Genomic DNA, 72,089 nt, shown 5'->3' on the forward strand with positions numbered 1-72,089 from the left:
TTCTGGTTCAAATCACAAATTTATAAAAGGCAAATCAAATTATTGACTTCTTACCATTTTCTATGTAAAGTCAAAGTGACATCATTAAATTCTCTAAATACAGATAAAATTAGAACTCACACCAATCATTATCTTATGTTATTAGCATTTTATTTTTAGACTCTATATGTGTGTATACATATATATGTATATGTGTGTGTGTGTGTGTGTGTATTTCTTCAGCAAATCTGAAAACAGCCCAATTTCTTCATAGAAAATGTATTTAGTTTTTTTCTGTACACAAAGAAATGGACCCTCCAAGTATTAAAATTTGAAACTTATATTTGCCTCACCTGAATTCTTTCACAGAAAGCCAACTCTCAGGCAAGCTGAAAATTACTAGATCATCACATCCAGACAGTGAAATGCCAGAACTCTCATTCCTTATGATTGCTTTCTTATCTCTCCCTAATTCCTATTTTTCTTCATTTAGTTATATTTCTTCCCAGCTATATAAACCTTCTATTTTAGTTGGGAGGGAACATTTTGTCATTTATCTCCATTTCCCTTCAGCTTCAGCACCTGAATAAAGACTTCTTCCATGGCAATATCATTTGTCTCAACGATTGGCCTTCTGTGTGGTGAGCAAGGCACCCAGACTGATCCTCTGGCATTTTGGTAACAGATCTGTTTCTTTAGATTGTCTCTTTATCCAAAAGTCTTGAAATTTGCTTTTAAAATTCTCAATTACAAATATTCCTGCCCTCATCGTTCTCTTTCTTGACCAAAGTACTCAGGTGGTCACTTTCTCAAAAGTTCTCAACACAAGCATGTCCCAAACGATTAGCCTTTTTTGGTCAGAAGTTAGCCCAAAGTGACCATATCACTTGGAATGTATGACTTCTTGAATTCCCAAGTCTTCCTTATATCATTTTTTGTGTCTTTCAATTTTAAGTACCAAAGAACCAGATAGCAACTAGGATCACATTGGCATTTTTATATTAATACTTCAAGAGGTTTTTATGTATGTCTTCTGTCATATAACTTTATGCATAGAAACAGAATAACTATTGCTCTCATGTTTGTATGTTTTTATCATTTTCTCCAAATTTGATGATGTCTTCATAGGGCTTCTTGCATTTATGCATTTACTGTGTCATTTGTCATTAAAGATATTTCACTAATTAGTGAAAAAAGAAATATCTTTAATGACATCAACATACATATCATATCAACATCAACAACATACATATGTATCATATCAACATACATATGGCATCAACAATCATATCAACATACAATCCAGTAAAGCAATATATGCATATTTCAGCAATTAAAAATAAGTCTGTGAATTCCTCCTTTTTGGTATAATAATAATACATAAAAATTATTACAGTAAAACCGTAATTATGATTTCATTATTGTTATGCCAGTAAAACGGACTTTTAATTAATAAAAAGTAAAAAATGGGTAAAACAAATCACTCATTCTAGGTTTACTTTAGTCTTCATTGAGAAAAATTGTTTGCAGAAAAATATATCTTTATCATATTTTTGGAGCAAGAAGGACTCTCATTTATTACTAGTGGAAATGTAACATGATACCGGCACTTTGGAAGATAGTTTAGCAGTTTATTTTGTTATTTATTTTGTTTATATTATTTTCCTGTACATGAATAACTTCTTTAGTGGTGATTTCTAAAATTTTGGTACACTCATCACCTGAGCAGTATACACTGTACCCCATGTGTAGTCTTTTTTCCCTCACCCCACTCCCAACATTTCCCCTGAGTCTCCAAAGTTCATTGTATTATTCTTATGCCTTTTCATCCTCATAGTTTAGCTTCCACTTGCATACGATGAGAACATACAATGTTTGGTTTCTAATCCTGAGTTACCTCAGTTAGAATAGTGGTCTCCAATTTCATCCAGGTTGCTGCAAATGCCATTATTTTGTTCCTTTTTATGGCCGAGTAGCATTTCATTGTGTATATATATATATACAAAAATGTATATATATGTGCAATAAATGTGATATATATATATATATATATATATATATATATATATATATATATCAATTTTCTTTACCTACTCGATTGATGGGCATTTGGGCTGGTTCCATATTTTTGCAATTGAAAATTTTGCTGCTATAAACATGTGTGTGAAAGTGTCTCTTCATATAATGACTTATTTTCGTCTGGACAGTTACACAGGAGTGAGATTACTGGATCAAATGATAGATCTACTTTTACTTCTTTAGGAAACTCCACAGTGTTTTTCAATGTAGTTCTACTAGTTTCCATCCCCACCAACAGTATAAAAGTGTTTTCTTTTCACCACATCCACACCAGCATCTATTATTATTATTATTTATTTAGTTATTTTTAGATTTTTCTTGCCCTTGAGTGTCACAGTGGTGGCACTCTATACTTTTATTATTTTTTTATATGTATATTTTATTACACTTTAGGTTCTGGGATACATGTGCAGAACATGCAGGATTACTGCATAGATACATACATGGCAATGTGGTTTGCTGCCTCCGTCCCCCATTACCCATATCTGGCATTTCTCCCTATGTTATCATTTTTTATTATGGCCATTCTTGCAGGTGTAAGGTGGTATTGCATTGTAATTTTGATTTGCATTTCCCTGATCATTAGTGATGTTGAGAATTTTTTTCATGTTTGTTGGCCATTTGTATATCTTCTTTTTTTTTTTTTTTTTTTATTGCATTTTAGGTTTGGGGGTACATGTGAATAACATGCAAGGTTGTTGCACAGGTGCACATGTGGCAGTATGATTTGCTGCCTCCCTCCCCTTCACCTATATCTGGCATTACTCCCCATACTATCCCTCCCCAACTCCCCACCCCCCCCACTATCCCCCCTCCCCCCCAACAGACCCCCGTGTATAGTGCTCCCCTCCCTGTGTCCATGTGTTCTCCTTGTTCAACACCCGCCTATGAGTGAGAACATGTGGTGTTTGATTTTGTGTTCTTGTGTCAGTTTGCTGAGAATGATGTTTTCCAGGTTCATTCATGTCCCTACGAAGGATGTGAACTCCTCCTTTTTAATGGCTGCATAATATTCCATGGTGTATATGTGCCACATTTTTCCTGTCCAGTCTATCATCGATGGGCATTTGGGCTGGTTCCAGGTCTTTGCTATTGTAAACTGTGCTGCAATGAACATTCGTGTGCATGTGTCCTTATAGTAGAACGATTTATAATCCTTTGGATATATGCCCAGTAATGGGATTGCTGGGTCAAATGGAATTTCTATTTCTAGGTCCTTGAGGAATCGCCACACTGTTTTCCACAGTGGTTGAACTAATTTACACTCCCACCAACAGTGTAAAAGTGTTCCTATTTCTCCACATCCTCTCCAGCATCTATTTTCTCCAGATTTTTTAATGATCGCCATTCTAACTGGCGTGAGATGGTATCTCAATGTAGTTTTGATTTGCATTTCTCTAATGACCAGTGATGATGAGCATTTTTTCATATGTTTGTTGGCCTCTTGTATGTCTTCTTTTGAAAAGTATCTGTTCATATCCTTCGCCCATTTTTGAATGGGCCGAGACTAGCTTGTTTTATTTAGTAAGTTGGCCTCCAGATTGATCCCTGTTGTTGCAAAAGTCAGGATTTCCATCTTTTTAAAAACTGAATGATGTTTTAAAAAAAGATAAGTATCCAGAAACATTCATATATGTAGGTAATCATTTAATATAAATTTAATATTCATAATTAGTGAGGTTTTTCTATTATCAATGATTTTCTGGGATAAAAATGGCTGGAAATGCATATAAATATAGAATTGAAGGTAACCTCATTTTAAATAATTCTGATGGACATCAGAATATCTGCATTTATTTTGTGATTTAAAATTTATTATAATTGCACTACTTTTTCACAGAATTCACAGACTGTATGTAAATACACACATACATATATGCAGTATCTTTCTAATTTTTTCCATACATTTTTTTCTTGTTTGTTTCCACAATACAATACTGACTCCTGTTATAGAACATGCAAATTTTAGTGTTTAACAGTTAAAACTCTGAACATTATTTAAAATTTTGCCCTTCCCTTACCTGGCATGCTTCAGGTCAGAAAGCCTATAATGGGAGAATGAGTGCAAGAAATAGTCAATTTCTCTACCATATCATTCACTTTCTTTAAGCTTCTCCTTCTCCCTTCAAATTCCAGCTTGCTAGAGCAGGGTAGGGTGGCAGTGCATAAGGATTATTAGGAAGGAAGCATAAAATATTTCACTTACGGGCACACACTCCTTGTGTGGAGATTTCTCCTCTAAGGAACTAACATATTACAAAATACATACTTTAGTATTTGTTTATTGATGTCTTTCCACCTCAGTCTTATAATGTAAATAGTCTTATAATAGATATACCAAAATATAATTAAATTCTATTTATGTACACATAATATAACAATATAAATATAATATCAACTAAGAGAGCAGTGCATGTTGTCAGTGGTGTTTACTATTTTATTATGAGTACATAGGAAACTGCCTACTTATGCTAAATATCTGTTAATAAATGCCCATCCAATGGATAGGCACATTTTTAATATAGATGCAAAACTATATTAAAATGGAATTGTAATTTGTTATACATTGGCTCATAATCCTACACATGTAATTTCTTTTTTGAATTTTATTTCTTATAGGTCAATGTCAGAATAACACAAAGTCATACAGTGTTGAGTTTCCATGGATACAGACTATCCAAATAAAAAAGACATTATAGTTTTAATTACTTGTTTTCAGCAAGAGCAAAGACAGGGTGTTCTTTAGACACTCACGGGGGACATATATATCTAGCATAAAAATAAAGCCCAAATTTTGCTTAATATTTTTAAATACTTGCATTTATCAAATACTGAAACTTACAAAGCTAAAAATTCAATTATGATTTATATGTAAAGTATGCTTGTATATTTCTGCACAAGATTTTCCTTGGTTTGTTAATAGGATATGTAGAGATAAATTTACTAATTGATTTAATAAGTTTGTTTCTCAAACTTTTAATAGTAACCTTCATTTTGAGATTTTCTTAGCAATTGTCAGTACTAACTAACTCATATTGTTTTTAAATATTCAGTGTTAACTAGCGTAAATTGTATATTTTCACTGAAATATAGAGTTGAATTAATAGTTTATTCTCAATATGTATTTTACTGCTATGCTATGAAAGGCTATGCATTTTTCAAATGTATTTAAAACATGAAAAACAAGGCAGAAACATCTCACACTGTATTCATGAGAGAATGCTATATTTCTAAGAGTTATCTCAAGCTTTTTTTTTTAAAGATCACAGTATATTGTAATTTTACAGATGAATAATGAGTTTGCAATAGCAAACTCATCCCAAGAGTAATTCAGCATGTCATTTAAAAAAATGTGAATTGTTATCTTGTTTCCTCTTATTCCAATCCTGTCCTGATCCTTTGTACAAAGCCGGAATTGTTCATTCATTTATTCACTAAATGCTTACTGAGTACTTGCTAGGTTAAAAATTTGAATAAAATATATGTAGATGCTATTGTTTTGGAAAGACATATAATATAAGGTCTCCCTTCATGATTTTACTTGGAGGACCAGTAAAATCTTTGAAAGTTGTAGTGTGCCCCAGAAATGATTCTTAATTGATTACTTTTTAATGGTTTGGAGTTCAACAAAGTTAAGTTAACTTTTGTTCATCATGGTTATACTACTAACATGGCACTTCACAAACCTCTTAATATGGCGCTTACAAAAGTTATGGTTATACTACTACTATATATCTAATATTATAACTGCTATAGTCTAAATATCTGTGTCCCTCCCCCCCAAAAAAACTTATGTCAAAATGTAATCCTCAATACAGTAATATTGAGTGGTGAGGCCTTTAGAAGGTGATTAGTTCATGGGATGGAGAGCTCATGAATGAGTTTAGTTCCCATATAAAAGAGGTCCCAGGGAGCTTATTCCTCTTTCCACCATGTGAGAACAGAGCAAGAAGGCACCGTCTTTGAAGCAGTGAGTGAAAATTTATCAGACACAGCACCTGATGGCACCTTGATCTTGAACTTTCTGGCCTCTAAAACTGTAAGAAATAAATTTCTGTTTGTAAGCCACCCAGTTCAACATATGTTAATGCAGCCTGAATGGACTAAGACAATACCTCATACTATCTGAGCTTACAAAAGTTATTAGATCTGTCATTTTTGTGATATAATGAAATGGATTTAATGATGATTACTTTGACATTATTTTAAACTATAAAATAAGTTACATATGGAAACACATATGTATTTAGTACATAGTGAACAAAGCGGATACAAGTTTGCTCTCTAGATAAATGATACTGAGGTGTTTCATTACCCTTCTCATACTTTAGACATTTTCTGAAATAGCTATGATTCCGATTATTTTATTTTAAAATACTAAATAAAACTATTGATAATGGAAATTATCAATGAATATGCCTGTAGTAAAATGAAGAACATCTGTTTCTGAAAGTTGTCATAGAAGTAGAAAAATACAGTACATAAAATGAAAAAAGCTACTACAATATACGTAACTGATAAAAGATTAATATTCAGAATTTAAAAGCATTATTCAAGTAATTACTAAAAATACATAAAACCCAAAAATGATATGGAAAAAGAACTTTTATATTCATCTCATAAAATTTAAATGGTCAACAAAGCATTGGAATAAACAAAAACGCTTTCAATTCCATCAGCAATCAGGAAAGGGAGATAATTAGACAATTACAGGGAAACAATTGAAATGTCTGACAATTCTAAGTATTATAAAAAGTTAACTCTAATTCAATTTTAAATAGTAATGTAAACTAGGAGAAACATTCACTTTTACTATCAAATAAACTTATAATGCATGACTCAAGAATTGCATTTCTGCATCTATAGACTCAAATAATTCGTTCACATATGTACATGGGTTCACATAAAAGAATATTTAAAGCAGCATCATATATCCTGTAGTGGAAACCAACTATCTATCAGCAGTGGAATGACTAATTAAACTGTGATGTACTCAAACAATGAAATGTTACACAGCAAAAGGACAGGAGTAAAATATAGCTGGTTACAACATGTGGACGATTCTAACAGAAAAAATGTTGAAAAAGCAAGGCAAAAAATACATATAATGTAATTTAATGCACACGAAAGTTGGAAAAGTGTAAATTAAACCATTCTATTTAAGAATATATACATAGATGATAAAATTAAAAAGAAAGACAAGTATATGATTGTCATCAAATTCAAGATATTGATCATTTCTTGATGGGGGAGAGGTCATGATTTCCAAAGAGCTAATAGTGGCTTCTAGCAATGTTTTATTTCCTGACCTCAGCTGTGGACATATGCATAGTTTTTAATTTGTTTGGCATATTATACATTTTAATGTTATATACCTTTATGTGTGTGTGTATGTTTCAAAATAAATAAAAATATTTATAAACTGATGCAAAAAATAATCTTCCTTTTGACTTTCTTAAAAATCTTAAAATCCTTCTATTTAAGTAACATTTCATATCCTTTTGCCTCTCATAATATAGCCCACACCCAACCTTCTCGCCTGCAGTCATCAGCAGCTGTTCCACTAGTCATAGTCACATTGATCAGGAACTCCCATGACCATCTCTCCGGTGTTTGAACAAGCTAACTCTGTTCCTTGTATTTAGTCCTGTTTCTTAATAAATACTAACTTCAAGTCTAATTTAATAATCATGAAACTTGTGAAGTACAAAAGCCCTAATTTTAGATATATTCATATATCTGTTTTAGTACTCAGAAAGGCCTGTTGTTAATTATCTAGTTAAATCTTCTCAACCTATTAAATTATAAAGATTTTTTTTTTTTCTTTTTTTGAGACGGAGTTTCACTCTTGTTACCCAGGCTGGAGTGTAATGGCGCAATCTTGGCTCACCGCAACCTCCACCTCCTGGGTTCAAGCGATTCTCCTGCCTCAGCCTCCTGAGTATCTGGGACTACAGGTGCGCGCCACCATGCCCAGCTAACTTTTGCATTTTTAGTAGAGACGGGGTTTCACCATGTTGACCAGGATGGTCTCGATCACTTGACCTTGTGATCCACCCACCTCGGCCTCCAAAAGTGCTGGGATTATAGGCATGAGCCACTGAGCCCGGCCAAAATTATAAAGATTTATATCAAGAACTATATCTTAATCATTCTTACCTAAGGCTAAGTTATACCTGGATTTCTTGGCTGTGGGCCAGAAAAATCTTCCTTTTAAAATCTAAAGTCTCTAGCCCAGTAAACTTAGTTTTCTTTGTTATGAAAACAACAGATTTTTCAGAATTAGGTCAGTATTAATGTACAACTTTCTATAAGATAGCTAGCTACCTATCTACCATACAGGAGGATGAGTCTTAGGTATGTAAGTCCTTGATGGAAATCAGAGCCATTTATCTCTGGTATGACCAAGCAAGTAACATTAATTTTGTGATTCAGAACCATTCAAACTATTGACAACTTCCAACTTAAGTCAGAGAAATAAAAGAATGTGAATGATTTAGATATTATATGTATTTTGAGTTTAAGAAAATACAGATAATGTGAAATTGATTGCTACTCTCATTCAATATTTTAAAACTGGAATCATGGTATAGAGCAATGAAAATATTGTCCTAGCCAGAAAGTAAAGGAATTCCTGTCTGGCAGTCTAAAGTACCAGCACATCTTCATCTAAGCATTACTAAATACCCATTAAATGAATGAATGCTTACATACATGAGAAAATTAAAAGGAGGGCAGAAGGAATTTCAATGGATATTTAGAAGTTTTAAAGATAAATTTCAATTTTCTGTCTTAAAAAAAACGTTGTCTTAATATTAGAAAGCAGATAACAGAAAGCACAGGGGGAAGGAAGTGACATGAGAGGACAAGCGATGCTTGTAACTACAGTGTGACCTTAACATTTCAGGGTGACAAAGATACTTTCATATATTCAGGAGCAGGGAATGCTAATGAACAACATATTAAAGACAATTGTGAAAGCCTACAGAAAAATTTTATCAACAACTGGCCTGTTCTAACCAAAACTTTACACTCTTTAGATAATATTTGAAAACACAACAAAATTAGAATAAAACAAAAACAAAATATTTTAGGTGAAGTTTACATAAGATTTGCATGGATTTATATAAACATTTTACGTAAGGTTATCTTTTAGATAAAGGATATTTTATTAGGTTGAGAAAATAGAAGTTTCTAATACAAAATAATTACTAAAATGTTCTGTGTAGGGTTGTAGCTAGTTCTATCTGCTTATGAATTTCTAAATCAATAAATTTGTACTCAGAATCATTAATCTAGTATATTTATCAATATAGAAAGATTCTGCTTTGAAGCTTAGCCAAAAAAATTTTAGGCTGAGGCATTCAAGTATGAATTTTAAACTCAAAGAAGAATAATGGTTTATTCCAAACCTGTTTGTGTAGAATTAAATAAAATGTGTATTAAGGCCTCATGCAATGAGCTACAGCTTGAGAAACTAAACCATACTGGGTCACTTATTTCTCTAATAAATTTTCATCTTACCACTTGTTTAAAAATGCACATGCTGTGCCAGTTCCATTGCCAATTATTATTAAGGCTTGTTATTTTACATAAGCTGTTTAGATTTTTGCACATGTAAAAATCTATAACAAAAATATACTACAACAGATATATTTCAGATTCTTGCATTTTAATGGGCAGATAATGATTTATAATTATCCATAAAAAAGTATAAGGATTTTTAAAAAGCAAACATATAGACATTCCAAGTGAATTACTTGTTTGTTTATACATGTTCTTGTCAACATTAATTTTCCTTCTCTATTGGATCATTTACATTAGCATTAAAAATATCTTGTTTGTCCCCTCACTTATTTCAAGCAACTACTTCCACTACTTCCACTCCATTCTCTTCTTTTTTTTTTTTTGCATCACTCACTTAAAGAGTTGCTATAATGCCTGTCTGCACTTGCTGCTTCCCATTGTCTTCCCTGTAGTAAAACAATTTGCTTTCTTCAGTCCAGCAACATTATGTATAACATGTCTTGATTTGACCTCCACATAAGAAATTTTTATGGGTAATTTATTCTTACAATATTTAATCAGCATTTGACACTCTTTATACTTATATTCTTTTAGAAATATTTCTTTCTTTAGAATCCAGGAAGATTTCTTGTTCATGTCCTTCACAGGACATCACTTTCAACCATTTTGCTGGTTATTTCTCAAAATGATGAGGAGGCTCAAGGGTAAGCCTTCAAACTCTTATTTTTATTGTCTTTACTCAATTGTCTTTGCTCAATTTAGAAATGATCTCCTCAGTTGTGTGCTTTTATTTACCATGTTTATGTTGATGAGTCCAAAATGTATATATTTGTTGCTGTCAAATCCTCAAATATTTTTGTGTCTAACTACAAAAATAAAAGTAAATGTGTCTAAAAATAAACTTAATTTCCACACACCCCTACATTCTGCAAATCTCACATGCCTCATCTTAGTAAACACATTTATTCTTATATAAACACCAAAATACTCAGTTATATTTTAATTTTATTTATAATTATCATTCTGCCTTGCATTTAGTACATAAGCAAATCATATTGGGTTCATCTATCAAGTGTGTCAAAAATTCAAGTTTCTTATATTTATCCATGCTAAATACTAGATTTTTAATATTGGGTTACTTGACTCCATATTCTCAATGCCATTTTCTAAATGCATACCATGAATCTCACAATCGGTATGATACAAGTCTCCTATATCAGTTTTAGCTGGTTTTGGAAGATATGCTTATCTTTTCTGGTATCTGTTGAATTCTACAAAGATAATTGTTTGCCTGTGTGGCCTTAAGTATGTTTTGTTATTGGGCTATCTCACAAATGAATCAGACTCTCCAAAATGTCAAAATTAAATTATTTTCATATGACTCTATTAAGAAAAATTAATACAGAGAATAAGATTTTGATGTTTTTATGCTAGAGTGATAGTTTGTTATGTCAATCATTACATAACTTGGAAAATAATAATAATTTGACAAAATTTTACCCTGATATTTGATATTTATTTTTCTTTTATTTTCTTCCCAAATTCCCTCTCTTTGGCACTCTAACTTTAGCATTTGTTGTTTTATTTTGAATATTTCATGTACATAAATATATATATATATTTATATATATAAAATTTTTAAATTGTGACTCTGACCTAAATTTGAATTGTAGTAAAAAAGTGCCTGATTTTTACCATTTAACTTCTGAAACTCCCTAACTGGCTAAAGAATCTGCATAACTTTCTGATCCCTTAAAATTAGCTACTTTCTAGTTTGAAATTTTGGTTTATAGTGGATTAAATTCATGGATTTTTTTTTTAAAATCAAGTTTAACTTACAGTACTTCAGTCACTTAAGTATTAATACATATGTTCTAAGAGAATCAATTTTTAATAACTTGAACATTAAAAAATAGAGATATTTTTGAGATAGGAAGGGTATGAATTAGAAGCTGTTTTTTTTTTTTTGGTCTGTTTGTTTCCACAGCCAAACCAAATCTTACCAGCTTAGGGTTTTGGGAACAAATGAGGTGAACAGGAGTGGAAACTACGTTAAGGAGGAATTCTATGAGACACTGATGAGCGAATAGCAGAAAATGTTATTTTGTGATCCAGATGGCTTAATATCATGTCACTGTCAGAGAAATGGGTTTTCTTAATTTCTGTGGACAAATTGTTGTTACAACATTTAATACTGAAGTTGACGAATATTTTATTCTCATGTATATAATCTGCAATTTTGGATCCAAAATTGAAGATTATAAATATGCAATTATCTAATTTTCCAAAATTGCAGATTATAAATATGGACAGTGCTTCAGAGTTTACATAGTGAATATCAGCATTGTTGACATGGCATATTTTTATACCTTCGATTGTTGTATAAGTACCACAAAATGGTAGTTTGTGACTTAAAAAAAAATGAACCCTATTTTTTCATAGTTATGGACCCCAGGAATCCAAGGTCAAAGGGTCAATATGTTTGGTTTCTTCTGAGGGCTGTGAAAGAGACTATGTCCTATGTCTATCTTCTAGCTTCTGGTTTTCCTGAAATCTTTGGTGTTCTCTGGCTTACTGATGTATAACCCTAATCTCTGCCTTCATGTTTACATAGTGTTCTCCCTGTATGTGTGCTTCTGTATCCTAATATCCAGTTCTTCTGTAGTCTTCTGTAGTATGTCAGTAGTCTTGTATTACAGGCAGTATGGTGTAACTTCATCTTAACTAATTACATCTACATCACCTTCATTTCCAAATCAGATCACATTCTAGAGTTTTGTGGGTTAAACCTCTGATGTGAATTTCAGAAGGATATAATTTGTAATAGATAATTTTGTGAGTCAACTTGACTGAGATATGGCATGACCAGATACTTGATTATCCTTTACTTCTGGTATACATGAGCATTTCTGAATGAGATTAACTTTAGAATCAGTAGACTGAATAAAGCAGATTGAGTAGATATTGTCCTTTCTTACTAAAAGCATGGTTATATGAAGACTTCATGTCTGGTGCTTCCACAGTAGTCTTAAAAACACAAAAGGACACTATAACCACACTAAAAATGAAAATATGAAAACTACACATATTTTTGAGGATGCTGTTAAATTGCTGAAAAAATATCCTAGAATCACGTTTTAATGCTCCTGTATGTCATATGATAAAGGTCTTTGGTGTTTTAGCTGAATTTAATTTATAAAACATATCTGTACATACAATAGTGCCATGTTTAATCTTGCCTTATTTGTTTCTAATGCATAGCATAATTTCTTTGAAATTAATGTAGAGGATAGAAGCATATTTGATTAATAAGTATTATTTACACATTTAGGTAATTTAACAGTAGCTATACATTAAACTTTTCATCACGGTTACTTTTTCTCTTAAAATTAGTATCATTACACAGACCTTGTCTCTATAAAATAAGCAGATAGGGTTAAGAAATATTAAATATCTTGAACAAAGGAAAATTAACTATAAAATTATGGTATGTGTTTTTCTTAGAATGCAGTTTATTCTTCACGCAAAGATTAGACTTGTAATTTAATAAGATAGATGCTACTAATTCTAGAAGTAAGTGTTGAGTATAAAATAAATTATGTAGCAAAACATGACAAATAAATAAGCTTGGAATAAATACTAGTTTCAGGTTAAATTAATAGTTTGGTAAACACTTCGAAATTAGAAAGAATCAAAACTATCTTCCTTGCAAGAAGACATCAGAACTATGTTTAGTGGTTTTGGAAAAAATACATATCTAAAAAATAAGACAAAACAATATCTTTTAAATATCTATAACAAAATCTACAAAGATACAGATACACAGTAAAATCTATAAATATCTAAGATAAGTGAGAATTTACCTTTTATATTTTTTTAGTCGTATTTTGTATACCCAGAAAATAATCATATATATGTTTGAGAAATGGATAATTTCTATTGCATATCAAAATGACAAATGGTTATAGTTTAAAAAATGCCTGCAAAATGCATTACTAACCACATTACTCTTCACCTATTAAAATATATGTATATGTCATAAACTTTATGTGATTGCTTAACACAATAGTCTTTACAGAATTTTTTATTTTTTACTACATACTGCTACAGTAAATTTGAACCATTTAAATAAACAAAATAGAAATATGATTTTTCTTTTTAGTTGATATTTTTGAGTACCAACAGATACTTAATGATTGTCTGATATTTCTAGAAGTATATAACATGTGTTCTAATAAAGTTCAAAATTCTTCATAGATTATTTTATTCATGTTAGTTGAGGAATCTTTTTACATCACCCCATTTCTTAAATATTCAAAATTTTAAATATCTTATTCTAACTGCAGCAAAATAAAGCTCATAAACAAAAGCTGTATATACCCATTCTTTCAACATAATTTTTCTAAAATTGTGTAATTAATTGGTAGTCATTTATTTAAAAATGAAGCTACAATAAAAGGTTTATTTTGTAACCAAGTACATACATGAAAATTCTTTCTTGAAGGAATTGTTTATTTTTGTTTTAAAATGTAGGCTTTATTAATAATCAGGCATAATATGAGGTCAACAGATTGGGGGATGATTGTCATTGAAAAAATAGTTTATTACTCACAGTTCCCAGGAAGAGGAGACTCATAATACTACATCATGCTCAGCCACATAGGGAAGCACTAGGCTGAGTCAGGAAGCATAAGGAACAAGAAGAAAACTTGGACAAGGACCTTTATTATGGTTTTCATGGGAAGAAACAAACAAGACAAGCAACTTTATGATGGGCTAGTTTGAGTAATTTCAGTGGGCTCTGAGATACATGGGATGTCCCTAGTGGTCTGGTATTAGGTGCTAACATGATTAGTACACAGAAATAGCTAGTGATGTGGGGTGTAAAACCTCTGCAAAGGAGGCAGTTGGGGAGTGTGAGTTCTGATGTGTTATTTTGTACATGAAAGGTACACTCAAAGGGGAGTCATTATTTGCTGTGCCTAGGAATTAGCCAGTCCTGGAAGGGGCAGTCCTTTCTGCAAGACCCCAGACATCAAATTATTGGAAACACATGGTTAAGAGTGTGTATTACCTGTTTACCCCTTGCTGGGCATCACAGTTATTTCCAAGTTTTAGTAATTACGAATTAAGCCATGATACACATCCTAATACAGAATTACTGTGGACATATGGTTACCTAAAAACCTAAGAGTCAAATTTCTATTACTGCTGATGTTGTTTAAGCAAAGCTATTCGAGTAATAGGTAGTGGTATTTCATGATGTTGTTTCTTTTTATGTCTTATTTCTCAAAAATATATGATACTTAGCAGCTTTCACATACTTATTTTTCATGCAATATTTTTCAGTATTGTGTCTGTTCAAGTCCTTACCTCACTTTTATTTTTTGTGTCATTATTGAGTTGTGAGACTCTTTTATATATTCTAAATACAAGTCCCTTACCAAATATGAATTTAAAATAATTATTTTTTTCTGAGTTGTGGCTTGCCTTTTAATTTTCTTGGCAGTATCTTTTGATAACAAAGTTTTCATGAAGTTCACTTATCTTTTGTTTTTAATTTTATGATTCATGCATTTTGTTTCCTATCAATAAATCATTTCCAACCTAAGAAATTATATATACTTTGCCACATTATTCACTGGTAAGTTTTTATTTCAACAGTTAATTTTAATTTCTATAACTTTGAAAATAATTATTAAAAATCTGACATCTTCTAATATGCTATTTCAATATATAGTATTTATTATATTACATATCTAGTAATTCCCAAGGTTGACATATTTTGTACTTCTAAATATATCAATTCTCATTTCTGCATTTGTTTTTTATTTATGGTGTCTACTCTTCTAATGCCTTCTCTTTGTTCCTATTTTATTTTGTGGCTTCTGTCACGATTCTGCAGAACTAACATGGGAAGCTAAGACCACAACAAGATTTTCTGTTAGTTAAATGGGATGCAATCCCATCTCAGAGCCACATTATATTCCCTTTATAATTTATGTTCAGAACCTTAGACATAGATCCTGCTTCTCTCTCTGGCTTCTATTTCAATATTGACAAATATGTGTAACTCTAGGAATATGATAACTGATTAATCCTCTCTCCTAGTTACCTACAAATCCACACAATGAAACTCTTGCTCCACGTCTTAAAACTTTAAGCCCAGCCCACTGCTCCTTGCCTCACCTCCAGCTATTTCCATAGATTCCTGAGCTTCACCCTGTCTCCTATCCAATGAAAACCAACTGAAAATTCAGCCTAGATTTAGGGTGATAATATTTTGATGAAGCTACCAAGTTATCTTCAACCATATTTACATGACATGAAATTAGTTTTCATAGCCACTTTAACTTGATAGGACCCAGTTTGCCTCTAAAAAATTGGAAGTTGTCTCCAGATCTCTCCAAAATACATTCCAGACACTTAGGTGTTTTAAATTCAGATCTGGGTCACATTTTTTTCTTCAATGTTTTGTTTTTAAATGTTTAGCATCTGGTAATTGAATAATTTTACTTTTTACACATACATAACAAAAACATATTTTCTTGTATTATTTCTTTATTGATTTGCCAAAAAGAAGCATTATAAATCTGTCTTACCTACCTATCTAAAACAATATCATATATCACACTTGTCTTTGAGAGATAACCACTAATATGTTTTTCTCAAGTATTTAAGCTTACTAATAATTCCATGGTGGATTCATTAGAAACTGAAACTCAAAATTTAAGATATTCAGTGAAACCAGTCTGGGTTAATTTACTAATCTAGAGTGCCTCTAACTCAAAATTTTGAGTGTAGTGGACAAGGGCAGTTGACTCCTCAATTTTTCTTTTTCTTTGTGAAGACAATTATTTTATCATTCTGTTTTTTTTTACTTTCCTAATCACTAATTTTCCTCTAAAATTAATTGCAGTATTATTTAATTTGGAATACATACTCTATTAAACAAATTTTGGTGACATCATTTAGGAAAATTAGAAAATCCTGTTTAATTATGAATTTAAATACATAAGAACCTAAATTCAATAGCCAATGAAAATAAAAATTGTGATATTGAATTTTAAGAATTTTATAGAATAATAATAATCTGTGACCTTTTTTGTATGGCCTATATGATTCACATCTAATATAAATTTGTTTTCTAATTTTAAATTGGTAAATCTAGTTTTCCAAAGGGTAGAATCATATCATTAATTTATGTATACATATATATATATCTCCCATATATGTTATATGTATATCATTATATATGTACACACACATACAGCATAATCTAGTTTATTCTTATACTCTTAGTTCTCTATTTAAAATTTTATAATATTCTATTCAAACTCTCTAGTTTCCTAATTAGAAGGCTTTATGACAGCCTAAATAACCATGTTGAAAATAAAAGTTGCATAGGAGAATTACATCATTACTAAAAATATGGCATAGGTTTATCTCTATAGTGTCCTTCTGCAAAGGGCTGAATAATCTGAAAGTCATGATTATCTATGGATTCATGTATATATCATAAACCATGACTATAAATGGAAAGCTGACACCCTCTTAATCTAACTTTTATGATATGATGAGCTATGTCATACAGGATCCACTAAAGAAACACAGAACACAACATTTATTTTATCAGAGAAAATGTAATATAAGTAATTGTAAACTAGGCAAAAAATTGTTAACTAGGAAACTAAAAGCATAAAAAGGATACTCTAAAGTATCATGGATGTACTAACTACAGGGAGGACCAAAGGAACAAAGGAAATAGTCTAGAAACATAAAAGCTAAAGACTTAGAACAACTGAATTAGAGTAATACTCTTACCATATCTCATTTCCATATGCCATCATTATTCACCTGGAAAACTCTTAACCATTTCTTATATCTTATCTTGTGCTACTTCCTATATGTACCTTACAGACAGTGTAATCCCAACACCCTAATTGCTCAAACATAGGATGGTATTTACATAATCATTATAATATAACATATTATTTGTAACATGATACGTTATTACTTATAACAACATCAATTATTATATATGCATAAAATAATTTTCAAAGTTTATACAGTCAACTTATAAAAATATTTAAATAATAATTTGTTTAAAGTTAAGAAATTAATGTTAACAACATGAACATGGAAAATACTATCAACAGAGACAAGAAAGAACAAACAACAAGAGGAACAGAGGGAGGAGTAAGGTTGTAATATCTTCATTATCCTAAAAGTAGGGTATAGTTTATGACTAAAGTTTATGAAATATGATAAAGATATAAGGTTATAATTTAAAGTTTTGTTAGATGATATCAAAATATTGCTTGAAAAATCTTGTTATATGAAAGCTATTGAGAACAAACATTACAAATAAAGAAGAAAAGTTTAAAGGAATTAAATCTTCATCACTAATAGCAAGTAGTTGGCATATTATTTAAATTTACTCTCAAACAGAATACAAACATGAACAGCTAAAAGAAGCCGAGTGGGAATGGAAGTGAGGCGGTAAAGCAAAGGAGATCCCTGCATTTCCTTGCAAGTTCTTCAGTAATATTGACTAGTTAGTATTAATATATACACATATCACTTTGATAGAATTAAATTTAATTACAGAAATTACTAAATGCATCAAACTACCTTTGCAAAATCACAACAAAACACTCTACCAAACTGAATATACCTAAATTAACTAGATGTACATTAAGTAACCACATAGGTGTAAGGACTTAATCTGAAATACTAGAGAAATGTAAAAACAAGCAAGTCTTGCCCGTGCTTTCATGAACTATTATTCCTCATTATATTATTTTTAACTATTAACTTATCAGAACAAAAAACTGTAGCTAATAAACATGTAAAAAATAAAGGGTACATTTTAGAAAACTAACCACGATTTTTATAAAATGATGCAGCAAATGTTATAATTTAATTTTTACATTTATTATATAAGCAGCTATTTATAATGCTATTCACATTGTTGAAAGACCTCAAGAAAGGGTTAAAAGTTCCACAATATTTATGAAACCATCATACAATTTCAAAATAAAAATCCATTACCTTTAATTAACATCTGCAAAATTATTATAAACTTACAAAAACAAACAAACAAACATATAATTGTAGCTTGCAAAAATCATACCTAGGCAAAGTTGGTTACATTTTAAGAAAAAAATAATATAATATAATATAATATAATATAGATAACTATTTTTAGCCAAAGCCCATATTTTATCCATGTTTCCTTAATTTTTTACTTGTCTTTTCTTGTTCCTGGGTCTCACAATGGATTACCAAGTAACATTTACTTATCATGTCTCCTCAGGCTCTTCTTGAATGTGATGCTTTATAGCGGATTCCTTGTTTGGGTGACCTTGACTGTTTTGAAGGATACTGGTCAAATATTTTGTAGGACGTCCTTCTATTGGGATTTGCCTGATTTTTTCCTCATGATTAAACTGAGGTTACAGATTCTACAGGGAAGATCACAGAAGTACAGTGTCATTCTCATCATATCATATCAAGGGTACATACTGCAAATTTGATTTAACAATGTAAACATTGACCTTCATCATCTGGCTGAAAAAGTGTTTGTCGAAGTTTCTCCACTGTAAATGTAATCTCCCTCCAGCATGAACATAAGGTGGAAATTAATAATTCCCTTTCTTGATGGTGGAATATCAGCATTAATTATTTAGAATTTTCCAAAAAAAAATTGTTTTTCCCCCAATTATTTCTTCCTTCAATTAATTACTTAGATCAGTATATGCTCATGGATATTTCTTTTATACTGTGGGTTTATATAGAATACTACATCATTAATTTTGTTGCCAAATTCATTCCAGCTTTAGGTATAGGGAACTTCTTAATTTGTTCTTTTGTTCTTTTAATATACCCTCATAGTAGAAATTTTGTTTATTTGTTGATTACTCCTTATTTCTTAGTCCAGAAAATGATCCAGACACAAATTGTGTGTTTCCTGCTGCCACCCTAAAGTTACTCATTTCTCAAAGGAGACCGAGTTCCTTGTATTGAAAAATGATGTTAGAAATGAGGATATGAGTTATGAATGAGTGCTTATTTCATTTCATTTCTGATATTAGTGACATGTGTCTTCTCTATTCTATTTCTGCTTATCCAATCTAGAGCTCCATTTCAGTAATCATTTTAAAAAACCAGCTTTTGTGTTTATTTTCTGTCTTTAATTTCATTGATTTTTATTTTAATTTTGGTTTACTTTTCTTCTGCTTGCTTTAGATTTAAGTTGGGAAACTTCTTTCTCTAATTTCCTAAGATGGATAGTTAGACTGCTGATTGTAAATCTTCAGTTCTAACGTAGGCATGAGTTCTATCTAAATATTGTTTGTGCTTCATCCCACATATTTTGATGTTTTATTTGAATTTTTATTTTAGTTTAAAATATTTTTAAAATTTCTCTTGAGCCTTCTTCTTGGCCCCATGTTTAATTTAGAAATGTGTCGCTTATTTTCCAAACGTTCAGCAATTTTTCAGCTACGTTTCTGTTATTCATTTCCAGTTTAATTTGATTATAGTATGAGAATTTTTTGACATAATTTATTTACAGAATTTATTAATGTGAATTTTATGGCTCAAAATTTAGTTTGTCTTTGTGAGTATAATGGGAACTTGGAAGTGATACATATTTCACCGTTTTTGAATAGTCTATAAATTTTAATTATTTGAGTGATAATATAATCAAGTAAATTATATCTTCAGAGATTGTTTTGCCTGCTTAATTTATCAATATCAATTACTGAGGAAGGTTTTGATGTTTGAAGATGTAATAGTAAATTTCTATTTTTTTATTTTTTTCAGTTTCTGGTGCATGATTCTTTTTTTTTTTTTAAATTATACTTTAAGTTTTGGGATACATGTGCAGAACATGCAGGTTTGTTACTTAGGTATACATATGCCATGGTGTTTTGCTGCACCCATCAATCCGTCATCTACATTAGGATTTCTCCTAATGCTCTCCATCCCCTAAACCCTGACCCTGTGATAGGCCTTGGTGTGTGATGTTCCCCTCCCTGCGTCCATGTGCTCTCATTTTTCAGCTCCCACTTATGAGTGAGAACATGCAGTGTTTTCTCTTCTGTTCCTGTGTTAGTTTGCTGAGAATGATGATTTCCAGCTTCACCCATGTCCCTGCAAAGGACATGCATTCATCCTTTTTTTATGGCTGCATGATTTTTGATGCTCTATTGTTGGATATATACACATTAAAGAATGCTGTCTTCTTAGATTCTCCACAAAAATCCTTTATATGGGAATATTCACGTAATACCTGTCTTTATCTATAGTATTTTTTCTTATTCTTAATTCTGCTTTATCTACAACAAAGACATCTACTCTACCTTTCTTTAGATGAGGAGTATTAACATGATATAACTCATTCTGCTGTTTTATTTTTAACCTATCTGTGTCTTTACATATATACAGCAGTCACACTATTAAAAACTGTTTTTTCTTTGGTGTATTTAAATCATTTACATTTAAAGTGACTACTCAAAATTACTAGTTGTATTAATAATCAGTACTTGAAATGACAGCTACCATACTTGTACCATACTTTGTTCACAACACTAATTCTTTGTTTACCTCCTCAATTTTGTTATCTCACTTTCTAATTGAGCACTATACGTAATTAAATTGTATATATCCTATGCCAGAAAAAAGAACACAAGCAGCCCATTGTGACTACCTCCATAATTACTACTGACATATTTTGCTGGACACATGTTATACCTGCTTAAGCATTAAATAAAATTAAAATGTTAATTGAAAGTTCTGTTTAATTACACTTAAGAAAATATGTTAAGACATTTCGCTAAACATTCAGGCATTACCTGCTAAGAAATTATATGTGTATTACTTATAAAAACAGAGCTAGTTTTAATTTGTCACTGCTAATGGAAGGAAACCATTGTTTGACAAAAGATGTAATATAGCAATTTCTCATTCTGTTTAAAATTCATGAAGCCACATCCACACAGACAAATGCTTATTAATTTCTAAATTGCTTTATTGACTCTAATGACAAAAATACAGGCTTTGCAGGCTGCAATACAATTTCAATTAAAATGAATTTTCTATTATTTATTTAGTAGGACAGATAGTTTGAGTACTTTTACTTATTGTAGATTTTTTAAAATATTGCATTGGATTATTGAAAACAGTGAGCATTTCTCAAATAAGCACATTTTCCAAGAAAAAGATGATTTCAGTTTATTATAATACCACATTATATCATATATATGAACCCCTTTGTATTTATCTGGATAATTGGTGGTCTGAGTAACTGGGAAAAAAGGACATGGTAGAATTGCAAAAATGCCTCCACATTCTACACTTCCCTGAGTATGTGCAGGCTGCTTTGTGACTTTGCAGCTCCGTCCATCCCAATAGTTAGAGTTTGTTTCTCCACTTCTTAAATATCAGTTTGACTTGTGACTTGTATCATCAGTTGAATGTTGTATTCACACAGTTGAATTAACACCGTACTGTTTCAGAACTTGAAAAGGTCAACAAACCTTGTATGCTTCTTTGACATTTAGTGATCTGGTCCACTAATAAAAATACACCCAGACTAATCTGGCATTGAATGAAAAATTACTTGGAGTAGAGCTGAGTCATACCAGCCAATACCTTTTCAGACCAGCCAATCCTCTTTCTCAGTAAACTATGTAAGTAAGCCAAATAAAGATCATCTAATCTTCATATGGATCAGAAGAACCATTCTGTAAATGCATAAAGTCCTAGGCAAATAAAAATAAAAATGAAAAATGTATTGTGAAATATTATGGTGGTTTTGTGTTTGTTTAATATAGAGTATCATCAATTGTGACCATATATAATCAAAACAACCTTGTATACTTGTGAAAATTTGGATCATAGAAGCATTTAATGGTAGTTAATATGCATATGTGAGAACATATCAGCTGTACTTCCCTTCCAGTAAATTTATTCTTATTTAAATATATGCCTAAATAGACATAGATATATGATGCTGAAATGTAAAATTTTATGAACATAGATAAATTTAAAAGTGCTGATTTCATGTCATATCAATAATGTAGTGTTTCCTTATTGTCTTTTTTGCATTCCAACATTATTTGTATATGTTTGTCATTGTGTTTTTACATTACATAACAGCAGATTTTTGATTCATATTAAACTATTGATTTATTGAATTGGAAAATGAATGGCTTAATTCTATGGTTTTTCTATAAGCTCTTGCAGATGTTATTTAGAATGTTTGATTTTATATTGAAATTGTTTCCATTTGTAAAGTAATGAGCAGGAATATAGAAATATATAAATGGACAATGGGAGGAAAAGTTGTTAATTCTCTAAACTCAATATATTTTAAGAATATTGCATATTTTAAATCCTAATATTAATTGGAGTCCCTAACTCCTATAATGGCTCAAGTGATATTTATCGAATGTCTATGTTAATTAATAAAGAATGAATGAATTTCAGCGATGTTTATATCTTATAGCAAAGCTAATATATCTTCAGAATTATTTCCAATCCCCTTGTCATTACTTGGCTGAAATTCACTTTTTTATGTTGACTATTTCTGATATTAACTAAATACTTAATGTGCATCAGCATCTTTGCATCTGGGTCTCAGCTTATGTTGTTATTTGATCGTTGTGATTTTGTTGTATGTTAAGGCATTCAAATGAGAAAAGAAGTCAAATTATGTCTCTGTCAACAATATGAATCTATTACAAGAAAACCTCAAAGACTGCCAAAGGGCTTCTATAACTGATACATGAATTCAGTAAAGTTTCAGGATACAAAATCTATGTACAAAAATCAAAAACATTGTAGTACTCCAATAATATTACAGCTGAGAATGAAATCATGAATACAGTCCCATTTACAATAGTCACAAAGAAAACAAAATACCTAGGAATCGACCTAACAACTGAGGTGAAAGACCTCTACAAGGAGAATTATAGGACATTACTGAAAGAAATCAGAGATGACACAAATAAATGGAAAAAAAAATCATACTCATGGATTGGAAGAATCAATATTGGTAAATGGCCATACTTCCCTAAGAAGTTTATAGATTCAATGATTCATATCAAAATACCAATGTCATTTTTCACACAACTGGAAAAAATCTATTCTATATAAAACATCACTTTCCCTACCACTGTTGCTATATCATTTCCATCAGTCATAACTGTGAAGCAGAATCATGTGTAAACCTTAAACACGACAAAATCACAACAATCAAATAACAACATAAGCTGAGACCCAGATGCAAAGTTGCTGATTTCATTGCTTTAAGGAGATAAAGAGACATGTATCTACATTTACAGTGAAACTGTTAATGAGTATTCATTACATAAGTTAAAAATAAGGTGTTTATAAATCAATTATTTTATTTCTATTTAATCATATTTGTGTTTTTTACTGTGCATCAAAATCTTATCCAAAAATTTACTCAGTAAGTTTTATTGGAAATTTTGATGAATCTTGAGACAAAAACATTTGTGAACTACTGCCAATGAGCAGAGTCTGATAATTTTATAGAAAATTTTTCTTATTTATAGGCTTCCTAGTAAATATAGCCTAATATTCAGTCCTATAAAATACACGTGCTAAAATAATATTGTTCTTGAAGTGAGCAAGGTAAAACGTAGTGCAGAGAAATACTAAAACTACCTTAATAGTATGAAGTGAATATGACATGTAAATAGATAAATTTTATACATTTCTAAAATTCAAGTACAGCCAAAATAAGAACATAGTGAAAATCAGTAGAAAAATTTTAGATTTAGAAAATATAAAATTATATTAAAATTTCATTTTAAAATAAGATAAACATTGATATTTTGAAAAATTCACTATATCCTTAGACAACTAAATATCTAAATATCTAAGATTAAAGAAATTTATATGATTGTTACACATTTCTACATTTTCAATGAGCTTTTAAACAGATGATGTTGATACAGTATTGTAGTGACATTTTGGAAAATTATTAAGCCTTTGAGTCAAAGAAATTTATTACTTCATTTATATAAAAAAATTTTGACTTCTTCTCAGAAATCAAATTATTCTTATTGAGTAACCTGGAAAGAAAAAACAATATATATTCAAATTTTTCACCCAATTGCTCTATAAATTTTTGAGATTAAGATATATGCTAAAATAACTGTCCCTCAAGTGAAAACAGGGATGCAAAATATTTTCATTGTTTGCAGACTTGATTCCTAATATATAAATAATACCAATACAGCATGTTATTACATATCTTAGAATCGAACTTTGGTTACATACATTTCAAGGGCTATTAAAAAACTGAGGAGACATAGGAAATGCAAATAACATTGGTAACACAAACGACTCCCAGAGTATTCTTTGAGAATACTGCGTATTTGCCATCTAAAATTACAATGGCTAGGCAAAGGATTACCTAGATAAAGTGAGAAGTGGGACTTGATTGAGGACAATGTAAGAAAATTGTTTGGGCAGAAGGTACAACAAACAAACACAAATTATAAATAAAACCCTGAAATATCAAAGTGGCAAAACTTCCTCACTGGGGAAGGGAAGAATCTATTTTACATAGAATAGATTTTTCCCGTTTTGTGAAAAATGACATGTCGACAATTAGAAAAACTTTAATTGTGATTGACATTAGAAAACTATAGGTGGCCAGACCAGATAGATTCTCAAAACAATGCTAGATTTGGGGTTTTATTTCAACAATAAGAGAATGGATGCAACTGAAAGATTTTAAGGGAGGAAAAGGCAGCCATATCTGAAAGCCAGAAAGATCACATTCTTGGAGATAGAATGAGGAGTTGATTGGAGTGAGTAAGCAAAGATTAATAAGAGAAACAGGTTATGGGGTATATAGAACTTTATTATCTTCTCAAATTTTCTGTAAATCAAAGCTAATTTAAAATAAAATATTTACTTAAGATATGTGACCTCTAAAAATACCTGTTAGCATTACAATTAAATTCTAGCCTTGGTCACTCTTCAAATGCTTTATTTGTCTTCAGCTTTTCTCTCCCCATGATAGTGTGTGAGAATCCTCAGTGCTCACCACTGTAATTATCTGACATTCAAAATAATTATCTAATACTGGGTTAGTCTGCATTCCCCAAAATAGTAGATGACAAATTGGTATTAGACATAAATGAGATATAACAGGGAATCCCCTGTGGGGAAAAAGAGGAAAGAGACAGAAGAGATGAGAAGAGCCTTCAAACTGTGATCCTGGCCTGATGCCTGTGAAAGATGAGAAGAAGAATAAAGGGGTGAGCAGAAAGAGTCCCACACTACAACATGGTTGTAGCCAGGCCAATGAGGGTTCTTAATTCACTTTGAAAGAGCAATCAGGCCTCTCCCATGAGATTCATGGGAATCATTCATCCTATGAATCTCCCATTCATAAGTCTGTGGAGGTCAGTTAATTAGCTAAGAGTAGTCCAGAGAAAGTATAATTTCAGTGCCAACAAGATGGTAAATTTGGAGTGCCCGTATTTTTGAAATCACACAGAGTCTCCATCTCTACCATTAGGATTTACTATTTCATGAATTTGTGGTGCAATCCCTTGAATAACCAGGTTTTAAAAGGCTGGCTGAACTCAACTAAATTCCTAGGTTGCTTAGTTCTTCTTTCTGTCATAAATACTCTCAGATGGACACTGACCTAAGAAATAAGAATCCATAAATATGAGGTTTATTCCCACAGATCTATCTACATGCTATTTATCCTACTCTAAATTCAACAGTATGTTTTCATTCACCACGACTTTCAGGGATTCCTCAAGGGGTTCTATAAAGTACCAGCATTTTAATTTCACTCATATTAATACATTGAGCCAACTCACCCTTGAATCAAACTACATTTTTTTTTCAGCAACAGATGATTACATTAAAACTACAAATATTGGTGTAACTTGATCAGAGAATATTAGAAAATTAGAGTTAGGGGACATCAGTCTGGGCCACTTATTACTGTAGCTTGTTTGTGCTCTTCAATTTGCTCCAATATCAAACCATCCATTTCCACTCATGTTTTCTATGTTTCTACTGCTACACATCATTCAGGTCCTACAGGTTTTTTGTGACTAAGCCTTAAAATGTCATTTCTATTATATGACAAATTGCTTCTATGGCTGTCTGATATTATAACCTAGGAATTGACCACATTCGTCTCTTGATGAGTAGCATCAGTTGCACAGTCAACTAGATATATCATAGTTAGGAACTCAGTATCTACTAGTTGAAAGAGCATCTGACTTTTCATATTTTTGAATGATGAACAGACTTCTAATACAGCTTACATGATATATATCTTTGTTGTGTTTTTTTTTTTTTTTTTTTTAATATGGAATCTGGCTCTGTCACCCAAGGTGGAGTGCAGTGGTGCTATCTCAGCTCATTTCAGCCTCCAATTCCCAGGGTCAAGCTATCCTCTCACCTCAGCCTCCCAAGTTGCTGGGACAACAGGCACATGTTACCATGACCAGCTACTGTGTATTTTTTTTTTTCCTTCTTTCTTTTTTTTTTTTTTTTTTTTTTTTGTAGAGACAGGATCTCACTCTATGCCTCAGTCTGGTCTCAAACTCCTGAGTTCAAGCAATCTACCTGCTTTGGCCTCACAAAATGCTGGGCTTACAGCCATGAGCCACTACACCCGGTACAACATGATCTTTTTTAGAACCCTACGTGAACAAAATATGACTCTTCTATATGAGTTTTCCAGAAAATCCTTGTAATCCTTATTTGCAACCATTATCACTATCACCATATGACCTATGAGATCATGTAGACCAAATGGCAAAGCCGCTTGTATTGAATTCTGAATCTGCTACAATTCTTCATTTTTCTAGCCCAACTCAAAACTGTGAATTTCCAAGTCTCCTGAGAATACTGTCAAAACAATATTTGCTATATGCAAACCTCAAAGGAATCTACCGAAGGTTCCACCTCTTTCTTGGTGGTGAGAATGTCAAGGTTCAACAATACATCCTTTAACTTGTAGGGAATATGCACCTATGTCCAAGAGCACTGAACTCTTAAAACTACACTAATGCAGCTGTTCCCTAAATCTTTGTATTTTACAGTTTCACTTCTGTGGCATTATGGGTCTAACTAGGGTTATCAAAGCATTTGCTGTTATTACTTACTTTAATACCTAGTAAATATTAATATAGGCAATGTTTTCAGACAAATCGCTGCAAAATTTGTATTAATTTGTTCTAGTAAGAATACTCCTTCTGAAAAAGCAATAATGGTAGTACACTTGTGTAAGGTCATAATAGTCCTTTGACAGTCACTGTAATCCATATGACTGTCATAAGGACTGGTGAGTTGAAGAAGGGTACATCAATCTTTAATTATTTAATGTTTTAAGAGTAGCTCTTACGTCTTTCATTTCGCCAAAGTCGAAATGTTGCTTCTGATTCCCCAATGTAGGCAGGGGCAGGAAAGTTTCAGGAGCTTCCATTTGATGTTTCTTACCATAATGGCTTTTGTTCTCATCTCAGGGGACTAACAAGAGAGTTTGGCTTTAAATATATCCATCCTGATTATGACCTTAGACTAATGAATTAGTGCAGTGTGGTGTTATGGCCAATTAGTGAGAAGTGGATTTATCACCTGGCTTCCATATATCCACATATTAATGTAATATAACAATATTTTTGTTCTCCTGTTGCCTTTGTCAGCTTTGTACTTTTATCATCAAGCCCTTTAAAATTCTGGGCATTATTTTTCCTTAGAAAATAGTTATTTTGATAAATGGCTGTGGGTACCTTTAGAGAATAATCAAAGGAAGTTCCATCATATATAGTTGCTGTGATGGCTTGGTGATTTACCTCAAGGTGACTGAGACGTTTCTTCAGTTCATTTGCTTTAGTATTGAAATGTGTAAACTGAGTAAGAGTTGCTGATTTTGTATCAAGGTAGCTGAAAATAAACTTGAGTTAATTAGTACTTGAGTGCATTTCGTTACATAGGTTAAGGAATACCCTCACTGGCTGCTCCTTGATGTAATCTCTAAGAACTCGATGGTCTATTAATAATTCCCCATGAACTTCTGTGAATCATTCAGCTTTCCTACTTGTTGAAGTTAATGTCAAACGCTGCCACCAGGCTTCTGTTTTCTAAAATCTTGTCTCTATTAATACTTAGTAACCCAGTTTCATTACCTCCAGCATCAATTGTAATCTATAAAGGAGAAAAATTACTACTTTTTAAATATACCAGAAACACTCTCATTAGTACACTACTTGTTAATTTAGAGAAGGGAACATTCCCTAGGCCCTCCAAGAAAATCAAAATAACAAATAGTTTATATATGTTTATGTAATATGTATTTTTTTTAACATGGGGCTAAGCAGACTAGGGTTCTAAAAAAAGGTGTAATATGTCTTTTTTATAATATGGGGCTAACAGATGAGTTATTTGGCCTCACTAATTTGCATATTTTGTATTTGCACCTAATTTATAGTAAATCATTGTTTTCTCTTTGTGTATTATTTATTTATTTTGCATTTGTTTTGTTTAGGTTCAGAAGAATTCATTTAAGGAACCACCCAATCATTACATTAAGACCAACTTAAGGTTGTTAAATGCTATGTTACAAAAGGGTGATTTATATTAGTAACTTTCTTTCAATGAGATATTTTGCATTACTTCTTCACTCCAGTTTTTCAAAATCCATTTCCAATTACATCTTTCTTGTTTTTATGTGGCTATATTAGGCTAGACATGCAGGGCTTTTTTACTGGCTAATTTCTTTCTCTCTGATTTGCAGAGATAAGCAATGCTGAGACTAGACCCTAGCTATTGACCTAAAACACCTTAAGGAATGTAAAGACCAATTTTGAAGAGGACAGGTATCATTACTGAAGGAATATATTTCAGTTGAAGCTTCTGCATGTTATCTATTTGTATGTGTGTGTGAGTGTATGTGTAGGCACACATGCTATCTACTCCCTTGGTAGCATATAAAATAAAGGAGGGCCTGTGGGTAAGCATCTTGTCTGTGTTGTTCACTAATATATATCCCAGACCTAGCAAAGAAGGTACTTAAGATAATATTAGGTGGATAAAAAAATTAAATTTAAGGTTGTACTCAGTTGCTGCTCTTTTATGAATCACAGTATTTATTATATTACCTTGTGTATAGGATTAAATAACATAAAGCATGAACCAAAAAATGTTAACATTGTCATATTTTGAGGGTTTATATTTTACATTTCTGATTGACAGTTAAATTATTATGAATTTAAACTAATAAGGACCTTTATGAGGTCAAAAAATGTATACAAATTTAAACTGTTTAATTGAAATTAATGCAAGTGTATTTATCCAAATCATTTTATTATTAGTCAGTTGTATATAGGAAAAGAAGCATGTATTCCAAGTATATAGTGATTATTAATTTGCAAAAGCTAGTTAAATAGATTTTACTATAAGTAAGTTCTTGATAATAAGGGTAGATGGCTCTTTGACAATGAAGATCTAAATAGCCAGTCAAGAGCACAGATGGTTCAATTAACAAAAAAAAGTAAGTTTCTTTTATTAAATGCATCTTCACCCTATTTATCTGAATTTTGCCCTAATTCCTTAAAAGTTGTATTCATTGTAACATTGGGAAAAATTGACAAGATATGCTTTAGAAAGCCACATCTGTTGGTGCTTCCAGAATCTTATTTAGAAAGATTATCTCACAACAGATGTTCATGAGTATTTCTGGAGAATAAAATACTACAATCATATAATGTGTACTTACATAAAAAATTTAGGCCAAAAAAAGCTTATTATAGATTGTTTATATGTCTAAAATGTCAAGAAGATTCATCATTATCCCAAAATATACAATAATATATTTTCTACAAATAAGGACACTTTTCTGGATAACTGAAATGCAATTGTCAAAGTCAGAAAATTATTAGTAAATTACCACCATATAATCCTCATCTATAACTCATGTTTTGCCAAGTTTTCTAGTACTGTGTTTAAAGGAGAATATTCCAGACTAGAGTCATGTGTTGTTTTCATTTATTTCTATGTAATTTTCTATCTTAAAAAATATGACTTTAATTTTTATGATCTTGGCAGTTTTAAAGATTATAGGTCAGATATTTTTACAAGTTCTTGTATTTAGTCAAATGCTTCTTCATAACTACTTTAAGGCATGCATAATTAATGAAATATCATAGAAGTAAAAATTTTTTTCTAATTATATGCTATTAGTTGGCATACATCAGCTGGCACACTTTTTCTATTAGAAACACTATTAGTGATGTTAACTTTGATTATTTGATTAAGGTAAGTTGGCCAATCTTCTCCATTCTAAAATTATTCTCTTCCCCTTTGCCATTAATAGCTACCACTGAAACTATGTTATATATTATGTTCATCATTAAAATTTATTTATTTATCGACTCACGTTTTCTATTGTTTGTTGTGTTTTATCATCTGTCACTAACATCTTTTTTTTTCCTGGCAAAAGTGTTCTGATTTTGCAAGGGAGGGTCTCTTAAAGCTGTTTTCGATGTCTTTTTTTTTTTTTTTTTTTTTTTTGAGACGGAGTCTCACTCTGTCTCCTAACCTGGAGTCCAGTGTGGTGATCTCAGCTCCCCGCAGCCTTGGCCTCCTAGAGTGAAATGATCCTCCCATCTCAGCCTCTTGAGTAGCTGGGACTACAAGTGTGTGCCGCCACACCCAGTTTTTTAAAATATTTTTAGTAGAGATGGGATTTCCCCATGTTGGCCAGGCTGGTCACAAACCTCTGCCCTCAAATGATCTGCCTACCTTGGCTTCCCAGAGTGCTGGAATTAAAGATGTGAGTCACTGTGTCCAGCCTGGTTTCTGTGTCTTTTTGATGTTTCCCATCATTTGTTGAGAACTGCATTGGTACTTTGTAACAACAATATTCTAGGAAAGGTATTTTCTCTGCCCCAGCCTTCAAATCAGATATTTCACCAAAAAGTCCTTGTTACTTTAAGTGGAGAATAACATTTGAAACCATGTTCTATATCCCATGTGTGTCCATTGTTACTGAATTGTCACTGCGCTCAGGTCCTCTTATTGAACAAAATTAAGGAAAATATCTATGGACACCCATGCACATATACATTTATATGTTTATTTATGTTACTGTTGTCCAATACAACTTTTTGATATTATTTTTAATTTCTTTTTAATTTTATATTGGTAAAAACACTTGACATGAGATCTTCCCTCTTAGTTGATTTTGAAGTGTACATTATAGTGCCAGCTTTTTCTCAGGGCAACAGGCTGGATTTCTCTAGCATTCAGTAGACTGCAATCCTATCATTTCCAACAAGATCTGGATTTCGAACTTGGAGAGTCCATATTCTCCTTTCCAGGTTTATTCCTTTTTTGAGCACTCCACTCAAGCTCTAAGGGATTATTTCTAATTTTATTTGTTACATTTTATATTAATCCTTCTCTGTTCAAGTCACTATGTGGTTTACATCTCCTGACTGGATCTTAACTGATAAAACACATAAGTAAATACAGTTCTGCTGGGGTACTTAGGTGCATTTGTAGTAATGAATTGTGTGTGTGTGCATGCATGTGTATACATACAGAGACACACAAACATTATCTCTATATTTATATCTATTTATATTCTATGTTGTTCAGTACACTACTAAATCACTACTAACCACGTTATTACTGAATAATTAAAATGAGGCTTTCATAAGAGAAAATTAAATATTTAATTTTAATTAATATTTATACATGCAGCCATAAACATATGAATTTAAAACAATATTTATGTCCATATCTATCTGTAAATCCCATCCAATGCCTTAGGGAGTTTTCTAGTGATCATGCTTTCCATATTTGCACTCTCTTGCTTCCCATATCCTTACTTATTTACATACCCATTCAATCCCCTTGTGTGTACTCAATCTCTTGTCATTCTCTCTTCAGTTCAACTGTGCTTTTGAATCACTCATTGCATTGCCAATCCTGCCATTTAATAGATATTGCTGCCCTCAAGCAGGTGCTCTTTTCATTCTGAAACATATCCAGAGCCTTATCAGCCCACTTGTACTCTAATATACTACATTTGGAAGACTTCATAAGGACATAAGCTCCTAATTCTCTTCAGCCTCTAAAACCCCATCACAATGGCCTTCCATGTGGACACACTTCTCACTGCACTTAGTATGTTTTATGATGTACCAGGGTGCCTTTCCTTAGAGATGGCATCCTCATGCCAGTTGGATTCTATACACTGAGGCATCCTCTTTTGCAGATGCCCTCTTCACCCTAGACTTTCACACCTTGTGCTGTACTGTCCATCATACATACTATACCAGTCTTGATCAGGATTTCACACCTTGTTCTGGAATATGATTTATTTATCCTCCATTTTGGAGACAGATCTTTGTGTTACTCACTCTCAAATAATGTCTTCAGACTTAATTTTTCAGAGTAAAAATGAAAGGGGATGAAAAAGTAGAGAGAGCTATCCTTGATATTTTATTTTGTTGTCATTACTTTTATCTACTATTGTATTAGGCCATGCTTACATTGCTATAAAGAAATACCTGAGTCTGGGTAATTAATAAAGAAAATAAATTTGATTGGCTCACAATTCTTCAAACAGTACAGGAAGCATGATAACAACATCTGCTTCTAGGAAGGGTCTCCAGAGGCTTATAATCATGGTGGAAGGCAAAGTGGGAGCAAGCATTTCACATCCTGAGAGCAGGAGCAAGAGAGAAAGGAGAGAGGCACCACAAACTTAAACAACCAGATCTCACAGGAACTCAGAGAGAGAACTCACTTGTCACAAAGGGGATGATACTAACCCATTCATTAAGGACATGACCCCAAGATGCAAATACCTTCTGCTAGCTCCACTTTCAACACTGGGGATTACATTTTGACATGAGACCTGGAGGGACAAAAATCTAAATCCTATCAGTCAGCAACTGACATATCAATATTATCACTGTCATCAAGCTCTGATGGTAGATTTATCTATTTACTTTTTCTATTTTATCAATTTATTTTCTCTATATTTGGAGGCATTTTATGAGTAGCATACAGGTAAAATATATTTTCTTAGAAAACAAAACTCTCATCATGTAGCGATTATCTTCATTTCAAATAATATTTTGTCGTAAAATCTATGTTATTTGATATTAACGCTTCCAATTCTATTTTCTTAGTGTTAGTCTAAGTGTCTTTTTTTAATCTTTTTAATTTTAACTTTGTAGCTAATTATCCTCTAATATTTTCACTGAAAATAGAATGTATCTAAGTGTTTTCTTTTCTTAATATAGTTTGAAGACTTTCATTAAGTCTTCAATGATTGAAGATCTTTGTTCTTGTTTAATTAATATTTACTCCATCTTCCCATCATGCGAGGAGTGTGCTTTTCCATTCTATTGATGTTAAGCTCGGCTATGAGATTTACTTTGGTCTGTGTCATTGTGAGGAAATGATTGTCTGTCTAATTCGGTAGAATTTTAAGAAGCCTGGAGGTGTCTATTCGTCATTGCCCTCTGCCATGAAAGCAACAGGTGCCATATAGCAGCTGGTTCTTCAGCTCATCTGTAGAACCAAGGAGGCCTAGGGACCACATCTGGACCCAATATGATACTCAGAGAAGGGTATCGCCAATCAGCAGCAAGGTCAGTGAGCTCATATTACTAATATTTGTTACTTTAAGCCATGAGTATTTTTTGATTTTTAAAAATAATATAAATACAGCAGAAGCTAAATAATTTAGTGTTTGTAGAGAAGTGATAAAAAATAAAAAGAGGAATCCAGAAATTCTGAGATTTGAAAAATAAACATTCAGGACAAACATCACATGTTTTATTAAGAACTATTATATTAAGACACCTTTGATTGTATTTATTTGCTCCCCAAAGATATACGTTCTTTTATTTAAATAAAGCTCAAGTAAAAGGAACTGAGGACATGCTAACACTAGTGTCTTCTATGTTTAAAGAATCTGTATTCAAGTGAAGAGAGAAACATCTATTGAAAAGAATTATGCTTATGGTATGACTGAAATTAATAAAATAACAAATTACAATAAGTAAATATTAATTACATTTTGAGATGAATAGAAGGCCAATATCACAATCTTAGATGAAGTGAAACTTGGACAATTTGACGTAGAAATTTACTTTTGCACTTTCAGTATTTATGGACAGAAATCAAACTGAAAAAGTTGCTCAGTGAGCAAGGAGGGAATAGTCTCTAACACATTTTCCAATATGTTCAAGTAATATAATAAAACATAAATGTTCAGAGGGTGGAACCCAAACTCATAAAGAATAATGTCCTGGCAAGCTACTACCAAGGAATGGTATTAGGGCCTAATCAAAAATTTCAGAATTTCTACAGATTTCAGCTGTGTGATTTCAGCTCTTGCCTTCCTGGAACAGGACACTGTTTCACTACCATTGTATTGCATGTCCTCTCCTTTTTTTTCTTTACTTTTTCTTTGCCTTTTTTTTCATTTCTTTCTTCTTTTGTTTCACAATTTTTGTTGTTGTTCTTAAATTTCAAGTTCAAAAGGGATAACTTGTAGATCTGATATAGAAATTATCACAAATAGACTCTGAGCTATATTTTTGATTGGTTGATACGTTTGGAATATCATTCTTAGGTTTAAATCATAGAAAATCATTCTATGATTTTCATATGGAAGGGTGGAAACTAAATATGTGTGACTCAAATAGAAGCTTTTGCCAAATCTATGATTTTGTAGCAAAATTTACTCTTCCTCCCTGTAACCTCAACAAAGGTCATATCTATTCCCTGCCTTACTGATGTGGTTTCTCAATGTGACTTGTTTTCACAGTGTGGAAGGAGTCAGTAGTATCTCAGTCCTAAATAGACATGTTAAGATCTACTTTGAACTGGTTTGCTAGGGCTGGCATAACAAAACACCACAAACTAGGTGTCTTAAACAACAAAACTTTATGTCTTGATAATTTTGGAGTCTGGAAATCCAAGATCAAGATCAAGATACTAGCAGATTTTCCTTCTCCTGAGGCCTCCCTCCTTGGCTTGCAGGTGGCTGCTTTCTCACTGTGTCCTCATATGACCTTTCCTCTGTCAGTATGCATTCCTGCTCTCTTCCATTTTTGTAAAGGGCACTTACCCTTAATTATATTTTTAAAGGATCTGTCTTCAAATACGGTCACATTGAGTATTAGGACTTCAGCATATGAATTCCAAGGAGACAAAATTAAGTATGTAACACATCACAACCATTACTTTGTGTGTATGCCAAGATAGAATTTTCTTTTTTTTTTTCATTTTGGGACCAGGAATGCGAATACAAGTAGAGCAACCCAAACATGTTTGAGGTCTTCTGAAGTGGAGTCATTGTAGCCAACTGCAATTTTTTTTGTAATTTATCACACAGCCCAAAATGTCATAACTGCAAAATTTTGAATGAGAAATAAATATGTAAGTCGACGGTAATTTTTACAAAATGCATTACAGCAAAATTAATATTATTTCCATTTGTCTATATTTGATTTTTTATCTATTTTGATATTTTTGTGTTGAAAATTATACCTCCTCTCTAATAAAAAAATTACATCCTAAGAGTTAATTTGAATTCCATTTTGTAGCTATAGTATAATTAATATCTATCCTGATAAGTTTTAATAATATAGCATATATTCTATTCATATATCAATATACTCTATTTTTAGTAAGCAAAAATTAGAATATTATATAATGTGAAATATTTACATTAATAGTTAATGCTCTTATTTCTAATAAGCTTACTTTTTCATTGTTTAACTGATAACATACCCATTGTTTAACTGATGTCTAATCTTCACTTTAATACTATGTTTATCTCTTCAGCGATTAAAATATCTACTTCTATATTTGAAGCAAAATGTCCTAAACCAATGTCATCTACTGCAAGCAGCTAAAATATTTCCACAATTATTCAGTAGACTTTTCAACCTATAAACCCATTCTGAAAAATAAAAATAGGCATGACAGACTATGCTGTGAAACATTTGAATATTGGTAATTATTTATCTCTTGTAAGTTATAATAGGTTTTCAGTGTAAGCATCTCCACTTCACTAAATTAATTCTGTTTATGTATTTCTCACATCCATTTAGAGCGAGTAGATGATTCCCATTTCTTAGTTTCAGTAATGAGATTTCTTAAGCCAGAATAACACTTAACATCAGTTTATCTATTTTATAGGGATACTTACAAAGGGACAGCAATAATCTTTGGGACAATCCATGCATTCTACAATATTATACTCAGCTAAACAAAGGAATCTATCAAGTATTCCTGACTGATAGGTCATTTTGGTTTACAAATTTTGGAATCAATAATTAATTATTGATGTTCACCTATTTAATAAAAATACATCTTAAAAAGAAAATTTTATTTGTGTACACTGAAGAAAATTATTATTATTATTATTATTTATTTTATTTTTTTTATTTTTTATTGCATTTTAGGTTTTGGGGTACATGTGAAAAACATGCAAGGTTGTTGCATAGGTACATATGTGGCAGTGTGATTTGCTGCCTTCCTCCCCTTCACCTATATCTGGCATTTCTCCCCATGCTATCCCTCCCCAACTCCCCACCCCCCTCTATCCCCCCCTCTCCCCCCCAACAGACCCCAGTGTATAGTGCTCCCCTCCCTGTGTCCATGTGTTCTCATTGTTCAACACCCACCTATGAGTGAGAACATGTGGTGTTTGATTTTCTGTTCTGGAAAAAGTTTTTGCAGCCTACCCGTCAGACAAAGGGCTGATATCCAGAATTTACAACGAGCTAAAAAAGATTTACAAGAAAAAAACAAACAAGCCCATTCAAAAATGGGCAAAGGATATGAACAGGTACTTTACAAAAGAAGACATACATGAGGCCAACAAACATATGAAAAAATGCTCATCATCACTGGTCATTAGGGAAATGCAAATCAAAACTACGTTGAGATACCATCTCACGCCAGTTAGAACAGTGATCATTAAAAAATCTGGAGACAACAGATGCTGGAGAGGATGTGGAGAAATAGGAACACTTTTACACTGTTGGTGGGAGTGTAAATTAGTTCAACCATTGTGGAAAACAGTGTGGCGATTCCTCAAGGACCTAGAAATAGAAATTCCATTTGACCCAGCAATCCCATTACTGGGTATATATCCAAAGGATTATAAATCGTTCTACTATAAGGACACATGCACACGAATGTTCATTGAAGAAAATTATTTAACATTTTACATATGTTATTGGTTTTTATTATGGGATTTAATCTATACATGGAGATTTGAAAACTAAAAGAGTTTAGTTTTAGGCAAAAAATTATTTGGGCAACTGAGTCTGCAGTCTCCATTTAATCATCCTTATTTTTCTCTTTATGAAATATATGGTTTATTAAACCAAACTTTCTCTCCCTGGAACTGTAGTTTTACCAAGCTAATGGATAGGAATGATAGGAACTGTGTCTTCTTTCCCGTTCTGTATAAAGCAAACAAAGGAAAGAAAAGCAGACGGGATTTCAAAAGTGTCAATCAAGGAGCAATTGCAAAGATGAAAAGCGCAAGGCAATGGCGTTCTTGACAAGCTGACAATGTCTACGACTCTTGATAGAAATCACTTTGAGTCTGGGTGTCTAACATAAGGTGATGTCTGACAGCTGAGTTATACAAGCAACTAAAGAAGGCAGAAAGAGGAAAGTGAACTTATTAAAGACTAAGAAATGAATAGACCATAAGGAATGGTGATGGACATCTAATTTTCCCTGCAGTCACCATAGTAACACTTCCCCTTTTATTTAGGGTTCTTTCTTACATTTCTAAAACAAGTAAGCCTAGGAGGAAAAATAATATAGTTAGTTACATACTCGTTTATTTAGTTGTTTATGATTTATTATTTCCTTTCACCAGAATTTTATCCCCAAAGGTCAAATATTTTTGTCTGATTCATTGAGCGCTGCAGCCTCAATCAATTGAATAGGATCTTGTACATAATATATATAATAAACATTTTTGATTGGATGAATGAGATAAAACAATGAGGAAATTGACAGTTACTGAACTGTCAATTCTTTTAACAGAAGTCATGTCAGTGTTGTATTTACATGTTTAAGACAATATATAAAGAGTGAATTAAAATTTAGTTTCTGTACAGGTGTTGAAAATATATAGGTAAAGTATTAGGATAGACTATAGATCCTTACCTGTGTGTTCTATTCAATATGTTAATGATTTTATTATGGAACTATAGGTTTTTTTCAGTGTTAAATTTCTCACTCCTAAAAAGGGAAAGCTTATGTACCCCAATAACCATGTCACCATTTCTTCTTGAATGCATAAAAGACTAAAATTTCCAGCCCCTCTGTAGTCAAGCAAGATCATGTGATTAATGCAGACCAATGAACAATGAGCAGAAGTGGTATTAATTTTATTAAATATCTCAAAAACTGACATTAATGGACTATGAACTTTAAAAGAAAAAACTGTAATTATCTTTGAAAATACTTCCTGGGCATGATTTCTACTAAGACGCAACTCCTAGTTTAATTTTTGAATTATTCTTTTTTCCTCATAATTTGTATCACATTTCATGTTCCCTTTTAATGGGGAACATTATAGGCACATTTACATTTGAGTTCTTCAAAATTTGGTTAAACTTTGAAAAGAATGAAAAAGAGCTGTCCAGTTGGAATTAGTGTGTGCTTAATTGCATCTAAGTGTGGATACCACCACAATCATTTGTAGTACATATGGATACAATTTTAACATTTGTAAACAGAGTAGCACATTTCTAAAAAATAAAAGAATAATGACGGTGGCTCACTCCTGTAATCCCAGCACTTTGGGAGGCCTAGGCGGGTGGATCACGAGGTCAAGAAATCGAGACGATCCTGGTCAACATGGTGAAACCCTGTCTCTACTAAAAATACAAAAATTAGCTGGGCATGGTGGCGCGTGCCTGCAATCCCAGCTACTCAGGAGGCTGAGGCAGGAGAATTGCCTGGACCCAGGAGGCGGAGGTTGCGGTGAGCCGAGATCGCGCCATTGCACTCCAGCCTGGGTAACAAGAGCGAAACTCCATCTCAAAGAAAAAAAAAATAATGAAAGAGATTATTGCAGGAGACAGGTATTCAAGAAATTAAGCATTAATTTATGGTGATTCTATGCGAATTACTAGAAAATAAGGAAAACTCAGTATCTGTGTGTAGATACAAATATTAAAGCATATTTATAGGAAAGATGCAATCTAAAGATACTGATCTGGATTTTAAATGTTTATTATTACATCCCAAGTGGACATATTTCCTATAGCTGCCACAGAATATTGCCACATGATCTTTTTAGAATTTCCATAGAATGACAACACCAAAAAGAAATATAACACACAGCCACTTTCATTTCTCTTTCTTTTTGTAGTTTTGTATATACATGTAACTTAAATACTAACTTTAAAATATACATTGGACTTGGCAAGCTCTTTTGACAATTTTTTAAACCTTAACTTCTAAAAGAAATCACAGTATAAAAATGTTGAACAATCAATGTAACAAAACGTGTCTTTGGAGTTAAAACTCTTGACCAAATTTTGAACTTTACCATCTGATTTTCATTGATTGCTAATTATACTGTGATTGTGAGCATATTAGTTAGTATTGCTTATATATCTGTATGCACTCACACACATATACAGATATACACACACATCTTATTGTTTCTGTTTTTCTTGCTCTGCACACACACACACAGACACATACATACACACAGAGAGAAGTGTTTGTCTTAAAGAATTGGCTTACACTGTTGTGGAGTCTGACAAGTCCAAAATCTAAAAAGCAGGTCAGCCAACTAGAAATTTGGCTTAGAGTTGATGGTGTGATCTTAATAATTTCTTTTTTAGGGGGAACCTTATTCCTTGCTCTTTAAGACCTTCAACTAATTGGATGAGGCCTACTCATATTATGGAGGTTTTTCAGTTTACTAAGTCTGTTCATTTAAATGCTAAAGATATCTTCACATCTTCATTATCTAGATTGGTGTTTACTCACAAAATTAGGAATCATATCCGAAACAAATTAACACAGAAAATTAACATTTACATTTTCTCTATTATCAACTTAGCACCCATCAAATCCTTCTTAAAACATACTAAATCTCCAAATAATGATAATAACAAAGTCATACTTTTACTAGTCTGACACAACTACCCTGTGTAAAATGAAAAATGTACTTACCCTTTCTCTACAAGAGGATGCAAAGTTCTTAATGTTCATGTCTCTTCTTGATATCCCATAACTTAAACATTATGATGTAAATTTAATTCACACATACATGAGATGGAAATTTAATGCATTTTATGTAAGATGAGGGAATAAGACAAGAATGAAAATATATAACATATATAAACAAGCAAACATATTCATAACACATTAAAAAAGATGTATTCTTAACAATTGCAGTGTTCATTTCTAGAACTATACAAATGGCTGTAGCTGGTATTTATAATTACCTTTTTCCGCTGTTTATTCAATATTCCCTTTGCCTTCAGCAGGCACATCATCTGCTAGTTATGGTTTTTTACTTGATGGAGTAACCCAAACTTTCATTCCTGAATGGCTTGGCCATTAGTAGCTCTGTATGAATTGATTTATAGATTTTATTGACTTTAATCACAGTGTATAATAATACTAAGAGAAAATTTAAGGGATTGCCTGTTTTGCAGAAATACTCTTCCTTACCTTCATTGAAAAGAAGTAGTTCAACTTCCTCTGTGGTGAGTAATCAGAATTAATCACCACATCTAGTACACTATGTCTATTCTTAGCATGTATTTTGGAACCGGGTAAATACGCCCAAGATGTATTAGGGAACCACTGAACACATATTTAGATAGTACTGACCTAGAACTCTGTATATCATTTAAACACCATCAGCCCTTACTCTGTTGGAGCACAGTGATGTTCTGGGTCTCCTGAAAATGGTGTCAGTCAGAATAAGTGTCCTGTAATCCCCCCTACATTTGAACATTTATTTTTCCCTTCTGCACAGTCACCCTGTTATTAGGCCTTCAGTTCATCTCTGGAAGACAGGGAGAAGGACTGAGTATAAATCTGGCATAGTCGGGGGATTCTTTCTTAACATTACTAAGTCACCCTTTCATTCAAAAGATTTTGAATTTGCAAACTGGCTTAATTCTGAAAGCTGAATGAGGGTCTGTGACTCTGTTTCTGATTCATATTACACTTCTTTTTACTTGGCCTATAACTCTTTCATTTATCAAGTAAAATGATGACTATACTGCCCAACTATTTCACTTCCAGGTACACAATTATCATTTAGCCAATGCTGTAGGGTTTTGCAAGTGAAAGTAATCAGATTTTTTTCTCTGACTCTTTTGTCCATTACGGTAACCTCATCCACTATGTCAATTAAATGCTGCCACTTGGAAATGTTACCCTAGGTAACAGTTACTGCATTTAGGCTTCCCAATCAGTGACAGTGGTTTCCACTGAAATTTCTGACTTAAAGAGAAAAATAAATAACAAAAGAAGCTGTATAACTAAGAGATCCAATTGGTAGAAGATGACATGAAAATCGATAGTTATTCACCATGTTATATTTTTAGATTTCAAATGAGAGTACTATAAAAATAACATTATATTTATGTGATTTTCTGTTTAATAATATTTTCCAAAATAACATTTAATTTTTTTTTTGAAGTCAAGAGCAGAAATTTAATAGGCAATAGAAGAGTTCTCTGTGTAGAATGGGGTCCTGAAGAAAAATGGGTTGCCAGTTCCCTGGTGAAATGTGCAGGGTTTTATAAGTGAGCTTAAGGAGGCAGTGTCTAATTTACATAGGGCCCAAAAGATTGGTCAAACCAGGTGCACCATTTACATAGCATGGTAAGAAGCTGGCTGCCCCACCCTAATATTTTATTATGCAGATGGATTCTCTGCCTGGTTGGTGCCGTGTTGCCTGTGCCTTTACTGTACAGGTGATTGACAGAAGGAAAGATGGAGCCTCCATGTTGAACACGACTGGTTCCCGGTAGTCTTTTCCTATTGGCACAGCTGCCGGCATTTTTTTGTTGTTGTTGCATTTTAGGTTTTGGGGTACATGTGAAGAACATGCAAGATTGTTGCATAGATACACACATGGCAATGTGATTTGCTGCCTTCCTCTCCATCACCTATAGCTGGCATTTCTCCCCATACTATCTCTCCCCAACTCCCCACCCCCCGTTGTCCCTCCCCTATTTCCCCCGAGAGACAGTGTGTGATGCTCCCCTCCCTGTGTCCATGTGTTCTCATTGTTCAACATCCACCTATGAGTGAGAACATGCGTTGTTTGATTTTCCGTTCTTGTGTCAGTTTTCTGAGAATGATGGTTTCCAGGTTCATCCATGTCCCTACAAAGGACAGGAACTCATTGTTTTTGATGGCTGCATAGTATTCCATAGTGTATATGTGCCACATTTTTCCTGTCCAGTCTATCATCGATGGGCATTTGGGTTGGTTCCAGGTCTTTGCTATTGGCCTGAAGTTTTCTTTTCTTGCTGAGTCTCTGCCGGGTTTTGATATCAGGATGATGTTGGTCTCATAAGATGATTTGGGAAGAATTCCCTCTTTTTGGATTGTTTGGAATAGTTTCAGAAGAAACGGTACCAGCTCCTCTTTGTATGCCTGGTAGAATTCGGCTGTGAATCCATCTGGACCTGGGCTTTTGTTGGGCGTTAGGCTCTTAATTGCTTCCTCAACTTCAGACCTTGTTATTGGTCTGTTCAGGATTTCGGCTTCTTCCTGGTTTAGGTTTGGGAGGATGCAAGTGTCCAGGAATTTATCCATTTCTTCCAGGTTTACTAGTTTATGTGCATAGAGTTGTTTGTAATAATCTCTGATGATGGTTTGTATTTCTGTGGAATCTGTGATGATATCCCCTTTATCGTTTTTTATTGCATCTATTTGATTATTCTCTCTTTTCTTTTTTATTAATCTGGCTAGTGGTCTGTCTATTTTGTTGATCTTTTCAAAAAACCAGCTCCTGGATTTATTGATTTTTTGAAGGTTTTTTTTTTTGGTGTCTCTATCTCCTTCAGGTCTGCTCTGATCTTAGTTATTTCTTGTGTTCTGCTAGGTTTTGAGTTTTTTTTTATCTTGCTCCTCTAGCTCTCTCAATTTTGATGATAGGGTGTCGATTTCAGATCTCTCCTTGCTTCTCATGTAGGCATTTATTGCTATATATTTTCCTCTAGAGACTGCTTTAAATGTGTCCCAGAGATTCTGGTATGTTGTTTCTTCATTATTGCTGGTTTCGAAGAACATCTTTATTTCTGCCTTCGTTTCATTGTTTATACAGTCAACATTCAAGAGCCAGTTGTTCAGTTTCCATGAAGCTGTGTGGTTCTGAGTTAGTTTCTCAATTCTGAGTTCTAACTTGATTGCACTGTGGTCTGAGAGACTGGTTGTTATGATTTCCGTTCTTTTGCATTTGCTGAGGAGTGGTTTACTTCCAATTATGTCGTCAGTTTTAGAGTAGATGTGATGTGGTGCTGAGAAGAATGTATATTCTGTGGATTTGGGGTGGAGAGTTCTGTAAATGTCTATTAGGTTTGCTTGGTCCAGGTCTGAGTTCAAGTCCTGGATATCCTTGCTAATTTTCTGTCTCTTGATCTGTCTAATATTGACAATGGGATGTTAAAGTCTCCCACTATTATTGTGTGGGAGTCTAAGTCTCTTTGTAAGTCATTAAGAACTTGCCTTATATATCTGGGTGCTCCTGTATTGGGTGCATATATATTTAGGATTGTTAGCTCTTCTTGTTGTATTGATCCTTTTACCATTATGTAATGTCCTTCTTTGTCTCTTTTGATCGTTATTGGTTTAAAGTCTATTTTATCAGAGACAAGAAAAGTTTTGAATTTCAATTTTGTTAAAATTACCAATTGCACTTATTCCTTTAATAATTTGCTGTTATTTACAATTATATATATATTTCAATGAAAATATTTTAAGTCCATAAAAGATGTGGAATTTTTGTAAGCAGGAAGCTAAAATTAGAATTTTAAAAAATTTTCCCTTTAGGATTTCATAAAAAATGTGGAAAAATACAAAAATATTAATAGAAATTAATGAAGTAAAAAATCTGATACTTAAAAGATCATTTAAAAATGTTTCTTAATAGTTTTTAAATTTTATTTTAAATATATATTATCTTGAAATATTTAAATAATTTAGAACAAATCCATCAATATTCTATGTAAATAAACATAAATTTTTCTATGTGTGTATATATATATATGTATATGTGTGAAATCTATATATACAAATCTTATGTATATATACTATGTATCTGATATACATAAATATATAAAGATGTAATATCTGATATATATACTGATATTTGAGATATATAATATCTTATATATACATTATATATTATATATATACATATAACATCTGATTTTGTAAAAATTTTAGATTTCATTGAGAGTTTATTTGTAACTAGGTTTTTTTAGCCTGAAATTTTGTGTTTGTTATTCAGGAATTCTGATGGCTTGTTTTCTGGCCTAACATGTGGTCTATCCTTGAGAATATTCCATGTGCTGAGGAGAATAATGTGTTCTTCAGCCATTGGATTAAATGCTCTGTAAATATATATTAGGCCCATTTTTCTCTGTAGAAGATTTAGCCTGATGTTGTTGTTGTTGTTGATTTTCTGTCTGCATAATATATACAATGTTGCAAGATGGGTGTAGACGTCTCCAAATACTATTTTTTGGGTCTATCCCTTTTGCTCCAATGATATCTGCTTCATATATCTGGGTGATCCAGTGTTGGGTACATTATAATTGTTATTTCCTCCTGATGGATTGACCTTCTTATGATTATATAATGATATTCTTTACCTTTTTATGATTTTTGTCTTGAAATCTCTTTTATCTGCTATAAGTGTACTTACTCCTGCTCTTTATTGGTTTCCATTTGCATGGAATGTCATTTTCCAACCGTTTACTTTTAGTCCATTTGTGTTTTTATAAATGAAGTTTGTTATGTGTAGGCAAGATAATTGGATCTTGTTTTCTCATTCATTCAACCATTTTGTGTCTTTTGATTGGAGCATTTAGTTCATTTATATTTAATGTTATTATTCTTATATAAGGACTTACTATCACCATTATGTTATTTGTTTCCTGGTTGTTTTTAGATATTTTTGTTTTTCCCTTCTTGTCTTTCTTTTTGTGAAAGTGATTTTCTATGGTGGTATCTTTTAATTTCTTGCTTTATATTTTTGTGTATCTAGTGTAGGATTTTTGATTTGAAGATACCATGAGGCTGGCAAATAACATCCTATAACCTGTTATTCTAAACTGATAGCAACTCTAATTACAAAAATAAACTAACTAACAAGCAAAGTCAAAACTAATAAAAACTCTACACTTTAATTTCATTCCTACACTTTTTAACTTTTTGTTGTTTTTATTTATATCATGTTACATTATCTATGTCTTAAAAAGTTGTTGTAGTTATTTTTGCTGGATTTGTCTTTCAGTCTTCCTACTCGAGATATAACTAATTTACACACGAGAGTTACAGTGTTGTAATCTGTATTTTCTCTGTACTTACTGTTACCAGTGAGTTTCATACTTTCAGATTATTTCCTTTAGCTCATTAACACCCCTTTGTTTACAGACTGAGTAACTTTTCTGAACATTTCTGTAAGACAGTTATGGTATTGATGAAATTCTTCAGCTTTTGCTTATCTTGGAATGTATTTATTTCTTCTTTATGTTTAAAGGAGATTTTCATTGGATATAATATTTTGGGATATAATGCTGGATATATAGCCAAAGGATTATAAAGCATTCTATTATAAGGACACATGCACACTAATGTTCATTGCAGCACTGTTTACAATAGCAAAGACTTGGAACCAACCCAAATGCCCATCGATGACAGACTAGACAAGGAAAATGTGGCACATATATACCATGGAATACTATGCAGCCATAAAAATGATGAGTTCATGTCCTTTGTAGGGACATGGATGAACCTGGAAACCATCATTCTCAGAAAACTGACACAAGAACAGGAAATCAAACACCACATGTTCTTACTCATAGGTGAGTGTTGAACAATGAGAATACATGGACCTGGGGAGGGGAGCATCACACACTGGGGTCTGCTGGGGTGGGAACAAGGGGAGGGACAATGGGGGGCTGGGGAGTTGGGGAGGGATAACATGAGGAGAAATGCCAGCTATAGGTGATAGGGAGGAAGGCAGCAAACCACATTGCCATGTATGTACCTATACAACAATCTTGCATGTTCTTCACATGTAACCAAAAACCTAAAACACAATAAAATATATAATAATAATAAAATTATACATATTTACAGTGTACAATGTGATATGTTGATATATGTATATATATATATAGTGAAATTATTAAAACAAGTTAATGAATTTATATGTCACCTAAAATACATATAATTATTTGTGGTAAAAATATTTATGATATATTCTCTTAGAAACTTAAAAGTATATGCTATATTATCACTAACCATTATCACCATGCTGTACAATAGATCACTAGAACTTACTCATCCCGTCTAAACTGAAATATTTTCTCCCATTGACTAGATTGTCTCTTCACTCTGTTGATTGTTTCCTTTGCTATGCAGAAGCTCTTTAGTTTGAAACTTGGATTCAGGCTGGCAAAACTTGCCTCCAACCAAATAAATATATCTCCAAAAAAAAAAAATTGTTGCTATTGTTATTGTTGTTGTTGTTTCCTTCAACACTTGAAATATATCATGTCACTCTCTCCTGGCCTGTAATGTTTCCGCTAAGAAATCTACCAGCAGTTGTATTTGAGCTTCTTTACATTTTTTTTTCTTTTCTGTTTCTGCTTTTAAGATACCTTCTTTTCATTTACCTTTGATAGTTTGACTTTTAAATGTTTTGAGGTAGTCTTACTTGAGTTAAATCTGCTTGGTATTCTCTATAGCCTTGTATTTGGATATTGACATACTTCTCTGACTTTGGAAAGTTTTCTATTATTATCCCTTTGAATAAACTTTCTACAGCTAATACTTTTTCTACCTCTTCTTTAAGGCCAATATCTTTTAGATTTGTCTATTTTGAGGCTGTTTTCTAGATTCTGTAGGCATGTCTCATTATTTTTCATTCTTTTTCTTTGTCTCCCCTCTGACTATGTATTTTCAAAAAGTCTCATATCAAACTCACTGATTTGTCCTTCAGCTTGAGTAATCTTGGTTTTGAGAGCCTCCAATGCATTCTTCAGATTTTAATTAAAAAATTTCAGCTTCAGAATTTCTGTTTTATTCTTTTTAATTATTTTAATCTCTTTGCTAAATTTATCTGATGAGATTCTGAATCCATTCTCTGTGCTATCTTGAACTTTGTTGAGCTCCCTCAAAACAGCTATTTTAAATAGTCTGCCTGAAAGGTCGAGTATCTCGGTCACTCTGGAACTGGTTACTGGTGCCTTATTTAATCCATTTGTTAAGGTCATGTTTTCTTGGATGGTCTTGATGCTTGTGGATGTTTATCATTGTTTGTGCATTGAAGAGTTAGGTATTTATTGTAATATTTGCAGCCTGTGTTTATTTGTCTTTGTCCTTCTTAAGAAGCCTTTCCAAGTGTTCAAAGAGACTTGAGTGTCGTGATCTAAATATTTGGTTCTGCACTCATATGCACATTATGGGGAATCCCAAGGCCTGTAATGCTGTGACTCTAGCAGACTAACAGAGTTACCACCTTGATGATTTTGGATAAAATATGAAAGAATTCACTGAATTATAAAGCAGAGTCTTTCCTTCTCTGTCCTTACCTTTTCCTCCCCAAAACAGAGTCTCTCCATCCATGCTGAACTGCCTGGAACTGGGATAAGAGTATCACAAGAACTCCTGTGGCCACCAACACTGGGACTGTTCTGGGATACACCTGAAGTCAGTACAGTACTGAGTATTACCCAAGGCCTGTGGTGACTTGCGACTCAGCTGGTACTAAAGTTTCAAGACAAAGTCTTCTTTATTTTTTACCTACTCTCTTTAAGCAGAGGTAGTATCTCCCTGTGACCACCAGAGGTGAAAATGTGTGAGGTCACATCTGAAGTCTGCACAATAGTAAATTTTGCCCAAGGCCTGTGGGGACTGCTGCCTAATTATTGCTGATATTTATTCAAGGCCCAAGAGCTCCTTTGTTAACAAGTGGTGAATTCTGCAAGGACAGAATCCTTCTCTTTAGGGAAGTGGTTGCCTTCTGGTCCAAGATAGGTCTAGATGTGTTATCCGGGAACTATGGCCTCGAATGAGGGCTTCGGGACTCTGCCTGGTGCTTTATTTCACTGTGGCTCAGCTGGTATTCCCAGTTTCAGGACAAAGTACTTTTTACTCTTCCCCCTCCTTCCAGAGCTATAAGCTGGACTGCTGGAGTTGAAAGAGGGATGACTCAAGCACTCCCTCGGTCACCTCAACTCATGTCTCACTAAGTTGTGTGCACCCCAAGTCCACCAGCTCTGAACCCAGCACAGCACTAAGACTTGCCCAGGAATTGCAATCCTCTTATCTTGATATGATGTAAAAACCAGATCCTGAGAGTACTAACCTGATTTTTGTTTCTTATGAAAGTACTTTACTGGGAGGATAGTTGTTAAAATTTCTGTTCCTGTGTAGGGGATGTTTGCTAGAGGCTTCAATTTGGCCATTTTATGCTGCTTCCCCTATAAGGTACTTTTAAAATTCTAAACAGTTGTCTGCCCAGAGAGCCTTGGGCTTGTTTGAGGTGTCATATTTAGTGTAAGTATTTATCTTCGCAGTTTGAGGCCATGTAAATAAAGAGATCAGGTGTGTGAAAAGCCAGGATTGTCTTTATTAACTACTGTCATAAGGTATTTTTTTTTGAATTCTAAATAGTTGTCTGCTCAAAGAGCCATGGGCTGGTTTGAGGTGTTACATTTAGTGTAAGTATTCATCTCCACAGTTTGAGACCACGGAAATAAACAGATGAGGAGTGTAAAAGGCCAGAGTCAGATATAGTTTCATACTGAAGCACATAAAAATGCCTGTATTATGTAAAGCAGGACTCTGTCCTCTCTAAATTTACATTTTTACGGCCTATAATTATTTCATACGGTTGGTGGAAATGGTTTGCTAGAATATCATTCTTTATGGCTGGAAAAAAGATCTCTCAAAAATCACAGAATATTTTTAAATTAGCATATATTTAAAACACATAAATGGTAACATTGTTGATTGAAACCAAACAAATTTTTCTGTTTAAATAACATCAATTTTCATGCATATTGCAGTATACACAAGGCAAAGATATTTTCAAGTTTTCTAAATCTAAGAGTGCTAGTGCCAGAGTGATACTTCATGAAATGCACCACACTAGGAAGTCTGAATATGTTTGATTTTCAGAAGCATCACTGAGTCTCCTAATCACCAGCACTCCCAAACCACTATCTAGAAAGAATGCATTTTCAGCTGGGCACCATGGCCCAAGCCTGTAATCCCAGCACTTACAGAGACCAAGGCAGGCGGATCACTGAGGTCAAGAGTTCAAGATCAGCCCAGTCAACATGGTGAAACCACATCTCTACTAAAAATTCAAAAATTTGCCGGGCATGGCGGAGGTTGCCTATAATCCCAGCTACTTGGGATACTGATGTAGGAGAATCACTTGAACCTGGGAGATGGAGGTTGCAGTGAACCAAGATCGTGCCATTACACTCCAGCCTGGGCAACAAGAGTGAAACTCTGACTCAAAAAAAAAATGCATTTTCATTAGCAGTTTGTTTGCTTCTATTCCTTGTTTTTACACTTTCCTTTTCTCTGTTCTGATTTTTTCTGCCTCCTCACAAGCACCAGTAAATTATAGTTTACTTATATGTTCCACATAATTTCCCTGAAAATATCACTAATCGAAATTAAAAAATTAGTTGAGGTTGAAACTATTAAGATCTAAGAAATTTATAATGCAATAAATGATATTGATAATATCACAATCCTTTTCTTAATATTTTCTTTGTATATCTAAGACTAATAAAATACATAATTTGCTTTGCCTAATAAAATGGTTAGTTTTACTATATGGCAAATTAGATGGGCTGCACAATGAAATATTAATACTGAAAAACACATTTGATAAAAATACTAACAGGAATAGAAATGACACAGGATTTGGTGCTGCTTTGCCAGCCAGAAATCTCTATGGTTGCTGGTGTCCATGCCTGGGCTTTGTTCTCACTTGCTGGGCTCACTTTACCCACTCAGCTGGGCAGGCAGTGCTTGGTTACTGTTACTAGCCTGGATCCCGCAACCACCGTGACTCTGGGCTCAGCCTACAGCTGATCTGGGTGTATCATAACAGGCTTCTGCTTTGGATGCCAGCGTCTGGATGAAGGGAATGTGGCTGAGACCAAAAATTCAGAGATAACAGCAACCATGGAGCCCAAGGGGTGTTACAGCTTTATCTCGGGGAGTCCCAAAGTTTAAACCACCAGGAAGTTTTGCAGCTCTCATTTGGTCCTACTGCCTACAGCTTATTGGGTGGGGGCACGTGGGTGCTCAGTGGTTTTTTCACTTCCATAGCTCAGCAAGGCTGAGAGAGTGTGACAGCTCTTTTCTCGCCTGACATTTGGCAGGTTCCAGTCTCTTGTCCTGTGAGCAAGAGGAATGAGGTACATGGATGCCAGAGAGTGAGCAAAGCAGAGAAGAATTACATTGAGTGACAGAGAAGTTCTTGACAATGAGAGAAGCTCTGAAGTGGAGAGTCCTTTGTCTGAGAAGGGGCCTGAAAATGAGTAGCTGTCTGTGAGGCTGATCCTGGGGTTTTCATGGACTCAGAATGGGAGAATGAATGGTGGGTGATGGGTCCATGGTTGGGGCCAATAAAAGCACCGTTGACTGACTAAAAGGCAATGAGGAAATTCTCACTTTGGTTATGGACTCCATCCAGGACTAGCAGCTCACTTTTCCAACTTCAGGCTGTCTTTTTGACTTGAAGGTCAGGTTTCATTGGGGACCCGTTTCTGTCTTCCTTGGAATTTGTGTGACTCTGCAAGCTATCATTTCATTACTTTAGCTTTATTTATCTCAAATATGTGATAATCACAATATCATTTCGTATTTTCCTGAGTATGATGAAATGTATTCAATTACCTTATTTACTACAAAATAATTATTTTATTCTTTTATTTGGAGAATTTCTGTTACAACTATAAATACATGAAGAGAAACTTTCCTTTAGAAAGCCTTTGCTATGTATAATGACTTTATTTGTGTAACATTATTATTCTAGCCTTTACTTGTTCCTTTTTCAGATGAAATCAACTTGCTTTTTTCTGCTCATAATTTTCAATACCTTAAATATTTCATATATATTAGTTCCCTTAACATTTCTGAACTTAAATGCAAATTTAAATGTGAAAAACAAAAATACATTTATTTTGCATTATTTCTGTAAGTATACATCAATGATAGCAATTTGCCAATTATAATAGTTTAATGAACTACAAGTAATATATAAAGAAATTATGTAAAAAGATCTAGTTTCTACCTTAAGAAAACTAAATTATTATTTGAACTTAAAACGTGACATACCCTCATTCTTACATTTTGCACAGTTTACACATATGGACTCTCATAGGGCATTCTCCACTATGAGTGTATTATATGAAAAAAAATATTTTATCTCAGAACATTAACTGGTATGTGAATAAAGGTCACACCGTTATTCAAGATAAACAATCCATATACTTATCATGAGTTACTCTCAGAGGTACCTGTGATACTGTGACATTATCTTTTGAGACAATTAAATTCTTCATATGTATTACCATTGTGGGTAATATTCAGAAATTATTCTTAATTAAATATTTTCCAAAGATTTAAAATTCCAAAGAGTCAAATTTATCTCCTGCCTATAAGAACATTTGGTGGTGTTAGTTTAAACAATAAATTGCATAGTTGATATTAAGTATAAATAATAAAAATTACATGTAGTACTAGGTGGACTCTTTAAAATGTTAGAGATTTTACTTTAAGGAACATTTTGGAAGCTTACATAAATGAACAAAATTATAGTTTAATGCTCTCTGTTTTCCCTCTTTTTTTAGGATGCTCTTCTGCTATTGGTGTATATGTAATTCCTGTATTTTATAAAAATTGAATTTTATATAATTGAATATAATATTAATATTTTCATAAAATAATATATCCCATCTTAATTTTTAACGATAATATGTTGATATTTGTACAGTTATTGCAATGTTATGACTTTCATATGAATAAAGTCCTCATTTATCTGAAGATTAAAATATAAACAAGCCAACAAACAACCCTGGTTTTTTAAATTGAAAATGAATGGCTAAAATATCTCTTTTTTTTCCACAATGTTATTTTGAAAGAAAGTTTTATTTCCATTCAGTTTTATAAAGTTAATGTTTCCTTAAACCCTACAGGTTCTGTGTCAACTTTGAACAAAACATGCTATAAGTGTGATCCATCTTTGCAGAGGACATATATTTAGAAACAAATCAATTTAATGAACTAGTAATTGAATGTTTACTTTAGAATCATAAATATATTTAATTGTGTATTTTATTTTCTATATATTGTATTTGGGGTTAGAACTCTCTTTTAAAATATTGATGTATAAAATTGTAATAAGAGCTTTTAGCATAATTCCTCCAATGTATTATTGAATCTTTAGAAGGTCTTTGTTATGAACATAGGCTTGGAGTCCAGTGAGTTATTTTAAACTCTGGCTTGGGCACTTATTAAATATGCCTGAGTCTCTTAATCTGTAAAATAAGGTTACTTATTTTACTTCAAATGTAAACTGATAAGTTAACTCATAGGGATTTGTGAGGCATTTGTAAATTGCTTAGAAAAAAATCCCTATAATTTTATAAGCTATCAAAAACTATGAGCTATTTTTGCAATATGTCCAGGAGTTTTTGGTTTCTTCTTTAAAGATATACTGGTATTTACCTACTTTTAAGGTAAAATACTAAAAATAAAAGAGATATAATATAAAATTGAATGGTACTCTTTTTTATTTAATATGTGAAATGTTACTCAAGAATCTTTTGACTTCCTTATGTCAAGTGCAACAGTTTTAAAATGTGTGTATATTTTAAATTGCTATGCATCTTACTTTCTAAGATATTCAAATGTTTTAGTCTTGTATCTCATTCTTTTTTACAATTAGCATACTGTAAAAAATATGTTTCTATATTATTAAAGAACAATGCATAGAGTTTTAATAATTCATAAAGTTTTTAACAGTTATTATGAGTTCTCTAGGCAGTATGTAAGGTGCTAGAGGTAGAGTGAGGAAACTCTACTCATAATAAAGAAAATAAAATCCATAGCTCTACATGTAACTAAAGTTTTACTTATTTATTTTTCCAATATTGTGGTAAACTATTTGGAAATCTGGATAGTAGTTTCTTAGGTATGATTCAAATAATGTTCCTACTGAAGTCTTTTGATTTCTTCCTGTAAACACTCCTTAATGGCTTACCATCCTCAATAGAAAACCACAATCTACTTTTGTCTGCTTCTTGCATCTGTTCATACATCCTACCTTTATCAGCATGTGTCATATGCTATCACTATTTTGTTCCTTGGCATATCTGTCTAGGTCCCTTTGTGCTGCTATGACAAAGTACCATAGACTGGGTAGTTTAAGAGTATCAGAAATTTATTGCTGAGTCTGGGAAGTCCATGATGAAGGCACCAGCAGATCTGGTGTATGGGTGGGCCTACTTTCTGGTTCGTAGTCAGTGCCTTCTCCCTGTGTCCTCACATGGTGGAAGAGGCAAGGAATCATTCTCAGACATATTTGATAAGGGTACTAATTTTATTCATGAAGTTGAGCTATTCCTCACCTCCCAAAGACCACATCTTCCAGTAGTATCAATTTGGAGATTTGAATTTCAACATATGCATTTGTGAGTTATATAAATAATCTGACCATAGCAAGGAGTTATGAGCCCTTTGGCAGCAATTAGTTTGTCTTTTTTTTTAAATATCCTAATTCCTACAATGTGCCTGCTCATTGCAGGTAATTCATTATATTATTTATATGGCTGCTGAGTAGGAAAGCCAAAATTATATGACAATACGCAAAATGTGAGCAGAGTAAACAAAGTATTTTAAAGTGTATGTAGGTGAGAAATAACAGTTCTTAAAAGGAAATTGGTTTCTGATAAATAATACCAGTAGAATCAATCTTGAGGTAAATTTGGAATATTTTCTGAAGACACTGCACCTCTGAGTATACAAGGCAAAATGACTAAGATGACATGAGACCCTACCTTTCAAAGAACTCTCATACACATAATTATAAAAAAAAGTCCAAGAAAGTACAAATAGTGCAAGTCCTTCAGTGGGATTGGCAGCTAAGAAAGAGTGCTACTCACTCTTGAGAAATTTCAGGGCTTTCTCTTTAATAATGATCGTATATGAAATAAATAAAACTGCTAGCTTCAGGGTTAAGTTGTCATTTACCATCACTGAATATTATTCAGTATTTACATTGAATGTAAGCTTGAAGAACTTAATAAACAATTTTTAATTTAAAGAGATCTAATACGTGGACAGAAATGAACAATGGTGAAAATTGCTAAGTACATCTGGTAATAACAGAAATCATCAGCATATTTCTACATTGGAAATACAGATTATAAGAAAAGCAGTCCATGTTGAGGTATGGTGTCTGTGTTTGTTTGTGTGTGTGTTTGTGTGTGCGTTTTCTGGGGGGAGCAGGAGTGGAGGTAAGGCAATAACTTTCTTATAACATCACGCATCTGAATGTTTCCATAAATATAGAAAAGGGACAGTCATAATTGGAACCTAGACTAAGTAGAAATTCTAAGGAGCTCTGACTCTCAGCTTAAGGGAAAAAAGAATGAGATATTGGACAGAAGAAAAATGCCTTCTATGATTGCTTGTAGTTCTGGTTGTCACATATGTCATAATACGGGTCAGATTAATTTATTTTTGTTAAATAATCCTCTCAAGCTAAAAGTCTGAATAAGTTTAAAAACATACTGCTAAGTTAATATGGCAAATAAAACTTCTCCAAATAATTGTTTTGCCCTTAATAATTACACCTTTCACCGCATCCCCACGCATCCCCCCATCAAAGAGGAAGACATATGCATTAAGAACAACAAGAAAGAAACAGAAAATCATCAAGCACAGCATAGAGGTAGTACCCACTCAGATACTTCCTTTTTGTAAGCACTTCACTGATAGTAGAGTGGAATTTCAAAAATTCTCATTAATCCCTTAATATTCACAAAAAGAAAATCTTCTATCCTTATTTTTTTCTTACAGAATCACATAATTTTAGAGAAGACATAGATCAAAAAAGCATTGAGTTTGATTCTCTTTATGACAGAAATAAAGTACTAGGGATCAATTCAAGAGGTCATCACTCAATGCCAATTGTATGTTGCCACACTTCCAAGTGAATGGCGTGATGTATGGAGCTAGATAGTCACTGACCTATCAGGAGGCATGTTCCAGGAATTCTAACTACATTTCTAACAAAGTGTATAGACCACCTCATCTGAGCTGTGCTGCTCACTATATCTGCTAGAACACATGCATGTGTGCTCACATACACGCATACACACACACACACAATTTCTTCAGTTCAAACTAGGCAAGTCTCACTGATTAACTCCAATATGAAGGGAAAAATAGATATATATTTGCATAGGGAAGCGTGTGTGTGTGTGTGTGTGTATGTATGGGTGTAACACAAGGTGTTTGACTTAAAAACAAAAAAAAAAAAAAAAAAAGACCAAAAAGTATTATCGCACAGGTTTGGAGCCTAGGACTGTAAGATGACAGCAGCACCATGCTCCAGTGAAAGGTGACCAGAAAGGACCTGTTCTAGTCCTCTCTCCTATTGCACTTCCTTAACTCTGGTAGCCTAACTTCAATCTTCACATGTTTATCCCTGTTTATATCTAAATCCAAATTTCCTCTTCATATTGCATTAGGGCCCTCCTAATGACCTCAACTTAATTGATCATATTCTAAGAAGCTATTTTCAAAAATGCTATTTCCAAGTTGCATTCTCAGGTAATGGAGTGAGAACTTGAACATATTAATTTTGGGGGAAACAATTAAATACATACCACTTCCAACCATGAGTAAAATAAAAACAAATAAAAAGGAAGTTATACAGTACAAGTATACTGCAATAAATGTAGAAAAAATTGACTTTATGGAGCAACAGACAAAGTGTAAAGTAGTAGTCTTTTATTTAAAAGAAGCTTTTCTTAAGGTAGGTGATGGGGACAGATAATATAATGAAAGTCTATTGGTGCATTAAAATAAATATCAAAATGCAAATCTTTAAAGCAAGTGTAATAAAATTTAACATTGCAGAAACTAATCTGCTGTGAAGAAAAAACTTGACATTAATATTCAGAATGCACATGAAAAAATATATTGAAATGATAAAACGAAGAATGAGAGACTTGGAGAAACAAAAAAAAAAATCAGAAACAATATGCTAACAGTGTATTCCTGATTTAAAAGATCAAGACATGAAGAATATAAGATTATTTAAATATGTAAGTTAAGAACTTATCTGAGTCACAAGTGCTCAGTCTGTAAATTTCATAGATTTGCCATAATGCCTAATAAAATCAAGGTAAAATAACAAACATCCAGAAATATGCTTTAATATGTAAAATAAAAATGACATAATAAAAATAAGTTCCCTGAAGTATATATTACAAAGCTAACTGGCCATTGATTCTGAAATCCAGAACAGCATAAGAGAAAAAGAGACCTCTACAAATAGAATTAAGGTCCTTGAATATACACGTTTATCAGATTTTTATCCAACAGCCTTGTTTTCAGAAGTAATCAGTATCTTGATCTGGAGATACATTTTTTTGTACTCTGATGATTATAAAGTCACTACATATATTACACTAATAAGTAGCATGTAATATTGTTACATGTACTTTATATAATCATATTAAAATATACACATCCTTTGCAACATGCCTTTTATAGTCAAACGGTAACACATTAATGTTCCAAAATGTATTTCTTGAATTAGTTTATTAGCTAGCCTTCCTTATACATTACATACTAATTAAATAATTCCCAGGTCATATTATGTCTTTTCTTGAACACTCACTTCCTTCATATTACACATCTCATTTTCAAGTACACTCCCCAATATAGCTAAGAAAAAATAGTTATCCTATGAAAGTACATAAATGTATTAAATATACAAAACAACAAAACGTTAATGATGTAAGCATAAATTAAATAAAAATATACTCCCATTTGTTATTAAAGACTGAAAAGATATCTATGCCTCAGTGTGAAACTCCTCAAATTAATTATTCAATAATTTAAGTCCAAAATATTGCCTCTATTTTACTTACTTTTAGCAAGTAGGAAATTGGAGAGAGCTTGGTTCTCTTCAGCAGAAGCAGTACCCCAGGAATACATTCCCCCTTCTGCATCCTTGTAAGGTACTTTAAATTTTTGAATTAATTCAACACCAAGTCCCATATATTACGATTTGAAGATTAAAAGCAAGAAAATTTGAGACCTCCTAAAAAGCACAATTATTCTCTGGTAGCAGACCGCTCCTCAAAAGAAAATTTATCAAATGCCTGACGAGTAATTAAAAATACTAATCTTAAGGAAACTAAGTGAGCTACAAGAAAACACAGGTAGACTTCAAGGCAATCAGGAACAATTCACGATCTGAATGAGGAATTCAACAAAGAGATAGATTTCATCTAAAAGAACCAAACAGACATCTTAGAACTGAGGAACTCATTGAATGAAATATAAACTACATTTGAAAACTCCAACAATTGACTATATCAAACAAAGAATTTTAGAACTTAAAGAAATGTCATTTAAAATAACCTAGCCACACAAAAATAAAGAAACAAACAAACAAACAAACAAAAAAAGCAGACATGACATATGGTACACCATAAAGTGCCCAATTATTCATATTTTTGTTGCATCAGAAACTAAAGAGAAAATTAAAGGGACATAAAATCTACTTTAAGCAATAACAACTGGAAAACCTTTTATATTTAGTAACAGACTTAGACATTCAAATGTGAAAAGCTTAAAAATCTCTAAATACACACAACTCAAAAAAGTTCTTCTCCATGACACATTATTGCCAAACTTAAAAACCAAAGACAAGAGAGAATTCTGAAAACAGCAAGTGTCTAACACTTATAAGGAAATCCCCATCAGACCAACAGGGATTTCTCATCAGAAACCTTACAGACCAGAAGAGAATGGGATGATATATTCAAAGTGCTGAGAGGAATAATAATTTAAAAACACCAACAACAAAACAAAATCACCTGTGAGTGAAGGATACTATATCTAGCAAAGTTATCCTTCATGAATGAATGAGAAATAAAGTCATTTCCAGCCAAGCAAAGGCAGAAGCAATTTATCATCACTAGACCAACCCTACAAGAAATGCTTAAGAGAATTCTATACCTGAAAGTAAAAAACTGATATGTACCATCATGAAAACATGTAAAAGTATAAAACACACAGGTAGAGCAAACACAAAAATAAGAAAAAAATAAAAAGACTAATATTACTGCTACAAAAGACTATGAAACTACAATTATAAACATTAAGAAAATATGTAAAAAATTAATAAAATGGCAGTACGAATTCCCCACTTATCAGTAATTACCTTGAATTTAAATAGATTAAGTCTTCTGCGTAAAAGATATAGACTGGTTGAATAGATAAATAAGTGACCAACTATATGTTTTCTAGGAAAAAAATTATCTCACCTATAAAGACACGTATGGACTTGTTGGGAGAAGCAGCAAAGGACAAAGGACTTACAGAGTGTCTACATAAATTGATTATGAGTAACGTATAAACTGGGAACAACAAACCATGACAAACTGCAGGAGGCCTCTGGGGAGGCAAATTTCTCCATTCTTCATGTTCCGGTGCAGGGTGACCTCAGCTCTGTTACCATAAACATTGTGCTCAAGGATGTAAAACTCCTTCATAGCACTATGATACAACCAGACTTGTAGACTCCTTGTAAGGCCTCCATTCCACCAGCTGCACATGTGTAAAGATAACCACATGTTCTTGTTTTGTGAAACTCCCAAACTGCCACTGTTATCAATCTTTAGAATGACACACTAGTTCCGGCTCACTGATTCACTCCACCATCACATCAATCTTTCTTCACCATCACTCCACCTCTACCCTAGAGATCAAAGCGATTGTAACCAATGAACAGTGTGAAAAATCAGAGCTCTGGTTCTTCACTGCCCCCAGTAATAAATGATGACCCCCGGGTCTTACTTTCACTCTTAATCTGTCTTTTTTCTCATTCCTTTGTTACCACCGAACTTGAGGTGCCCACAGGTGATGTGGGGGCTAGTTCCCTATGTGGACTGAAAGTAAGGAGATGAGAAATAAATTTTATGTAAGTAGAAACCAAAAGCAAGCAAGCAAGAACACATGGACATAGGGAGGGGAGCATTACACACTGGGTTTTGTTGTGGGGGGTTAGGGGAGGGACAGCAGGGGTTTGGGAGTTTAGGTAGGGATAATATGGGGAGAAATGCCAGATATAGGTGATGGGGGAATGGAAGCAGCAAACCACATTGCCATGTATGTACTTATACAATGATCCTGCATGATCTGCACATGTACCTCAGAACCTAAAGTACAAAAAAATAAAAAAAAGAAAGTCAATTGACCATATATTTATGAGTCCACTTTTAGACTTTCTATTATATTTTCCCCTTCTATTTTCTGGAAATGTTTGTATAGAGTTGATGTTATACCTTCCTTAAATGTTTGGTAGAATTTACCAATAAAACTAGTGGACCTGGAAAAAAAAAAAAAAAAAAAAAGGACATAACTCAACACAATAAAAGCTATATAACAAATCCACAGATAATATCATACAAAATGGAGAAAAGCTGAAAGAATTTCCATTAAGAATGGAAACAAGACAAGGATGCTCACTTTCACCACTCCCATTCACCATAACACTGGAAATCCTAGCCAGAGCAAGTAGGCAAAAAAAAAAAAAAAAAAAAAAAAAAAAAAAGACATGAAATTTCAATTGTAAAAGAGAACTCAAATTGTCCCTTTTTGAAAATAGTATAATTTTATATTTGGATAAAACTGAAGATCACACTAAACATAACTATTAGAATTGAAAAACCAACTCAGTAAATTGGCAGGATAAAAAATCAATATAAAAAATCAGTAGAATTTCTATAAGCCAAAATGAGCAATACAAAAATGAAACCAAGAAAGTCATCTTTTTTTTTAATGATAGCTACAAATAAAATAAAATACCTAGGAATAAATTGAACCAAAGAAATAAAAGCTCTCTGCAAATAAAATTATAAAACACTGATAAAAAAATTGAAGAGTAAATCAAAAAATGAAGGCTATTCCATGTACATGGATTCCAATTAGTATTATTTAAATGTTCATACAACCAAAAGCAATCTACAGAATCAATGCAAACCCTATTAGAATACCAATGGAATTTTTTTACAAAATAGAAAAACAACCCTAAAATTTACATAGAATCACAAAAGACTCCAAATAGACAAAGCAGTACTTGGCAAAAAGAAGAAACCTGGAGGCATCACACAGCCTAACTTCAAAATATATTATGAAGAGGTAATAATCAAAACAGCATGATGTTGGTATCAAAATAGGCACATGGATCAATAAAATAGTATAGAGAACCTAAAAACAAATACATTTATTTATAGCCAACTGAATTTTGACAAAGTTTCCAGAAACATATACTACAGAAAACACACTCTCTTAAATAAATAGTTCTGGGAAAACTGAACATTCATATGAAGAAAAATAATAACAGATGCCTATTTTTCACCACATACAAAATCCACTCAAAATAGAATAAAAACTTTCATGTAAGACCTGAAACTAGAAAATTACATAACGAAAGCATAGGGGAAACACTTCACAATATTGTTCTAGGCAAAGATTTTATAGGTAATATTTCAAATGCATAGGCAACAAAACCAGAAATAGACAAATGGAACTTTATTAAACTAAAAATATTTTTCATCCTAAAGAAACCGTCATCAGAGAATAGAGACAACCTGTAGAATAAGAAAAAATACTTGCAAACTATTTGTTCAGCAACGTATTGATATCTAGAATATACAAGAAACAAACAATAAAATAACTAGATTCAAAAAAGGCAAAGTATCTGAATAGGCATTGATCTAAAGAAGACATAAAAATGGTTAACAAGTAGCTGAGTTTGGAGGCACATGACTATAGTCCCAGAAATTCAGGAAGCTGAGGCAGGAGGATCACTTGAGCCCAGAAGTTTGAATCCAGCTTGAGCAACATCGAACCCTGTCTGTGAAATAAATAAAATAAATATAAATAAAAATAATTTAAAAATGACCAACTAGTGTATGAAAAAATGTTGCCCATTACTAATCATCATCCAAATGCAAATTAAAACCACGAGACATCATCTCACCCAAGTTAGACTGGATATTACCAAAAAGCCAAAAACCAGTAAACATTTTATTCAAAAGAAAGGAAATCAGTATGTCAAAGAGATGTCTATATCTTCATGTTTGTTGTATCACTATCCACAATAGAAAGGATATAGAATTAATTTTAATATCTACTAGCAAATAGATTGATAAGGATAATGTAAAATATATACATAAGGAAATACTGCTTAACTAGAAAAATATTGGCGTTTTATCACAACAATAGACAAGCCTGAAGCATACTAAACAAAATAAATCAGAAACAGAAAGATAAATACCACATATTCTCACTCATACATGAGACCTAAAGAAAATTGAGCTCATAGAAGTAGAGAACAGAACTGTGGTTATTGAAAGCTGATAAAGGTAGAGGGGAAGCAAGGTAGAAAGAGGTTGGCCAGTGAATACAAAATTACAGCTAGATAGGATAAATAAGTTCCAGCATACAGCATTTCGAGCATAGTTAATAACTATGTATCGTGTATTTTCAAAAAGCTAGAAGAGAGGATTTTGAATGTTCCCAGCACAAAGAAGTACTAAATATTTGAGATGATGGTTATGCTAATTATCCTGATTTTATCATGACATACTGTATATATATATTGAAACTTCATTATCTTATAAACATGTACAATTTTTATATTTCAACCAAAAATGATTATTGCTATGTGTTGTGTTCTGTGACTTGTTTTGTTTCACAATTGTATACTATTTCATTCTATGAATGTCATAGTTTATCCTATTTTCAATGAATTTTTTTTTTTGTATTTTTTGTTGCTATAAACAATGCTTCTAAGAATATTTTCTTTACTTTTTTTTTTTTTTTTTTTTTGAGATGGAGTCTTGCTCTGTTCCCAGGCTGGAGTGCGGTGGCACAATCTTGGCTCATTGAAACCTTCGCCTCCTGGGTTCAAGCGATTCTTCCACCTCAGCTTCCCAAGTAGCTGGGACCACAGGCACGTGCCACCATGCCCGGCTAATTTTTGTAGTTTTAGTAGAGACGGGGTTTCACCATGTTGGCCAGGATGGTCTCGATCTCTTGACCTCGTGATCCACCTGCCTCGGCCTTCCAAAGTGCTGGGATTACAGGCGTGAGCCACTGTGACCGGCCAAGAACATTTTCATAGAAGTCCGCTGTGTGCAAGAATTCCTGTGGAGAGTATACCCAGCATTGAAAATGCAAGGTTGTAGGAAATGTGAGTCTCCACATTAAAATGATAATGCAAATTTACTGAGACTGTACCAATGTACATGTTCACAAGCAAAATATAAGATTTTGCCTTGATGCACATTTTCTCCAACATTCAGTATTTTACTGCTAATGTTTGCCAATCTAGAAGGTATTAAATGGCAAATTAATGTGTCCTTAATTTTCATTTTCTGCATTTATAGCAAGATTTATAGCATCTTGTTATATTTATTTACTATTCATATTTATTATCCTCTAAGGAGCCTACTTTTCTCTGGTCTATTACTCCTCCAAACTTTATTTGTTGGATGAAAAGGGCTTTCTCATTGGTTTGTGACATTTCCTTTATTATATGATATGTTTTTCTACACACTAGCATCTGTCTCAAACTCAACAATTCTTTGCCAACATTATGTGATTTTAAGCACACGAGTCCCATATTCCATTTTACCATAGGGTAGCGTGAGTCTGACTTTCATATTTCCTTTGTTCAGTATTTTGTAAGCTATTTTCATGTCTATTTTTATTCCCTTGTTCAATGTAGAATTATTTTTGTTAATCTAAACAAGTCCTAAATTTTGATTTAATCATTCTTGTTAAGTTAAAATGTCCTAAATTGTGCTGGTAACAGTATTTTATTTTTCAGATTTAGTGTCATTCAGAACCATGATGTGTCTTTCACTTACATCTTTAAAAATAATGTATTTTAAAAACTCAAGGTATTTACAAAAGAAATTGTTTTTAAGTTCTCGTTTCTGCGCTTGTTCTCTATTGAAACAAATTCATGGGGTTTGATAGATAAAGAACAATATAACAACTGCACCAGAAACAATGTATGCAGGAAGTGGAAAATATGCACACTGAAGTTATGTGAATAAATGTATCATATTTTTCTATTGCTTTCTCTTTTTTTATTTAGCTGATTGTCTACATACAGACTCTTTTGAAATTTCTACCTTCTAAAATGTAGCTATATTCTCAATATAATTCTCAATTCCACGTAGAAAAAGGAGCTGCCAATAATAAAGACTGCAGACTAAATAGAGAAGAAATAAATCAATTTTAGCTTATTTTCAAAACTAGTAGATGCAACCTTGTATAAATTACTAGAACCCAAGACAGTAAACCATGTAATAAAGAACCTGGACAAATTTTTGTCCAGGAATATCTTTTAGAATATAAAGCTATGTGAACTCATTATTTTTAAATAGTAGCTAATAAAAGTTCTATTTCTTCCATTTATGTGTTGTTTCTTCATTACTGTTTCAGAGGTTTTCCTAAAACTTGGCATATGTTGTGACAGACATGAGCTACTCATTTCAATAAACTTACTTTATGCTATTTTGAACTTTTGAAGTCACGTAAGTGAAAAATATATTTGATATAATTTAACGATTTTAGATTATTATTTTTTTATATTAATAAAATGGAGGTGTTCCAGACAGCTTTTAGAGAAATGTATCTTTTTTTTTTCTACTTAGTTGGAAATAAGGCTTACTTTTGGAAATATGTCTTCATTTTCTCTACTTCATTAACGTTATACATCAGGATGCATTATACTCTTATCATAAAAGAAAAATGTCAGATTTTTTAAAGGACTAACTATGGCCATTTTACATAGTATGATAGTATCTACCCATATTCTCAGAGTACGATTCAATTCAGAGTCTCATGTGGCCATTGTGGGAAAAAGCCAAATTAACCTTACTGGAAAAGGAATTTAAAAGTTTACTACATTCTATCAATTGAACTACTAGTACAGATGATATGTTCCCTGATTTCCTTCAACATATGATGCATCATCTAATATCCTTCCACTGAAGAAACAGGTATGTAGGTTAGAAATTCTGTTTATATGAATACCTCAAATACAAAACACATTAACTTGTGATCAGCCCTGACCATTTTGTTATATAATAATTTGAAATATGCATTTCTAATTTCCTCTGAATATCTAATTAGGAACAGAGTACTGAGAAATTAATAGTAATTACTCTTAAACTTTATGTAACCCTTTACAGATTTCAAAACACTTTCAGAAATCTGTACCTTTAGAAAGTTATCAGATGATTTAAACCCATATCCCAGATAAGTTACAGTTGCTCAATATAAAATATCATTAAGCAAAACCATGGCCTAAATGCTTCTCTCCCTGTTCCAAGATGGGTAAGTTTTTTGAGATACAGGAAACCTTCTAAAGATGCTGAGACAGGGCCGGGTGCGGTGGCTCAAGCCTGTAATCCCAGCACTTTGGGAGGCCGAGGCGGGTGGATCACGAGGTCAAGAGATCAAGACCATCCTGGTCAACACGGTGAAACCCCGTCTCTACTAATACAAAAAAAAATTAGCTGAGCATGGTGACGCGTGCCTGTAATCCCAGCTACTCAGGAGGCTGAGGCAGAAGAATTGCCTGAACCCAGGAGGCGGAGGTTGCGGTGAGCCGAGATCGCGCCATTGCACTCCAGCCTGGGTAACAACAGCGTAACTCCGTCTCAAAAAAAAAAAAAAAAAAAATGCTGAGACAAAGGAAATCATAATTTTTTTATAGAATCCATAGCTTCCAGAAAGCAACTATGGTTAAAAGCAATATTTGCAATTTGGGTTAGTTAGCGATACAATGGTGTGAGAAACACACTCACTTGTGCAAACCTAAAGAGTGGACTTAGAGGCACGGAGCACAGTGGAAGTGAGACTTCTAATAAGCGTCTTGCAAGATCAGTGTCTGTTAGGCAGGCACACATGGGGCAGTCAAAACAGGTAATGTATCTCCTAGCACACAACTCCCTCCCCGAGTTCCTCACTGGTCGAGTACTATGGCATTATAATCTTCCCAGACATCGCCTAAGTTTTATTATCCCCTTTATAAGGTTATACCCTGGCCCCCTTCCCTGCTTAAGTTTTGACTTCCCCAAAACAAAACTTTCTTCCCTTGTATGGGCCGACCCCTCCTCTGCTTTCTGTTCTCTTATCATGACTTTCTAGGAGCATGAGCCAGCATTTTGTTACACTTACAGGCTGGCTGCAAGTGCTTAGATTTATCATGCCTTGAAAATTGACGATTTAGAATGTTTTCTTTTTTTTTTTCTTTTGAGACGGAGTTTTGCTCGTTACCCAGGCTGGAGTGCAATGGCGCGATCGCGCAACTTCCGCCTCCTGGGTTCAGGCAATTCTCCTGCCTCAGCCTCCTGAGTAGCTGGGATTACAGGCACGCGCCACTATGCCCAGATAATATTTTGTATTAGTAGAGATGGGGTTTCACCATGTTGACCAGGATGGTCTCGATCTCTTGACCTCGTGATCCACCCGCCTTGGCCTCCTAAAGTGCTGGGATCACAGGCTTGAGCCACCTCGCCCGGCCCTAGAATGTTTTCTTAGAATGGCACCAGAAGCCTGAGGTTAAGTAAAATAAGTGCTTTCTGGGAGAAACTTTTGTTGTTTACTCTTAAGTCCAAGTTCAAAAATAGACAGTCTTACCTTATTCAGGCTCATAACTCCCTATGTTTGCCTTCCTTGCAATTTCTTTTTCTTACAATTTTATCTTTGTATAGGTATTTGATTTAAATTTTTCTAACCAAACATTTCAAACATACTGGTAAAGATAGTAACAGTTTCATTACTATTTTATTCCTAGCATATAACATATTTTATGCATAGTAGGTACACGTTAAAACGTATTTTGAATGAATAATTCAACAAGCAATAAATGAAAGTTGTTTGAGAGCTTTTGTCCTCATTTCATTTTTCATTTCTACCAGTAACAATGTACTCTAATTTGTGGGAAAAATAACCAAAGAACATGAAGTTTTCTAGCATACACAGTGTTATACCAACTGCAAAGACAAATAGAGCAACAATATTACTTAAATGACTCTATAAATTCTGGGTTAACAATATATCTGACTTTAGGCTCAAATTAGATTTCAAATTTGAAGATAATTTAACTGAAAGATTTTGCTCATGTTCACTCATATCTATTTTTCATAATCCTATCTTCTCCATTGTCACCTCCCAAAGATTCTATGTACTTTCAACTTAATTATTTACTTAAAAGATTAATATTGAGTACCCAGTATAATGTTTCAGTTACTCTGTCAAAAAAATGGATATACAATTGACCTATTCTTTCTGAGATAACTCTTATTTACCAATCTGTATTATTTTATATTGCTGTTGTGACAAATTACTGCAAGTTTAGTGGTTTAAAAACAACAGAAATGTATTACTTTAAAGTTCCGTAGATGAAAATTTGTACATGAGTGTCATTGAGCTGAATTAAAGATTTCCTCAGGTCTTTATTCTTTTCTGGAAGCTCCAGGAAATAATTCACGGTCTTACATTTTTCAGTTTTTAGATGCCATCATCATTCCTTGACTCTTTGTTTCTTTCCTGCAGCTTTTAAAGCTAGCAAAAGAGCTTCAAATTCTTCTTATGTCATAGCTATCTGACCTACACATCTGTCAGTTTTCCTCTTTGAAGGACTCATGTGATTAGACTGGGCCCATTATGATAATCTAAAATAATCTACTAATCTCAATGTCCTTAATTTTAATCACATTAGTGGAGTTGCTTTTGCCATGTTAAGTGATATTAACAATTCCAGGAACAAGGAAGTGGACATCTTTTGAGGGCACTATTTTGCCCACTACACACCATGACACATTGCAATAAAATTGTCAGAGCTATTCTGCCAGTCATTAGATGCCTGAGTAATTACTTTTCCTTGCAAAGGCAACCATATCTGGGCCCATATCTTGACATTATTAGAATTAGCTAGGTCTGAAATTCCAGCTATCTGGACCTTTATTGTGGAGTATTGAATCACATTTTGACAATTGTTTCCAATGCAAAGGTTAAAATATTTATCACATTTGCTAGGTCTAATAACTAAGAGTTGTTGAAACCTGTACTCTGAGATTTAAATTACCTATGTGTTCTCTGGCACCCTCATTTAACTCCTGCTCACATAAAACCTCACTCATTCCTCAAACTATCACTGTAAGCCGTTCTCTTGACCTTTGTTGATCTCGCTGTTTATATCCTAAAGTTTTTGTTGATGATTTTATCCCATTCTTCCCAATAACATATTTACGATTGCAAATTATTGACTTTACCTCCAATATGGTCTTTAACAGAAATCAAACGGAAGTTAAGAATATGAATTTTAAAGTAGAATGCTTTAGTTTGAATCAAGGCTACCTACTTGTAGTGTTATCTTAGACAAGTAACTTCACCTGTCTGCTTAAACGTATTCTACAAAATTATTGATTTAGTAATAGTTACTGCTTGACACATTTTTTGAAGATTAAAATAAATGATACACATAAGAAATACTAAAAAGACTGTATGGAACATTCTAGTCATTAAATTGTAGTTAAATAAAAATTATACATTTTCTGATAACTTGGAATTGTATAATAGCCAGATTATTACTTGACAAATGTGAGCAAACTACTCAGAAGTCTACAGTTTATTTTAAAATTTATTATAAACATGTTCATACATTTGTACTTATAAAGTTGCATGTCACCAAAATCCTTCAACTTGCTGAGTAGTCAAACAGTGTATAAGAAAACAGTACTGGATTCCTGGACCTGTGGTTTCCACTAGTCCGAGAAATGACATCACATATGGTAGGCTAATTTAGAACCTCTAGAGAATCTTGTTCCAGTCCTATAATGCATTGCCACATACCTCGAACTATAACTGAGTTTTCAAAGCCCATTTCACTATTCTATCAAGACAGCTGCTTCAGGAGGCTGAGGAGCATGGTAAGACCAATAAATTCTATGGGTTTGCATCTGTTACCAAACTTCTTTTATTGTGAAATGAGTACTTTGATCAGAAGCAATGCTCTGTGGAGTACCATAATGGTGTATAAGACATTCGGTAATCTCATGGATGGTAGTTTCAGCAGAAGCATTGTATTCAGGGAAGGAAAACGCATATCACTTATTCTGTATGAGACATTTGTTATATTATTTTGTCAATGTTACTGAGATTATCACTTAAAATATAATTTTAATTTTAAAGTTTATCATAAATGTGTTCATATATACTTATACCTATAAACTTGATGTTGCTCAGATCCTAAAATTATCTGAGATCAGTGATATATGTTTACACAAATTTGGATTAAATTATAATTTTAAATATGTTTATGTGGGTTAGGAGTTGAAAAGGGGTTGAACTCAGAGGTCAACTCTAGATTTGATTTGCTGTTTACACTTAATTCAAGCTTCTATTTTGTGTTTTATCTCATTACATTATCTATATTTATGCCACATTAGCCTTACATAAAGCAATTATAATATTATCCCTCGATTTCACTTATGTTTATTTTTAATTGAAAATGTTTACTGGACAAATGCAGCATTATTTGAATCTCATTAATTATAATGTAACATCATAATTTTCCTTTCCTGACTTATATCTATCTCAAAATTTCACTCTGCATAATGAAAGTCTTCATATTTTGATAGTACACATTTCCTATATCCCATTCCACTGTCATTTAACCTTGTCTAAATTATTGTTGATTCTATTAAATTATTTTTAAAAGATTATAACAATAAAATGTTGCCCAATATATGACATATAAATTATAATACCAAAGAAAGTAACTTTTAACTTTATTCTCTTACAAACTAAAAATGTAGAAGTTATATTGCCTTTTATAATAAATTTGAAACTTTAGAATGATATGAGAAATCCACAGGAAAAAAAAAAGACAGTGTTTTTTCTTCTTTGTTGTTTGTAAACAATTATCTTAGCCAGGATGATCATGCATCAATCATGCACAAATCTCATTATTTGAAAAAATATATATATATAGCAATATATATACATATATGAGCCAACAAACATGAAAAAATGCTGAACATCACTAATATTCAGAGAAATGTAAATCCAAACCGTAATGAGATACTATCTCACACTAGTCAGAATGGCTGTTACTAAAAAGTTAAACAATAGCTACTGGTGAGGTTACAGAGAGAAGGTAATGCTTACACACTGTTTGTGAGAATGAAAATTAGTTCAGCCACTGTTGAAAACAGTTTGGCAATTTCTATCTCAAAAAAGATGATAATAACAATCATCTTTTATAAAATACAATGTTTTATGATATAAAACTAAAGAAGATTTATGATGCAAGACTTATATTTCACTGTCGTGAACTATGGCTTTTTGTTGAGAATCTAAAGTGCCTAAAAGCTCCAACTGTAATAGTCACTAAACAATATGACAATCTCCATGGTAAAATACAGCAAGGTATGGCTGTAGTAACATAGATTAATATATTACTGTATTTTAATGGTGTAGAAGCTCCTTAAAGCAAAAAAGAATTGTTTCTTAAAAATATGTGTTAACGGCCTGTAATCCCAGCACTTTGGGAGGCCGAGGCGGGTGGATCATGAGGTTAAGAGATCGAGACCATCCTGGTCAACATGGTGAAACCCCGTCTCTACTAAAAATACAAAAAATTAGCTAGGCATGGTGGTGCGTGCCTGTAATCCCAGCTACTGAGGAGACTGAGGCAGGAGAATTGCCTGAATCCAGGAGGTGGAGGTTGCGGTGAGCCGAGATCGTGCCATTGCACTCCAGCCTGGGTAACAAGAGCAAAACTATGTCTCAAAAATAAAAAATAAAAAATAAAAATAAATAAATAAAAATAAAAAATATATATGTGTTACGTCAAATCTATGTACTATTTAAATAGGAAAAACAAGTTTAAATTCTTATATAGGATCAATTATTGTCAAATATAGAAATCATTCATCCAATCATTATTTTGAGTACTTCCTACCTACCAAAATGAAGTTTATAAAGGAAAACAAGGCTACATAGTTAAATCTATAAGCTCTTGGAAAAAAAAAATGTTAAGAATAAGAGTGCAACAAAAAGGAGTTGAAATGCAAATAAAAACTGTAATTTAAATAGTGCTAATACTGAGGACGGTAATGGCAATGATGTACTATGTACCAAAAGACTCATGTTAAGAATTTTCATACTAAAAAATGTGTGTCCTACTAGACAAATATAAACATATGCCTATATATCACTTACAAACAAATTAGGCTAACGAGAAGTTGAATTTATATTTTAAAAAAATGAAGAAACTGGAAGATTGGACTCCTATTTCACTATCTTTAATGTCTCATTTATAGTAATTAAATAACTTAGGAGATGGAGTGATGCAGCAGATACAATTAGTGAATCTTTACTATCATGTATTTAATATATGAGTGATCAAGTGTTAATTTCATTTTATCCATCAATATGGAAAAAAAAAGTTTAATACATACTGAAAACCAGACCAAGATTTAGTCAAGCAAAGAAGACTTGCTGTCTGAAATTTAACTACCCTCAGAAAACACTATTATTTCCTTGCCTAGTTAAGAGTACAGGGTAGGGGCGTCACAGGGAAGGGAGATTGGGCTCCTCCTCATATGGTGGCAACAGCATGCTGAAGGTGCGAGCAATGAGACCAGGTCCTTTGTTTCTTCACCAGCCCGAGGGCAGTAATGGTGGTATCAGTGCTGCTTCAGTGGCAGAATGGCTGTAGATTGTCTATGTGATCTCCTCCACAGAGAAACACAGAGCCCCCACTGACTGACCTGTTCAGTTTGGGGAAGGGTCATGGGCTCAGCTCAAGAGTGCCTTCCCAGTGT

The sequence above is a fragment of the Aotus nancymaae genome, unplaced genomic scaffold, assembly GCF_030222135.1.
Source record: "Aotus nancymaae isolate 86718 unplaced genomic scaffold, 86718_ANA_hifiasm-v0.15.2.pri h1tg000006l, whole genome shotgun sequence".
NCBI lineage: Eukaryota > Metazoa > Chordata > Mammalia > Primates > Aotidae > Aotus > Aotus nancymaae.